The sequence below is a fragment of the Capsicum annuum genome, chromosome 8 (genome assembly GCF_002878395.1).
Source record: "Capsicum annuum cultivar UCD-10X-F1 chromosome 8, UCD10Xv1.1, whole genome shotgun sequence".
Taxonomy (NCBI): domain Eukaryota; kingdom Viridiplantae; phylum Streptophyta; class Magnoliopsida; order Solanales; family Solanaceae; genus Capsicum; species Capsicum annuum.
Window position 1 is genome coordinate 146,315,563 of NC_061118.1, and position 59,743 is coordinate 146,375,305.

Sequence of the window (59,743 nt, forward strand, 5' to 3'; positions counted from 1 at the left end):
GAGCTTTTGATTCAATAAAATCAAATACTTATCTCTCCGAATAAATTATTTTTTGAGGATAAATTATAATTAAATCAAGATTTAAATCATTATAAACTTATTTCAAGGTAAGCCTTGATTACGATCCGATACTTTGTAAAACCAATATTTAAGTATCAAAATTGTATAATTTCGTATAATTGAATACGACAATATACAATCGCTACTTAAAAATGACAAAATTACGTACAGGAAGTATTTTGAAAATTCTTTATTCGGATAAGATAAATATTTTAATTTTATTTGAAAATCGAAGAAACTCCACATTAAACTTAGGTATGGAGGACAAAAATTAAGTGTCAACAGACTTATTACATTAAAAGATCATGTAATTAAGCAAACATAAAATAATTGCATGTTTTTGCCCTTTAAAAGGAAGAGCTGGTGCATAATGTTTTATCTTATAATAAATAATAATCGAACTTACGCCTAATGAAAGACAAAAATTTAATCCTTTTTTAAAAAAAAATATATCAAACAATCTTTCTACTTCATTTGAGACAAGGGTATGGATTGTAGTGGTATGGACTGCATACACTTTATCCTTCTCAGATTCCACTTCGTAGAAATACACTTAGTATGTTGTTGTTAAGCCTTAGTGAAAGGCAGACTTGTAAGATATTATGATACAAAAATATAAATTGGAAAAAATTACTTATGAGGCAAAAATAAAAGCTTAAATAACATAAATATACACCTTAACTTACAATATTAACACAAATTTCTATCATTATAAAGTGATTACAAAAATCTCAATTTTTTAATGTATCTCAAAATATATTGAGTATATTGTTGTTGTTATGCCTAGTGAAAGGCAAGACTTGTAAGATATTCAACAACAACAATAATATACTCGGTATATTTCCACACAGTGTGGTCTAGGGAGGGTAGAGTATACGTAGTCCATACCATTGCCTCAGATGAAGTAGAGAGGTTGTTTTGTATAGAACCCCAGCTCAGGACAGATAACAAATATAACAAAAAACATAAAAGTACACAACTAACAAGGGGTGACACATCGCTACATAACAAAAAAACAAGACACCAACAAAGTAATATTATAAACTTGCTATACGAAATCATACCACAACACCATGAACAAGAGTCTATACGACACTACATGCACTATAATACAAACAACGTACTCTTTCCTGCTATTACGAATGTACTCCTACCTACTAACCTTTTACCCTAATTCGTGTCCTCCATACCTTTCTATCAAGGGTCATGTCTTCCGTAAGTTGTAACCGCCCCATGTCCTGCCTAATCACCTCCCTCTAATATTTCTTTGGCCTACCTCTACCCCGCCTACAACTATCCATAATCAGTCCAATATTTCTTCGGCCTACCTCTACCCCGCCTACAACTATCCATAATCAATCTCTCATACCTCCGAACTGGAGCATCCGCGTCGCTTCTTTCATTTCTAACCTTATCTCTCCTGGTAAGTTCACACATCCACCGCAACATCCTCATCTTCGCCACTTTTAATTTTTGGATGTGGAAATTATTAACTAGCCAGCATTTCGCTCCATACAATATAACCGGACGGACTACCACTCTGTAGAACTTACCTTTAAGCTTTGGGGGCATCTTCTTACCACTATCGAGGTGAGCCGTCATTTAACCATGTTGCATCAATATGGTGCGAGACATCCTCGTCAATCTCACCATTCCCTGAATCATAAACCTAAGATACTTGAAACTTTCCTTCTTCTGAATGTCCTGAGAATCCAACTCCACAACTACATCATCCTCATGCGGCAAATCACTAAACTTCCATTTCAAGTACTTCGTCTGGGTCCTACGTAACCTAAAGCCCTTTGATTCAAGAGTTTGTCTCCAAACCTCCAACTTATCATTAACTCCACCCCCGAGTCTCGTCAATTAGTACAATATCATCAGCAAATAATATTCACCAAGACATCTCCCCTTGCGTATGTCGCGCCAAAATATTTATCACCAAGACAAATAAAAATGGGCTAAGAGCCGATCCCTGGTGTAAACCTGTCAAAATAGGAAAGTCCTCTGAATCTCCTCATATAGTCCTCACACGAGTCTTCGTGCCATCGTAACTATCCTAAATCGACCTAGTGTATACCACGAGAACCCCTCTAACCTTCAAGCACTTCCATAAAATCTCCCTAGAAACTTTGTCATACGCCTTCTTAAGATCAATGAACACCATTTACAAGCCCTTCTTCCTCTCCCTATACTGCTCCACTAATCTCCTCACGAGGTGAATCGCCTCAGTAGTCGAGCGACCTAGCATGAAATCGAACTAATTCTCAAAAATGGTCACGATCCTCCTCAGCCTCAACTCTACCACCCTCTCCCAAACCTTCATGGTATGACTCAATAATTTAATATCCCTGTAATTGTTGCAACTTTGAATGTCTCCTTTGTTCTTATATAATGGAATCATCGTACTCCATCTCCAAGCTTCGAACATCTTTACCGCCCTAAAAATGATGTTAAACAACCTCAGCATCCACACCAAATCTGACCCGCCCTTGCGTTTTCAAAAATCCACCGAAAATCTCGTCTGACCCGGTCGCCCGACCTCTACGCATCCGTTGAATCGCGCCCTTGACCTCCTCCACCTTGATACGCCTACAATAACCATAATCACGACACTTATCTGTGTTCTCCAAGTCCCCCAATACAAGGCCTTTGTCCTTGTCGTCGTTCAGAAGTCTATGAAAATAGGTCTACCACCTCCTCGTAATTAGGGCATCTTCCACCAACATTTTACCATCATCTCCCATGATACACTTCACTTGGTCAAGTTCATGGGCCCTCTGCTCTAGCCTTAGCAAGCCTATACAACTTCTTATCCTCGTCTTTTTCCTCTAAAGCTGCATACAAACTCGACTTATAAGATATTGTAATACAAAAAATGTATTATGTATTTTTGTTAATTGTATCAGAAACTAATTATATATTTTAATAGATTCAAAATTAAGATTTTCACTAATTAACTAAAACGTCAAATTATTTTATAATTAAACTCCAAACTATTGAGATTTATGTTGTTTTCCCAAAATAAAAACGGGCAAAAATGCAAATGAGCTGAGCAAGCCATTCGCAAACCGAGCCCAGCCCATTAGCATCTCATCCCCAACTGTCAAGCAAACAGTTTCCAGGGTATATATGTAAATTCGAAACCAAAAACCTTCGCCGGCGGACGGGGCAGAGACCCTCTGCCGCAATATCCCCCTCTTTCTCTCTCCATAGCTCACATTTCTTCATCGGAAAACCATGAATTGAATTCAAGAAATCTTCAATTCTTGTTCTTGTTAAACCCATCATGAATTATTATTAGCTCACAAAGAAACACAATCTTAGCTGGCCATGGAAGAGGGAACTCAAATTCTCGAGATCAATTTGATCTCTGCTCAATCCCTCAAAACCCCTGTCACTAACTTGCGCCGTATGCAGACTTACGCTCTTCTCTGGATTGATCCATCCACCAAGCTCCGTTCCAAGATCGATAATGTCGGTGGTGAAAACCCTACCTGGAACGACAAATTCCTCTTCCGCGTTTCCCCAGAGTTTATTTCCGGTGAAACTTCCGGCGTGTCAGTTGAAATCTACGGCGTCGGTTACATCAAGGATTTTCTCATCGGTACTGTTCGTTTACTGATTAGTAATTTTCTTAACGGAACTAGTAGTACTGCGACTCCGGCTTTCACAGCGGTACAAATAAGACGACCTTCTGGAAGATTCCATGGAGTTTTGAACATTGCTGCTTCGTTTAGTGCTGATTCTTCGTTGTTGAATGGGTTATCTGCTGTCTGTTTCCGTGATTTGATGCAAGAGAAAGAGAATGGTGGTCGATGGCGGCGACGCCGTCTTAGCCGTATAGGCTCGAAACGGAGTGAGGTATCATCAAGCGGCGAGTATTGCGATTTCTCCGACGGCACTGATTCGACGACTTCGTCTTCGTCGTCGTCAGCGGCGATGTCAACGGCGTTGAAAGATTGGAACTGTGTACGAAAAGTTGCAGCGATGGCGGGAAAGAAAGATGTGAAATCTGACGCTGGAGGTTTGTTGTGTGGGTTGATGATGCAGAAGAAGATTCAACTGCGTTCGTTGGATCAGAATTCGGGATTCTGGGAAGAATCATTTGAGAAGGAAAAATAATGAACGGTCATGATTTCCTATTACGCAAATCAACGGTGATGATCAACTGCATTAGTAAAACTTTTTGCTATAACATCATAAGCAAATTTAACAACACATTGACCACTAATCACTATAGTCCAGTTCATTTTCAAAAGATTTCCAAAACAAAATTCCATCCTTTGGATCTCCTTAATTGCAGATTTCACCCATTCATTTGTGTTTTTTCCATCGAAATTTTGTGGTTACTTTGGATTAGCAGTTAAAAACAGTTTGTGGTGTAATATAGATTTGTAGCTTTCTTTGTTCTTGATTCTGCCTCGAATCAAACTGCTATTTTCTGTTCCCTTAGTATATGGACTCAGAAGCTCAAAATGTAATTGATCATATAGTATAATGCAGTTGAGTATCATATCTTTTGGGTTGGAGAGAAAATTATTGATGTATAATGAGTATTGATGGTCCTTAGCTAAGAGGTTTCTTTAATCCGTCTTGAAAAAGAATGTCACGGTACGATAATTAGAAAAAATCATTTTTTTTTTTTTTTATCCGGTTCGTAATCATACAAACATTGAAGACTTATTTTGGATTACAAATTTTTTTGTTTTATTTTAAATACGTGTCAAGTTAAAAGGTGGGTTAGATAAAATGTGAGTATTAAGAAGGCCTTGGAATAGGATTTTCTTTCAACCTCAGCCTCAAAACAGCAACCCCTTTTACCGAGATTTACTACGTGTCTATGAGAGATTGGTTTGGTTGGGGGAATAGAACTTGTATTTTTACCTTACTATGGTGTTACGAGAAGGCGAATTACCCACAACATATGCGCATCCATTGTTCTTTTCGTCATCTAAAAAATAGTATACTGCTTATTCGCACCAAATACCATAATAAACTAGTATAATTTATTAATAATTAAATTCTAATAAAGTAAAAAAGTTACGAGTTAATTAATCATAATAAAATACTAAAATTTATATGAGAAAAAATTGGTGGAAAGCATTTCTCTTTTTAATAAATTTTACAAGACATGAATCAGTATTAAATCGAGATCCGACTAACAAAGCTAAAAATTTTATTTAAAAGCTTCAAAATATAAAAAAAATATAAAAAGAAGCTAAAAGAACTCCACCCTATTATATTATATATATATAAAAGTTATTTTAATTTTATGAATATAATATATTTTTTTCAATAAAAAAGGCTCAAATGAAACCTCCTTGTAGCTCTCAACTCTAATATAAATATCATTGTTGGAGGAGATATCGATTGTTGGGCGAGAAACTAACAAATAAGATTTCAAATATTAGTCAAAATTCATTTAATTGACATCCGTAGAATATGAAAATTATATTTTTCTTCGTAAAAAACAAGTGCTTCATTGCGAAGAAACCCATAAAATACACAAGAAAACAAAACATTTTTTTGGGGGGGATGGGAGGGATATAAAACAAGTGCTTCATTATGAAGAAACCCACCTTAGACTATACAAGTAGTTAGAAATGAAACAAGAGGGAGAAAGATAACAAAAGACACTATAGTACAAAAGTTAGAAGGGGGTTAATCATACTAGTGTTTTTTTCTTTTATATCTTTGTTTTGAAGTGGGGATAAAAATTATCAAAACAATAATTAATATATATAATATAGGAGTAATAATTTTTTTAAAAAAGTGAATGAATCTTGGTGAGACCCCCCAAATCACAACCACCATAAGGGAAATATGTATTTAGCCTTTGGGATATCTTGGTCTCTGGTCTAGTCTGGCATCCAAACATTCTCTTCCATAATATCGTTTAATTTATATTTTTTCCGTTTCAATTTATATGATAATATTTAATTTTAACATAATTCTTTTTAAAATAACAATATTTACATGATAGTCAATTAAATTCTTAAGGTTAAAAAAATAAAATATTAACATATGATATTTTTTTAGGATGTATTTAAAAAAATGTATCATATAAATTGAAACGGGAGATTACTATGCCTCCATTGTTTTCTCTTCTTTGTTCTGTTTCCCACATGTTTTGATTGTCTTTACTTAAATACTTTTACTTTTTCCTTAATGTCAATTCTCAACTCATCACTACGTAGACTATAAGCATTTTAAGTTTTATTCAAATCAACAACCTAACTTTCTTGATTTCTTTCTTCCATATCCCCCACTCCCATGTGATGCACCTGCCTATTTATAGATCATACCTAGATACTTTGCACTTCTAAAGATAAAACCATCATGAAAGTTTTATGATCAGGTGATCTTTTCTGATATGTCTTTTAATTCATCTGTTCATAAACATAAATATTTCTGAGTTGAAAACAGTTATCACAATTGTACATCATTATAAACACCGTGAGAGGTGATGTAGATACGTGATGATAACTATCTTTATATGTAATTAGATGTTTCGAGAGTTTTCTGCTCCTCATTTTTTCATAATTATGGTGTTTTTATTATCCCATGAGTGAAAATATATTTGATCTAGTCTTCAATCACAATATAATTGTAAAAACTAAAGATTATAAAAAAAACGAAAAAATCGAAAGAACCGACTAAAACTCAAATCGAAAAAATTAATTTTATGTTAGTTTGATTTGGTTTATAGTTTTAATAAATCGACATGATTGGTTTGATTTTATTTTTTTTTAATAAAAGCTAAACCAACCCGACTTATATACACCCTTACTTATAAATAATGTATTCACGTGAATTCAATAATTATGTTTGAACTTATAAGTAATGTATTCATGTGAATTCAGTAAATTACGTTTAGACCACAAGGAATTCACTACATGTTTTTAAATATTTGATTATGAGCATAGCTACAATTTTATTCTGACTTGAAGTTGCTATAGAAATCTAAAAAAAAAATTATTGGATCGTAGATTCATTTCTGTCTAAAAATAAAATCATCTTTGATAAGGTGCATTTCACCTTTCATATATGAATTCAAGGCATGAATTAGATTAGTCAGAACTCAAACACGAACACTAAAACACCTATGGATTAATGGTCTATCAAACTTATAACATGGTCTCTACTGTTACCTAGAGGGTAAGCTAAGTACAAGACTACAAGAACTTAAGATAATTAACGTTTGGCATATGTATAAAGTATACATTATGCATGGAATAAAATTGCTGAAATTGACAAGACATTGCAGCCCTCATCAATTGATTGCTCCCCCAAATATGATTGCAACATTCGACTAATACACTATAAAGTCGAATGGCTGACATTTACTATAGTGGTTAAAAGGTCTACCAGGTTAATAATATTATAATTGTTTGTTGTACATCTGTAATCATACAATTAATACTCATCTTTACAAGTGTCTTTTAAGCACCCAATTTCTTGCATGTCTTGGTCAGGAGTTTTTAAAGCACTTAAGTCATTTGTGCTTAGCGTAAGAAGACAAAATTAAGAATAGTTTTTGAATGTTAATTTGATTATAAACTATTGAAAGTGAAACATGAGTCATTTGTGACACAAAAAAAAGTGTTGGCTGGAAAGAGGTGTTAGTCATGTTACAAATTTATTGATTATTATAATATGGTTTTGTACAGTAGCGGAACCAAGTTTTTCATTGAAAGGATTCAGAAGTAACTATACGAACTAGTCGAAGGGAGTTCAATATCTACTATATATACATAAAAATATTTTTAACTATGTAAAAATAGTATAATTTTCGAACGAATGGGGTTCGGATGATCCTGAATTGTATGTGGCTCCACCAGTGGCGTGCCCACTACTCACTTCTGCTACTTTCAGCTCTCTTAGCTACTTTCTATTTTTTTGTTTCTTTGGGGGTCGTTTGGTAGGAGGTAATTAAGTGGATTATCTCGGTTTAGAATTTGATGTTAAATTTATCTTACATTTAATTTAGGTATATATTAGTTAAAATCAGAGTTATATATAATCCGATCTTATGTAGAAAGTGGGATATGTGGATATCTTGAGTTTTAGTTTCAGAATTATAATCTCAGGATATCTCCATTTCATTCCAAACAATCCTTTAGTTATTTAATTAAAAAGAATGATTTTTTTTTACTTTCTTTATATATTGTTACTTAAATGTCATGCTAATTAGGTTAAAGTTCATTTGAGATCAATGTCATTTGTATGGACCCAATGGACAGTGTTTATGCATTTTTTAATAACTTCTTCCCTTAAAAAAAAATAGTGGCATCTATTTACTAGTTTTTTAAAATGGTTTCTGATGTTTATACTAGAATTCAATTAATTCTAATTTATGTTGGATTGAATTCATTCAGAATAACATCTGATTTTTTTCATATCTAAAGCTCGAAATTGAAACATCTAATAAAGAAGTAGCAGACCTAGCAATTGTACCACATTCTTTGAGTAATTGAAAAATATGCTATTTTCAATTTATGTATTCTAATATCAATAATTTCGCGTTCGATTCTGTTTTAATTGGACCTTCTCGTATTTCTTTTACAACGAAAAAACAAACTATTTCCGCTACCCTCCAAGAAAAAGAAATAGAATTAATTAATTAATTAACTAATATAAATTTTGTACCCTGTCTCTGATCATATTTTTTTGTTTCAATCGAGATCAACATTGGACCACATATTGTGCAAGTTCAATGTTCTATTCCTTTCTTTTGTTTTAGGAAAAATGATCAAATTTACTCCTTTACTTTAAAAAAATTAATTAAGTATATCTTTTGTTATATTTTGGAGTTAAATTTATCCTTATTTTTATATTTTAAAGTTAAATTTATCTTTTTATTTTAAAAAATTAGCCAAATATGCCCTTCATCGGGTCAAATTTACCCCTCTACTTTAAAAAATTACTCAAATATACCTTTCTTCCTACTTTGAGTCCAAATTTACCCTTGATTTCATATTTTGGAGTCAAATTTACCCTTGTTGTTAAGAAACTTTTCATATGTACCCTTTTTTAATAGAAAAAGATCAAATCAATGTTAAATACCTCATTTTAAAAAAATAAAATACACCTTAATTTAACCCGTCTGATCTGACTCAAGCCACAAAAAAGACACAAATAAATATACCCTCTTTAATTTTGTTGACCAATTTTTCAATGTGATTAAGCCACCAGATATTTATCAGGCATAACTCATGAAAAATTGATTCGCATCCGTGCAAACATAAAGAAATATATTTCTCTCACAGTTCGTGGATTTACATCAGTGCAAAACTCATGAAAAATGACACTTGACGATCTAATGCAATAGATTAGGCACATTGAATATTTCTCAGGATGATTGAGTTAAGAGGTATCCCTATGTGTCAATCGGACATCTCTTCATTCATATATCTTTATATGCAATTTAGATCTATATAATTTTTTCATCATGTTATTCGCTCAGAAAATTTATTCATTGGTTCTAAAATTTTGATGCACATAATTGCATACCAAATTTTGAAATTCGAACATAATTGAACACTAAGTTTGTAATAGACGTTTTCTCAAGTTTTATGCTTCTCCGCTATCCCACTCCATTTTACGTTTTTTTTTTTTCATTTGTAAACATCAGTCAGTGTTGCACATTGAAAGAGAAGTATTTCTGTTCGTTGGAAAAATTCAACCAACAGAACTGAGGGAGATATATATTTATTTGTATATTTTTTATGGATCAGATCGAGCGAATTAGATAAGGATGTGATTTATTTTTAAAAATTAGATAATTTAAGATTGATTTGGGCTTTTCTGTTAAAGAAAGGTTATAAGTAAAAAGTTTTTTATCCATAAGGGTAAATATGAACTCAAAGTATGAAGTCAAGTGTAAATTTGACCTCAAAGTATGACGAAGGGTATATTTAGTCAATTTTTCAAAGTAGAGGGATAAATTTGGCCCCAAAATATGACGACGGGGGCAGATTTAACCACAAAGAATGACGAAGGAATATTTAGCTAATTTTTCAAAGTAAAGGGACAAATTTGACCCTTTTCCCTTTGTTTTATCCCATGGAGTTTTCCTAACGTACTTTAATATTAGAATACATTTAAAAAATATTAAGTAATTAACTAATGATAAGAGTATTTAAAAATCTTCTTTATGTATTTTTCGTTGATTAAGTAGCAAAAAGTAGCAGTATTTATTATGCATATAAACTTAATTGTGGATGTTCATTTACTAATCCTAAAGCTTACGAGTAATGTTGCTACTAGTGGGCAGCTTGATAGTTTTGCAAACAAATTCAAAAAGCAGCTTACAAGTAGTTTTGTAAATAGATTTCTGCAAGCAGTTACAGATATCTTTGAAGCAGATTTCTATAAGCAACTTACAAGTAACTTTGCAAGCAAGTTCTATTGCAAGTACTTTGCAAACAAGTTCTATTGCAAGTACTTTGCAAACAAGTTTCTGCAAGCAACTACTGATATCTTGCAAGCAAACTTCTATAAGCAGCTTACAAGTAGCTTTGCAAACAGGTTTCTGCAAGCAGCTACAGATATCCTTGCAAGCAGATTTCTATAAGCAGCTTTGCAAACAAGTTCTATTGCAAGCAACTTACAATTAGCTTTGTAAACAGGTTTCTGCGAGTAGCTACAAATATCTTTGCAAGCAGATTTCTACAAGCAACTTACAAGTAGTTGTGTGAATAGGTTTCTGCGAGCAACTACAGATATCTTTGCAAGCACACTTCTATAAGCAACTTACAAGTAACTTTGCAAGCAAGTTCTATTGCAAGCAGCTTACAAGTAGCTTTGCAAACAGGTTTCTGCGAGCACCTCCAAATATTTTTGCAAGCAGATTTCTATAAGCAACTTACAAATAGATTTGCAAACAGGTTTCTGCAAGCAACTAAAGATATCTTTGCAAGCAGATTTGTATAAGCAACTTACAAGTAACTTTGCTGCAAGCAGCTTACAGTTAGCTTTGCAAGGAAACTCCAAATAAATAGATTACAAGTGGCTTAGCAAGGAAACTCCAAATAAACAGATTACAAGTGGCTTGGCAAACAAGTTCCTACGAACATCTTACAGATAGTGTTGAAAGTGAATCCTTATACAAATAGCATTGCAGCAAGTTCCTACAAGCCGTTTACAAGTAGCTTTGCAAGCTACTTATATTCTTCTACAGATAAAACTATTCAATTCATTTGCATACCAATTTGAAATCGAATAATATATCAGCCACGCACTCTTTCTACTCATCTGTCATATTTACTTTATAATAATTTTTATTTCATAACATTACCAAAATCCAGAACGAAAGGAGAAGTGACACTACGTGTACATTAGGTAGCCTGAAATTAATTATTACTGTTAAATTTAATCATGTCATATTAGTATATTTTTAATATTTCATTAATTTGAGAGATGAAAATGTCATCTTTTTACACGACCTTTCAAAGAAGGGCCCACGAGCTTTCACTATCACATATAGTTTTAATTAATGTTAATCGTTGGTATTATTATGCCTGCAGATCTCACAAGCCAGTAAACAGAAAAAGGCAACAGAAAGGAGATTATTGTTATTAGCAGTAGCTGTTCTCATGTTGTAACATGTCTTCATCAGTGACTTTAAATATTAGTAAATTTTTTAATAAATAGTAATAAGTGTTTGTCTTGAAAGAATTGTTGAAAATTAAATTGCTTATGTTACTGCTAACTAGAGTAATAAATAGTTTAGTTGTACATAGCAAGAGTCTCTATTTTGTTTAAATACAGTTAGATATTTTAGATTTTTTAATTTTATCCTGCATCTACAGATTTTCTATTCTAAAATTAGCTATTTAAAGCTCTCCATAATAAAATTAAAATTAGAAAAAAATCAATTATTTTTCCAACTGTTTTTACTGCACGTTTTTTTTTAAAATCAACAACAATTTAAAAAGACATAACGATGGATGCCATGCACCATGCCTCCCCTCCCTAACCCAACCAAAATAATGGGGCCAATATAGGTCTTCTTAATTTATATTTTGAAAGCTCAATCTCAACAATAGAAGGAAAAAAAAAATATATGAATAGCTCAAGCTCTCTACTTGTTTTTTTGTTTTCCACTTATTATCTGATATTTACGTATATTAAAGTCCGATTTATTTAGATTTGTACATTGTGGGGCTTATTTTATCGGGCGATGCTTCAACATAATTTTTTTCTTATCGAGCCTAGACATCCCACCAGCATGTTAATTGGCAGCTCTCTGGTTGTAATGTACGTCCCTATTTGGTTGCAAACAAATGTGGTCCTAAATAAGTGCATTATATTGACGTTAAAATAAGCTTTAAATTTCTGTTGTAACTTTAGTGAGCATGTTGGAGATGTAAGTAATAATTAAGAAAATATGTGGTACCTCTTAACTCTATAGTTTGTTTCTTTTTTTCCTTCTTCAGATTTGTCTGTACTTCAGCACCAATAAATTGTTGGGGCTCAACAAGTACATAACATCATAATTCACAATCTATTACTCCAATTTCTACTACAGTACTTATTAACTTTCTTTTTCTTTTTTCTTTATTGTCTAGTTACTTCCATATCTAAGCAATCCTAGCAGCTACTAGTGATGGACAATTGGACATTCATTGTGGAGCAAATTCCAAGAAAATCCACTTGGGGTGCTTATGCTTTGTGAATCATTGCATACAAGGTCAGCTTTTGTGTTTTATCATAGAAATATCAATTACTAGTACATTATATGGTGGGATGAAATACTTTTAGAGATAGTATTTTTGATACGTCTAAAGCTGAAATATCACTAAAAACAAAGAAAAAAGAAATGTGTTTTTTTCAGGGCTTTTAGTAAAACACTTCTATTTGAAAGTTCTAACTAGTCCAAATTTTACTATATTTACCTGTTAAAGAAGTGGATGAGAGATTCAAAGATGTATGTGCCTAGTTTTTAAGGTTATATTACACATATGGCAATGTAAATAAAGAAAGAAAAAACCTCCATCCATTTAACAATATCTGTCCACTATATTAAAAATACATGTCCAATAATATTTGTTCAATTTGAAAAATCAATTGTTAATTTATCCTTTTCTACTCATTTTATCTTTGCTATTAAAGACTATTCGTCACTCAATGTATTTTCTAAGACACTAATTTTTTTAGAGATAATACATCAAAACCTCCTTGAACTTGTCCCGACAACTTAGTTTAGCACTTAAACTTTACGAATAATTATTTACCCCCTTTAACATCTTTAAAGTGAATTAATTCCAACCCTAATGATGCCGTGACAATTTTTTTTTAAAAAAAAGGAAAAAAAATATGAATTTTTATTTTTTTATTTTTAAAACGCCTACTAATATATATATATATATAAAATTTCTCTCCTTCTTCTTCTACCCCCATCCCACCCCATCCTAATCTCCTCCCAAACTCGCCAGCCACCACCACCTGCGCTCCCCTCCAAAATCTAACCCCAATTGCTTCTCCAATTACCAAATCATATCCCTACCTCCAATTTCTCCTCCTTCACCCCCAATAAAAAAAGAAATGAAATTGAATTTGAAAATTAAAAAATTGACATGATTTGAATGTTTGGTTGTTGATTTTTGAGAATTTGGTGTTCATTTGATCGAATTTACCAGGTGGTTGAGTTTTTTATCACTATTTTATGGTATTTTTTATGGTGGTAATGGAGTTTTCCGGCAAAAATAAAAATATATATATAATATTTATATATATTTTACTTATATTTATAAAAAATATTTTAAAAATACTTTATTTACGTGGCTCCGACGTGGCGCTGACGTGTCAGCGAGTGTGATGCATTCTCCCTCATGAGAGTGGTATTATATATTAAGGGGTGAAATTAATTCACTCCAAAGATGTTAAGGGGTAAATAAATGGAAGGTTAGTTTAAGTGATAAAGTAAGTTGGGAAGACAAGTTCGGAGAGGGGTTGATGCATTATCTCAATTTTTTATTATATTCAAATGGTGGTATGGTAAAATAACTCATATTATTTATTGTTTCTTAATCAATATGATAAGTCAATAGTAGACTACTATTATTGAACGAACAAATTTAAATGTATTGAAAATGCTATTGGGCCGAGTTCACCCATAAGGAGATCGAGTTAATTAGTCTTTTAGCCCATTAGATTGTCGTCCTTCTTAACCCTAACTCTTATGAATTAATACGTCACACTTTATGAGAATTTTCGATGATCTGTGGCACGAGATGTGGTTGCTGCGCATTTGTTTCCGACTATGAAGAAATCCGTAAGTTTCCTAAATTAGTATTTACGATTCAAATGCTACAACATGAATTTTTATGGTTTTATAATTTGAATGTAGCAAAGGGTGACAACGTTACCGATATGAGTTGTGGTGGAACGATCATGAGTTGTGGTGGAACGATCAGGACCTCTTCATTCTTAATCAAGGTCCCAAGTTCGAGTTGCTAGAAGTCACATTCAGAAATGAGCCGTAAAATGTGCAAATCTAAATTTAATCAAATTTCTATACAGATATCGAATGAATGAGAAGTAAAAGTTGACTAAATCGGCAATTTCTCGTAAGTACATAATACAACCGGCAGACGTTGTTTACTAAACTTTTCTATATAATTGAATACAACCACACAAAAAGCAAATTAAATAACTAAAAGAAAGAGAAAAACGTAACCTAAAACAAGTGAGAATTTGAAGATGTGACAAAAGAATAAAGGGACATTAATTAGGTAAAGTAAAGCTATTGGTGGAAACTGGAAATCCCTATGACAAACCCAAAAAATAAAATAAAACGAAACCCACAATTTCTACAAAAGCAAATAAGAGAAGCAACGAAGATTGCTTTATTAGTGGGACATAGATACACTATCCTTATATGTGTTGGCAAAGTATATTCCATAAATATGTTGAAAATAAAAATAAATTGAAGAAAAGAAGCTAATGAATAAGCTGCTATTAATGTAAATAAACAGGAAATATTCATAACGGAGGTGTATATCGTATAATGACAAAACGTCTTCTCTATGAAAACCAAATTTTCATTTATTGATTGGTGGGTGAAACACATTTAAAGGGTTAATAATATTATAGCATTGGGTAGTCGTGATAAAACTTTTAAATACCCAATAATAATATTTACTAGTGAATTTGGTATCTTTTTCGTTTAACCTTTGCCCTTAAAGATTATATTTATAACACAGAGAAACAAGGGAAGAAAGTAAAAGAATGAGGAGAAGAAGGATAGGAAATGACATAAAAATCGTCAAAGGTTACAAGTGTAAGTGGCAAGGTATTAGGGATCGTTTGATATGAGGTATAAAGAATAAATAGTCTCAGAATAATATGAAAGATTATTTTATCTTATATTTGACGAGAGGTATTAATTTGTATTGAAATTATTTTGTCCCATCATTTACTCTCTAATGATTGGATAGGATAAGAAATAACTCTTTCCAACCAAACAATCCCTTATTTTTATCTAATGGCCTCGAATCAATATCTTAAATAGAAATTGTCTTTGATTTAATGTGCTTTTACTTTACCTCTATAGTCAATTGATTAATTTGAATTAATCTTAACGGATATCAAATATTGGGTGGAGTTTTAAAAAACAAAAAAATGACCACAAAAGTTTGATGTGATGAGTAAGACAGCATTATAACTATTTAGAGAGTTTTCTGGATTGTGGCCAAAACCCCAATGTTTTTTCTTCCCCCATTAAAACCCCCATTTCAATTCCTTAAAAAACACCACTCCCCTCTTCCCCCACCCCACCCCACCCACCCCACCCCCTCTGTGTTCCTTCCCTCTATGCCCTATTAAAATACCGCCCTTCTGCGTCACACTCCAGTGCCTCTTTAAGTATTTTTTGGGTTAGCTAACAAAACATAAAAGAGGAAGAGAGAGACATCAAGAAAATCCCCTTTCTTTTGTTTCTCTCTTGCTCTATCTATGTCAAGTTTAGATGTGTTTTGTGCTGTAAAAATCCAATCTTTACCATTTTCTTTTATGTTTTGAGCAATAATCTTGAATACCCATTTTTTCCTTCTGGGCTGTTGGGTGTTTTTGTTTAGTGTTCATTGCTGTTTTCCTCACTGTTTTACTGGTAAATCTTGGGGATTTTCAGCAATCTGGCTTGACTCATTGGTTTGGGAGCTGGTGAAGGAAGGTCTTTTAGCAAAGGTATAGTCTTTGATTTCATTCATTTCAAGAAAAATTGGTTTCTTGAAAAATGGAGTTTTGGGGGTATTGAGATCTATCTATTTGACAACTATTTCCTTCTTGTATTTGCTTAGGTTTATGATTTATTATGTTCTATGGATTGTTCTGTACTGTTTGCGTAGTTTGTCCTTTGGGACAATATGTTCTTGTTTTTTTAATGTATATATGTGTGCTAACTAAACTGTTTAAGGACTTGAGGTTTCATTTGAAATCTATGAAAGTGGTGGTGCTTTCTGGATTAGCTAAATCCATTTATTGTATATTTTGGGGGATACTGTATGTTCTTTTCACATTTTTGTGTCTCTCTTCATTAAATGCTTTTTAACTTTTAGTGGTGAAATATTGGAGGTGGGATTTTCCCTTTTTTGCTTGTAGGTACTAGGACAAGGTGGCTGATCTGTTTATATATTTGTTTCCTTGCATTTAAATCCCATCCTATCCTATGTATATGAGGCATAAAACACTTACCTTTGTGAGTTTAATCCAAGTGTCCTCAATTTTGCAATGAAGAGTTGAACTAAAAAGAAAGATCTTTTGGTTGTATCTGTAAACTTGTTCTGTAGTTATCTTTCTCTAATATTGGTTTTCTTTTACTTCCTTTTGAAAGAAACACTGATACTCCTTGTCATTGCATCATTCTGTTGGTTTTTCTTTTTCTCTTGTGAATTTGGCAAGTCTCTTTTTTTTTTTCACTTTTGTTGGATATAAGTAACTTGGTTGCTTGGGATCGAGGTTTCTTATGTTAAGTGAACATGGTTGAACTACAACATCACTATTGACCTTTTAAAGAGATGCATGCATAGAATTTATTCATGCCTGCTCAATCTGCTTTAAATTATTGAGCAATAGTGTTTTGCAATGTACAATCTGGCCTAGGTCTTGTGATACATTTCTTGTTTATCTTCCTCACAAATATATTAGTTTCATGCTTTAGGTTTTGATATCAGATGATGGTCTTCCTCACTCAATTTTTCATTTTTATTTTGCTTCTAGTTTTTTATCCCTTTCCGTCATCATGGAAGGGGAAACTTCTTGGGTCAGTCATTCCTCAGATTATGTCGCACCAGACATGGTGGAGTTTGATTTATTTTCGGAGCTTAACGATGAAGACAATAGAGAAGCTTCCTCAGTTCCTATGGATTTGATACTGCCTGATGATTTATTGGAACGGATATTGGCCTATCTTCCCATTGCTAGCATTTTTAGGGCAAGTTGTGTGAGTAAAAGATGGAATGAGATAGTGAAGTCAACGAGGTTCTCATGGAACTTCTCTCAGGTGCTGTCTCAAAAACCGTGGTACTTTATGTTCACAAGCTCAGAGGAGCCGGTTGGTTACGCCTATGATCCTTCTCTTCGAAAATGGTATGGTATTGAACTCCCTTGCATTCAGACATCCAATTGGTTCATCGCTTCTTCATGTGGATTAGTTTGTGTCATGGACAATGACAGTAGAAGCGAGCTATATGTTTGTAATCCAATAACCAAATGCTGCAAGAACCTGCTGGAGCCTCCTGGTGTCAAGTTTTCTGATTACAGTGCATTGGCCATCTGTGTAAACAAGAAAACTTCTTGTTACAGTGTCGCCATTGTTAAATCTAAGCAAGTACCAGGTAACTTCGTTCAGTGGGATCTCTCAATCCACATATACGATTCTGGAACAATGATGTGGTTTACCCCTTTGACTGAGGTTCTAACAGGCTGGAGAGGTGGGGATGAAAGCGTCATCTGTGATGGTGTTTTGTACTTCTTAATTTACGCGACTGGAGGTGGTGATCCAGGCAATCGTCATGGTCTGATCACTTACAACCTCTCAAGCAGATCATCAAATGGTTCTTTAATTAGGACTTTCATTCCTGTGCCGTGTTCTCTAACGTGTGGTCGATTAATGAACCTCAAGGAGAAGTTAGTAATGGTGGGAGGGATTGGGAAACCAGATCGGCCTGACATAATTAAGGGGATTGGCGTATGGGTACTTAGTGGGGAGGAATGGCAAGAAATTTCCCGAATGCCGCATAAGTATTTTCAAGGTTTTGGGGAATTTGATGATGTTTTTGCCAGCAGTGGTACAGATGATCTCATATACATTCAGAGTTATGGAGCTCCTACCCTTCTAGTTTTTGATGTGAACCAGAAACAGTGGAGGTGGTCTCAGAAATGTCCTGTGACAAAAAGGTTTCCCCTTCAGCTCTTTACTGGTTTCTGCTTTGAGCCAAGGCTTGAGGTGTCCCCCTGAGACGCGTTGCTGCATTTCAATTGATGTGGATTGGTGCACCTTAGAATCCAATCTTCATTTCCTTTCATGTCTTTTGATTTTGTACTCCTTTTGTTGTTCTTTTCTTCCCTATCTCCTCTCAGTGCAAAGATTTATGTGTTCTTGAAAGGTTTATACATGTACCAGCCGATGAGGCTGCTAATTTATGAAATGAGAATATTATTAATTTTTTGGGTAGTCTGAGACACTCATTTCAGCTTCCAAAGGGTTATTATTACTATGTTTATGTTGCTTGGATATTTCAAAATCGTTGCCGCACTCATGTTGGATCCTCATGTGCTACTTTTGAAAGATCCGACACTCTTGTTTGACATTTTGCCGCCCTCATGGTGGATCCTCATGTGCTACTTTTGAAAGATCCGACACTCTTGTTTGACATTTTTAAAGAGTTGGAGCGTCGTTATTACAGTTCTTCATCTCTAGTTTGTGTGTTTGCATAAGCTAGAGTTGTCTTATTGGGTAGTGTGTTTCCTTTGGAGGATTGCTATTCTCTTTCCTTAGACAGGGACAAGTTGGCTTTGCAGATCACAAAGTCAAAACTGGAAGATGGGCTATCCTAACTTGTGACCTCATATACTCTGGCTGCTCTTTATCAAATATTTTTAGACCAAAATTTGCCCCAAGCCTCAATTGGGCAGCACATGATTGGCTTGTTAATGGACCTTTTTGATCTTTAGACTTGGGACCACAGCTAGTTACCAAATTGAGTTTGATGAACCATGAGAGTTGGCAGCATGCCTTCCTCCACATGGTAAGGGAATAAGTGAGCTGTTGTCAAAAACCATTGGTGATTCAAAACTTCACTTGTCCAAACTAAAGTTTCTTAATGGCTAATGGCATATTCAGTCTATTTTGATAAGTCATTTTCATGCCCATGCCTTGAGTGTTATTTTAGTTTTTGTACATCCCTTTGTTTCTTGTTTCTGTACCAAGAATGAAAAGCAAGATTGTGAAAGCCCTTTTCACAAGACACTGTTGGTTGCCATAGCGCTGATGGCAAGTGACCTAATTGCTTGGAAATTGAAAATTTACAGGTTGGAAGGCAGCAGATATATAGTAATCAATCTTGTCCTAACACAAGTGTAATAGTAAAAAATAATCTTTGTATAACATCTACCATTTGTAGACTAACATTTAGGGGTCGTTTGGTTAAAAATAAGTTATCCCGGAATTATTAATTTCGGAATTAGCGATCTCGGGATTAGTTATTCCACTTTCAAGGAGGAGCGATAAGAAAAACACTACAATCTCATGGTAACTAATCTCGGGATGAGTTATCCCATGCATTCTATCCCAATCAAATATGAGATAAACTCTTCTTCTAAATTAATTTCGGGATTAGTTATCCTTATGACTCCTGCTAAACGATCCCTCACTAGTTTATGTAACACTTTTTTTCATTTAGAGTTTTTCAAAATTTGTCACCAGCAATATTTTTCTATAGAACATTTTCAATCAGCATTTTAATTTTGTTCTTTTCAGTTTCAGCACTTTTGTCCAACACAAAACTGCTTATTTTTAAAATAAGTTTAGCACTTTTAAAAACACTTTTAAAGAAATTTTTAAAAACAATTTTTTTTCAGCTTATCCAAACGGGCATGCTACTAGTTACTACTAGTTAATACATACTCCCTCCGTCCCAAATTATCCGTCCCAAATTGAAATGACACATTGGTTAAGAAAAATAATTAATAACATGACTAGTTTACCATAGTGTTTCTATTAAATAATATTTACATTTTAATTTAAAAAAAAAGTAATTAATGCAAAGGGTAAAACATAATTTTTTTTTTTTTTAATGAAAAAGGACAAGTAAAATGAAAAATCAAATTAAGAAATTTGAGATAGAGTGAGTATATTTTTGTAACCTTATGGTAAAACAAAATGGAAATTCTTATTTATTTTGTCTTGTTCACACCAAACAATTACACAAATTCCTAGGAGATATGTCCTATTGTCCGCTGAAGTTTGGAATACAGCGAACTGCAAAATATATAATCTGCTATAAAATACATAAACAATTTATTTATTTCATGTTTGAAAATTTACCCCTATACCAAGGAGATGAAGCTGGCATTTCAGATCTAAAGTGCATGTCAGACGCCTTCTTTTTAAGAAAAAAAAAAAAAATCTTTTATTATTGCCTCTACTTTTATCAATGGCATCCATTCTAATCTATGTGAATGTTGAAGGAACAATAGCTTATTATGATGAAAGTCCATCTAGGCCATGGAAAAAATTATCTTGTTTCCGTTGGTAGGAATAATTCAAATTATTTTTTCTTAAAAAAATTAAGAGGATCAATAATCTTTTTACTATCTTCTAGTTAGTGGTGAATCTACCCTTTGCCGAGGAGTTCATTCGAACCTCCTTCGGCAATATATATATATATGGTTAAAATCATATTTTATGTATATATAATACATGTTGAACCCGTTCAGTTATTCGTATGATCACTTATAAATTCCTTAGTGAATATTCTAGTTCCGCCACTGCTTCTAGTATCACTCGAACTCGACAGGTGATCAACCAATTAACCTCACTTGCCAATTTAATTTACAGCGTAGGTAATTGTTTCCTATTCAATTTACTTATAATTGTTTTAGATTTACAAATAATTATAATCGTACAATCTCTCATGGGGATTGACAACAAATTAAGATTATCTAGATAATCAGGGTTTATTTTTCTATTTTTTTATTTTAAATTTGTGTTTCACATAATTGGTGCAAATTATTATAATTCTTGTTTATATTTAAATAAATAATTATTAGATTAATCCTTTTTTAATAAATGGACTTCATAATTCAAAAGTTATTCATTTACATAAATACACAATTTATGTTTCTAATATTATAAAAAATTCCAACTCCCTAAACATATTACAAAAATCTCAGTATATACACAGAATGCTATGTATATATCGACTATACTATGTATATTAATAGAGAGAGAGTAAAGTAATTAAAAAAGTAATAATGAGTGTAATTACTTTCAAAAGGATTGCTATTTATGTTATTTATACTTTCATAAAACATAAACTAGTCTCACACAATTTAGGCACAAAATAAAACATCAATAAACTATATAACATAGACCTCTTTCTTTTTTCCAAATTTTTTATAACGAAACTATATATTTACATGTAGATAAAATTTACTCGTTGTGCTTTAATTTTATTCCTTTGCATAAAACTATTCTCATATTATATTGGGTCCTTTGTCTAGTTCTCCCATCTTTCATTCAGTTTAGTCTAATAATCCTCGAATCTTAAAAGATAAAATAAAATAAAAAATGACAAATAATATTTGAAAAGATGGCGAAGTAAAAAAAAAAAAAAGGAAATTAAAAAGAGAAAGTAAAGAGTTATTCTAAAAAATAGACCTAAATTAGAGTGACTTTCAAATTTTAACCCCAAATAAAATAACTTTGTTAAAATAGCCTTTACTTGTTAAGTCATATTTTTGGACGAAAATATCCTCCTCCAAAATATTCGTTGTTCAATTTCTTTCTTCGTCTTTTTATTTCAAATTCCAGAATCAACCCATGCGATGGCTCTCTAAAGCCCGAGGCTAAGTTGCCCAAATCGTTAAATATCTTTCTTCCTCTCTTTCTTTCAAATTACAGAATCGACCTTCAAACATTCGCAGAATTGACTTTTGCGTAAGGGTTCTTCACGTATGAAATTCGTCATCAAAAGTCATTGTGGTAATTTTAACTTATTGATACATTGTGGTAATTTTAGCTCGTTATATAATTAACATATTGATTTGATTTTTGGGGAGGTGAACGTAAGCTGAACTTGAGATATGCTGCTGTTGTACTAACATATTTACCATTGAGGAATTCCGTCGAACATGTTGTGGGGAGTTTGTTATTGCGGTTATAATTGTGTTTGAGTAGTTGGGGGGGGGGGGGGTCTTGGAGGAACAGACCATTAATATGGGAGTTGACGTTGATCGCAATATATTTTGGGAAGGCCAAACGTATAAGGTCAAGGTGGTACAAGAAATTAGTTTCAAGTATTTCAAACTAGTGGTATAATTAGAAGATGATGAGGCATTGTGTCGAACAGGTTGTGGGGACTTTGTTATTGTGATTATAATTGTGTTTGAGTAGTTGCGAGCGTTTGGTCTTGGAGGGAAAGACTGTGTTTTTCATCTCGGATGAATTCAGCCTATGTTTTAGAGATTAAAGAAGCATTAACTTGTTAATTCTAAGATAGGGCACCTTAGCTATTAGCTTGTATAACATGGAGAAATAGGCAATGGATTTAAACTCTCTAATGGTAGTAGGATTTGGCACTAGAAGAGAACTACAACCACCAAAATATCTAAATAATATATGCATTTATGAAAGACGGGTGGAGCCAGGGTCGTATATCACTAGGACCTTCGTGAAAGAATTACGCTATATATATAAGGGGAAAAGTATATTTTTATGTATATATAGTAGATACTGAATCCCTTGATTTCTTTCGTGTGTTCACCTATTTATATTCGAAACTCTCTTAGTGAAAGTCTCGACTTCTCCACTGATGATAGACCACATTCAAGTGCTGCGTAAGTGAAAATGACAATACTTTTAGCTTTGAAAACTGATTGTGATGGAACTTACCTTAAAACCTAAGATTGTAGAGTTTATATCAGTTCATAAAGTTAATATTATATACTCTAGATAATGACTATAGATGAGCAGTTTCTAAGGTTACAATCATTAAAAATGACAAATCAAATAGCTAACCTTTTAAACCTCTAAAGTTCAATGTGTTCAATTTTCTTGTTCAAGATGTGGTGTGAATGGTGTAGACATCAATAATTATTTTTCTAGTTTCCAACATGTGTATCTTGTGAGGGCCCTCTAGTTAGTACAGATGAGTTTTGCAATTAACTGTTAGATTACTCCATACCACATTTTAAAGACACCAAAAAATGTCTGGCACTTTACTAGATTGAATCCAAAAACAACACACACAGAGAGTATTGTTAACTTTGTTTCAACATTTTTATCCATTTAAGATTGTGTTTTTATGCTATTTTTGATCCTAAATTACGGTCATATGTACAAGCGGAAAATCAGGCTAACTTATGCTCTCCGAAGAATTAAGGTTTCATCGTTTGAATTTAGATAGCTTTGAGACTCCATACATCCAACATTGTATTCTTGAGATGTAAGTTGCGCGTGCATGAAATCTTAGGCTAAAAAAATTTAAAATAAATGTAAGTTTCCAACTTTTGATCATTGACTATATCTTCTATTGCAGGTCAATATCTGATGTTTCGAGTGATCTTACTATAGAAATCGGATCAGCTAGTTTTGGTCTTCACAAGGTAAAAAATGAAGTGTGCAATATTTCTTCCTCTCGTGTATCTACCGCTTTTCATCATCATTGCAATGCTCAAGTCTATGAAAAAAACAGAAGTTGTGCAAAGAAATGGCTAGTCTAAAGTACCTTGAAAAAGATTGATGTTTTAGCCATTATAAGTAGGCTAACGATATCAATACAGTTGTGTTGAGGAGAAAAGAAAAGTCAATAGGCAGATGCAAAAACAGAACTACAGAACTTAAGTTATGTGTTTTGTGTTAAAATTTACAAAAACAAAAAAAAGAATACCTTGGATACATTTCTAATGTGATTGCTAATTTGTCATTATTTGCAGTTCCCTCTAGTTTTGCGAAGTGGAAGAACTAGAAAGCTGCTGCTAGAGGCGAAGGATATAAAGGTTTCAAGAATCAATCTTACTAGTCTTCCTGGTAGATCTGATGCATTTGAACTTACTGCAAAGTTCTGCTATGGAGTGAACGTTGAGCTTACCATATCAAATGTGGCATTACTCAGATGTGCAACCAGGTTCATGGAAATGACAGAAGATATCTCCGAGAAAAATCTGAAAATTCATACTGAGGTATTCCTTAAGGATGCGGTATTTCCAAACATATCCAACTCGATATCTGTTCTTCGTCGCTGTGAAACATTACTACCGGTATCTGAAGAAGTCAATCTTGTTAGCCAGTTTATAAACGCAATTGCAAACAATGCCTGTAAAGAGAAACTAACATCTGATTTGTCAAAGCTAGAGTATAATTTTCCATCCAAACCTGTTCAGTGCGTTGATTCTGAGACACCATCAGACTGGTGGAGAAAATCACTCGGGATGCTAAATCTGAATTTCTTTCAGAGAGTTCTGTTGGCAGTAAAAATAAAAGGTCCTAAACAAGTCATTATCAGCAAAATTTTGATAAATTATGCCCAAAATTCTCTTCACGGCTTGTTCATCAAGGACCCTCAGTTGGTTAAAGAAAGTTTATTGGATTTGGATTTGCAGAAAAGACAAAGGATCATCGTCGAAATAATAGCTGGCTAACTACCAACACAATCCATAAAAAGCACAGTGCCAATGACTTTTCTTTTAAGTTTGTTAAAATCTGCAATAACAGCATCAACATCGACTTCCTGCAGGTGTGATCTAGAGAGACGCATTGGTCTGCAGCCAGATCAGACAATTCTTGAAGATATTCTCATACCTACAAATCCACATGAAAACAATCACAACGCTCTCTATGACATAGATTCTATCTTAAGGATCTTTTTCTTTTTCTTGAAATTGAAAACTTTTGCTCAAGAGGCAAAAGTTTATTCTTTAATTGCACTGATTAGATTATTAACATATATGAAACTCTAGCCTCATGGGCAAAACTTAGTTTAGAAAATTATTGAAATTGAAAACTTTTGCCTAAGAGGCAACAGTTTATTCTTTAATTGCACTGATTAGATTATTAACATATATGCAACTATTGCCTCATGGGCAAGACTTAGTTTAAAAAATTGTTGAAATTGAAAACTTTTGCCCAGGAGGCAAAAGTTTATTTTTTAATTGCACTGATTAGATATTAACATATATGTAATTCTTACCTCATGGGCAACACGTAGTTAAGAAAATTATTAAAATTAAAATTTTTGTCCAAGAGGCAAAAGTTTATTCATTAATTGCACTGATTAGATTATTAGCATATATGCAACTCTTGCATCATGGGCAAGACTTCATTTAAAAAATTGTTAAAATTGAAATTTTTTGCCCAAAAGGCAACAATTTATTCATTAATTGCACTGATTAGATTATTCACATATATGCAACTCTTGCCTCATGGGCAAGAGTTAGTTTAGAAAATTATTGAAATTGAAAACTTTTACCCAAGAGGCAAAAATTTATTCTTTAATTGCACTGATTAGATTATTAACATGTATGTAACTCAAGCCTCATGGGCAAAACTTATTTTAGAAAATTATTGAAATTGAAAATTTTTGCCCAAGAGGCAACAATTTATTCTTTAATTGCATTGATTAGATTATTAACATATATGCAACTATTGCCTCATGGGCAAACCTTAGTTTAGAAAATTATTGAAATTGAAACCTTTAGCCCAAGAGGCAAAAAGTTTATTCTTTAATTGCACTGATTAAATTACTAACATATATGCAACTTTTCCCTCATGGGCAAGACTTTAGAAAATTGTTGAAATTAAAAACTTTTGCCCAAGAGGCAACAATTTATTATTTAATTGCACTGATTAGATTATTATCATATATGCAACTCTTGCCTCATGGGCAAGATTTAGTTTAGAAAATTGTTGAATTGAAAACCTTTGCCCAAGAGGCAAAAGTTTATTCTTTAATTGCATTGATTAGATTATTAACATATATGCAACTCTTGCCTCATGGGTAAGACTTAGTTTAGAAAATTATTGTACAAATGCTATAGTGTTTAAATTGAAAACTTTTGCCCAAGAGGCAAAAGTTTATTCTTTAATTGCACTGATCAGATTATTAACATATATACAACTCTTACCTCATCTGCAAGACTTAGTTTAGAAAATTATTGTACTGTGATTATAAACATCAAATACAAATTGTTACTAATATTCTTTTGCTCAACACAGGTTTTAATATGCATTTTTTGCTTATGGCGCTTCAATCATTGAGTTACATGTTTGGCCCAAATAGTATTGGACAAGCTAAAATAGGGACCTAGTTAATAAATACGTTGGTCCAATATGCGAATTTGTTACCTCTCTCTCACTAGTATTATTGACATTGACACTCCTTATTCTCAAGATCAACTAATAAAGTTATTGTTTTAGAGGATATATATATGTGTGTGTGTGTGTGTGTGTGTGTGTGTGTCTCCAAGCTTCTAATCACTTAAGCTTTGTACTGTTAAGAAGAAATTTTAACTTTCTAACGTTTGTATTCAAGAAAAAGTATGGAAAGAAAGATATTTCACAAAACACTAGCAATGTCAAACAATGTACATGAAAATAAATAACTAAACGCATGGTTCTCTCAGTAGCAAAAGAACTCAAAAACACCCTTCCCCCTTCCCAGAGCCTGGGACAACATATGTTGCACACACATCAACAATTTCATTCAACACAACTACTGGTAAAGTATGTCATTCCCCCTCATATGTTCTTCTTATTCTAGAACCAGGCTTCTAACAGAAAAAAAAAATTGGTTTACATCTTGCAGCATTGCTATATTTAGACATGTGGTATTTTCGGTGCACGCCAGTAAGCTTCCCAACTGCTGCCTTCTGATGGAAAGAAATCATCAATTTCGAGCATTTCCTGTCGTAGAAAATAAGGCACACAATTACACATCTTTATCTATTCGATAAAGAGATGTACATTTACAAGTATCTTTAAAAACAAAATATACTTACAAAATCTGATTCTTGCCGTAGCTGCTATGCTTCTCGCAGGTTGCGTTCACTTCCTGAACACACCGAGAGTGCACTGAGCAGTAAAGACAGCTGCAGTAGCAAATATTGATGGTTGAAATCTAAGGAATTCGTATTCAACCAGACATAGCTCGATCAAGAAGAAAGACACGAGCTCCCCCTGATTTAAACAATGACAAAAAGTTGTATGAGTAGTGATTCATATTATTGTGTTACTTTTTCATATAACAAAGACATTTAACCGACCTTCTTATCAGACTAAGAGGCTTTAAGGAACCGTCATATAAACACATAAGTTGTAGGTACTGTCATGTTGAGATGTAAGGCATTAACCATCAACTTTTCTTGTGGATAAGAAAACGATTGAAATCATTTAGCAAGGAAGGACGAAATGGAGATACAAGTCCTGATAATGTAAGATTTTGGTCTTTAAACTAACCATTTCAAGCACTTCTTTTCTGGCATAAACCTTTTCAGAAATCAAAATTAGATCCTCCACTACAGGTACAAAAACCTCTTCATACTTGCAGGCAAGAAGCAAAGCTGTTATTCCAACAAGTTGAAGTTTTTTCCTAATCACTGACTGAACTGTAAGAAATCTATCGATGAGATTCATAGTCAAATACAAGGTTTTCTCCATCAGTTCAAACTTGTAGTAAACCTATAAATTGGATTTGACGTTAAATGACACCTAAAATTATCACATTCTTCTTCATAACAATCAGAAATAACATACAACAACAAACAATAAATACCCCAATCAGTCAGTCAATGAGGATGTCTCTTATCCTCTCATTGATATCAAATTATTGTTCCATATAGTTTGAAGGGACATAGCCAGAGATCTGCAATTGAAAATGACATTAAAAGAAAGGGGTAAAAAATAAACCTCCATTTCTTTCCAGATTTCCAATTAAAATTGAAACAGTAATCATCCTTGATAGAATAGCATCACAACAGAAACAGCCCAAGTATACCCTCCGTGTGTCTATATATTCGATGTTCTGCACCTATTATTTTACTGACTAAAAATTGCAGTCCATATTAAAATTAGACTAGCTTTTGTGAGTAATTTGACAATCTATTAAGCTTAATGAGATCCTATCCAAGAGAATTAGATTATCAGTTGAAAAATATGGGACTTCTGCTAACTTTACGCGCCATAATCCTAATGAGCATGTACAATAACAATAACAACCAGTGTATTCCCACACAGTGGGGTAATGAGCATGTACAAGTTGTAAGCAAAAAAAAACTTCTAACAAACAAATAGGGAGAGTGGAGATAACATCTCAACCTTAGCCTTCTTGTAGTAAGCATAGATGTCATCAATGTATTCCACTACAGTGAGTTTGTTCTTTTTATCAGAACTATCTATGTCCACAACTAGCCAATCATCTGCATCTTCCATCTCAATTTTCTCATCCTGAATAAAAGATTTAACACATCAATGGTAATCCATAGGAATTATATTTATAACCAAGATATATAGATTATATAAGCTTACCATCCTATCAATTTCCTCCATCATTGCTTCAGTATGTTGTACAAATATTGACATGCCAGAATAACCAGTAGCCTTGTAATTTTCAGCATCGATAATAATGCAGTCTTCTGTTTCATTTCTAATTGGTGCCACTGAAATTGGTGGTTTTGTTATCTGTGGATATATAATGTTAACAACAACTCAGTTATAAAATAAATCAGGAGGGGATAGACACTGTAACTCAACTGCTGGTTTCTGTTGTTTGATCGCGATTTGTGCAGTAACTTCTTGAAATGTCAGCAACCCCATATACAAATTAAAAATTACTCTATCTTCAACTCTAACTTTATAAATTCTACGGCCAAGCGCCTACTTAGTATTATGCAACCAAGAAATGAGCCAAACCTTGTGATCGGACAATGAATCAGAACAGGAGGGATCTTGTTAACAACATTGGCTTTGTTTCTACAGTGAAATAAAAATAAAGTTAAAACAGGTAGACAAATCAAGATTAAACTATAAATCGAATGACCCTCTTTCTCCCCTCTAACTATACACCTGGCTCTACTAGTGAATAAAAAAGTTACAACTTTACACCAAAGTTACAAAGATAGCAGGTAGATATTAGCCAATCCAAATATAGATTAGGATAGCAAGTGATAATACCGTGTCATTCAAAGGTCGACCACAAGTTGCAAGTGAATAAAATCACTCCTTCGAAACCACAACAAAAGAGCCAAATACTAAACATTCGGGCAACATATCTTTTCCTTTAACGTATATATTTTTGACACTTAAAATACATGAAAAATGAATACAATTAGAATATATGCGTTACCATAAGTACAAAAAATGACAAAATGAAAAGCTTAAAGATAGTAAACCTACCATTTCGACGTATTCAATCCACACTCGATGAACGCCCAAAGATTAGTGTCCAAGCTCGACAGATTATCAAATGCTTCAATGTCACAGATGAAAGGATGCTTCTGATAAAAAATGGATTGCAAAGCATCCGAATCAAAAACTGCCATATATGGTACCGACGTTATTCTTCTTCCCCGCCGTACTGTTCTCTGAATCAGCTGCTGGATCGTCCTCCGGATCACCAGCCGGAGATGAAATCGGTGGAGCAGGAGGAGACATAATTGGAGTAGGGGAGCTAGCATCCGCAGTAGGTGCAGATGCATCAAGTGTGGGTGCTGGAGATTTCTCTGGAGATGGTCCTGGTGCTCGAGAAGGAACTTTTCTAAATAATTAAATACGGAGGAGTATACTGTCGATGGTAAAAATGCAGAACGGAGTAGAGTCGATGACAGTTGAAGCTACAATGCCAACCTGAATATGAAAATAAATAAAACATGAAAATAAAGTTAAAGGAAAAAATAAAAACTGAAAATAATAAAAAACAGAATAATAAATTTAAAGAAAAAAATAAAAAAGTGAAAAAAATTAAAATAATAAAAGTAAAGGAAAAATAAAAAAATAAAAAATAAAATTTGAGAGCTAAATGAGTATGGAAAGTTTAAAAATATATATTTGAGGTGTAGAGGGGAAAAATGGTACTTTTAGTACATTAAAAAGTAAGGAAGACTATTCTTCAAAAACATTCTTATTTGGGGTCAAGTATCTAAAACCACCCATATTTGGAAAATCTTACTTTGTCACTTGTGTTTTCTTCACCATTGTTTTGTGGGGCTTAGACTTGATAATATCTGCTCTCCATATGAGCCCAATATTTTGGGCCTTTGTGGACACAATGAGCTATTAATTTTTTCAGGGCAAACAACATAAATTTCGACAGTTTTGAGTCTAATTACAGAAAATTCTGGCCTTTTGCATAATTACTAAAGATTTAATTTTGGGTCTGTTAATATACATAATTAACTCACGATACATCCAACGAAGATACATTTTTTTATTTGTAGAGATACGTAATTAGCTCCGGATACATTTTTTTTTCAATTTTGGGTCTATCGAGATACATAATACATCCAACGAAGATACATTTTTTCCTTTGTAAAGATACATAATTATCTCCCGAGACATTTTTTCTGATTTTGGGGCTGTCGAAATACATAATTAGCTCTAGATACATCCAACAAAGATATATAATTAATTGGAATTTTTGTAATTATAAGAGTGGAGATTTATGTAAATATAATAAGATAAAGTGTATGTTTATGTTATTTTTCCATTCCAAGAAAGGGAATATTGCAAAAGTTTATTGGTGAAAATTAACAAACAACAACCGGAAATAACCGAACCTGAAATAAAATTGATTATTTGAAACCTTAAACAAAACAAATAATATTGGTGGTGCTGTATTATATATTTGTCTTATTTATATATTCTTTTACTTCTGATTCATTCCATTTAAAGGCAACTAAAAATCTCTTTCACTTCCAAATAAGAATGGTTCTTTTTCCCTGTCATAATCTTTGCCTCATTCTGCCGCGGTATATATTCTTTTATCAATATATTTATATTTCTTCACAAAATATTTTTTCGATCGATTTACAGTTTCTGAGACAAGCGTATTCTCTTATGTTTCTTTCTCTCATCACTCGGTGTTTGATCAACATTAGATGTGATAATTAGAAAGTGGTATCCGTTAAGTATAATTTATTTAATTTCGCAACAATCGTCCTTATAAACTTTATTGCAAAATTAAATAATGCCCTCTCCCATTGCAGCATCACTAAATATGGAAAGAGAAACAATAATAATACTACGTAAAATGCCAATTATCCTTTAGGCAATTTCCTGTATTTTGTTGGGACACAAAGGCTCATGACTTGTCTTACATTAACATGGGCCCCAGAGTTAGTTGGACTAGCAATAAATGAGCCCATTAAGGGCCCACTAAAAGCAAATGTGCTTAGCATTTAGCTGTTACATGGAAGTTGAGAATGTTATACTTTAGTTGGACCACATGTTACTTTGTGGTCCATCAACTTTGTCTATCTTTATTTCCCCCCCAACATTCTTCTTTCATCATTTTTTGTATTACATGATTTCTAGTACCCTTTTTCTCATAGTTACTAAAAGAAGGATATACAATAGTAGGATTAGTTAATAGGGAAAGAGAAAACTTGAGTGGGTAACAATGATGTTAGAATATATATAATTATTCTATCTAAAAGTTTAAGTTATCGGTTTTTAATATTTCCCTCATGTGCATATATGTTCATTAGCCAAATAGCAAGAATTTATACGCGAAAATTGTTTCAGGACTTCTGCCTACTTGAAATCATATCGATGTACATTTCTTCTTTTTTTTTTTTTTTTTTTATAGAAAATGCTCTATTCCACCTTGAACTATATGCGAAAAGGTTGAGACACATCCGAACTTTAGGAGGGTCCTATCACCCCGTGGACTAATTAAAATAATATTTTTAACAACTTTAGTACCTACATGGCACAATACACTGAAGGGTCCACGTAGGCACATGTGTGTGCCACGTAGGCACTAAGGTTGTCAAAAATACGATTTGAATTAGTTCAGGAGATAATAGGACTCTCCTAAAGTTCGAGTATGTCTCAGCCTTTTCGCGTATAGTTCAAGATGGAAATAGAATATTTTCTTTTTTAAAAAAAAAAAAAAATCATATTAAAGAGTTGCACTTGTCCCTTATAAGTTGTGTAAGGGCCCTCAAAGGGTTTTAAAGAGGGATATTAAAAATAAATAAATTAACACATTGATCCAATTCCCCTATTCTTGCTCCAACACTTGTGGTTGCAATACGTGATGGGGACTTGCTAGCTAGAAGTATCAAAGTGTCTTATCCTATCAATAAATATTTGTGGTCTTTATCTTCTTCCTTTAAGAAATCCATAATCCAGCCTTTATGCCTTGGAGTTACATAAGTTAAATGGTTTACAATTCATGGTGTAATTTTTTACCTAATGTATAGTTTACCTAGTGGTAATTCAGTGAAGATTATGAATTGTATCTCTTAGTTTACCCAATATTGTTTTGTTAAGATGGTAATGAAGACCAAAAAGTACCTTAACACTTTAAACAAAGTAAAGATGAATTCAGATTCTTGCAATCTTAGGATCCTTTTGCGCATGATTTTAGCCTAATGATTCCTTTTTCCTGCCTACTAAACGCTATAAAGGAAGAGAGGAGAGGTTAATAAAAATAATAGTACTATATATTTATTATATTAATATAGTCAAATCTCTTTGTAACAATATTCTTTGTTGAATATAATTGATTGATCAGTCAATTGCTGCTAGAGAAATTAATATAACATGAAAAAATAATTTCAAAAAGAAAATTGATATACCTGAATATGTATAAAGTATCTCGATATTTTAAGTTTATACCTGAATTATTTCATGTGCGAGTTTTTATGTGAAATATCTGTCGGATTCGAAATCGAGAGGGCGTCATGCGAAAGCTAATTTAGTTGCAAACTATATAGACGATAATTCAGACGACAAAGAAAACATACCAAAAACATATTATTGATGTTATTTGATCAAACAACCTACATATTAAAAATTAATATTGAAAAAAACATCAAGCCTATTGGGAGAAAGAAAAATCTCCCACCTAAACAGACTCTTTAAACGACTATATTGTGAATGCTATTATGTCAAGACAAATCCTAACAATATCATCAATTATTTATCAAAATAACCTTCAATTATCAATTATTCATTTTCTCCCTAAATAATGATAAAATTTTAGATAAAAAAAGAAAATAAGTGACATTTGAAATATCTTTATGATAATCGATGATAGTTGAGATAAAAAAAACTTTATGAAGCAAAGGGATTGGACAGTATAAATGTGGTATGTGTATATTTTGTTCAGTTAACCGAATGGGGGCAAGAATGATGATTTCACAAGAGAGCTAGAGACACATACATAGCCTAAGGACCACATCCAACCCTTCTAGTCCTTAAATTTGGACTCTTTCTACCAAAACTTTTGGCTTTTCTTTATAATTGCCAGTTTGCTTGAATCCTCATTGGATGGGAAATTCTTGACAAACTTGCTTAGCAGAGTAGCTGCATGTGTGTCTCTCTGATTTTTGGTCCTTGATGAGTGTAACTTGTACGTGTCACACTCACCAATAATCCCCATGATTAAAAGCCTAAGCTAAACATTACCCCATTTAATATTTTCCCATATGCTAGTTCTAGTAGTTGGTATACACAGAGAACATAGGAAGAGTCAACAACATTAAAGTTGACGAAAAGGAGAATTGAGAAAAGAACGCAATTGGTGACAGGTACGATGATGTCATCGATAAACTTATTGTCACATAATTAAGAAGTCATAAGCTTACGTGTGTATAATAAACCTTTATGATTCAATACTTACGCATGTATAACAAGAACTTTAATGCATAGCAATTGCTGACAGATACGGAGAGAGATAAGACCAGTGACATGATAAGACCAGTGACATAAAGCAGACAAAAGATTTTTAATAGGGGCATATGTGAAGAAAGAAGAAAACAGATAAATGGGTGGATTAATAGGAGGAGGAGCTCACAAGAACTACAGGAATAAAACTTTGTTGGCGTGTGTGAGAGAGGCAGAGAGACAAAGGGGGTGGTGGTAAAGAGAAAAAGTAATAGTAAGTCTAAAGTAAAAGAGATATGGGGAGGTGGACAACATCAAACAGTTTGAATTTTTTTGTAGAAAAAGAAGACTTTTGAGTAAGACAACCACCAAGAATTTGAATTTATTTTTGGGTATGTACAAGAGTGAGAAAAAGATGGAGAGAGAGGAAAAGAAAAAGCAGAAAGAGGAAGAAGAATTGTTGGTAGTAAAGTTGAAACAAGGTGTTTTGGTGGGGAAAAGAGGGGGTACTTGTACAACACCTTCACCTACATGGAAAATTGGTTTGGCACAAACTGATGGTTCTCTGCTTCAAGATTTGCCCTTTGCTTCCAATTCTGCTTCACTCTCTGTCAGAAAACTTGGTGCCAATCTTTGGGAATTTCAACCCCAAGTGAAAAAAGTTGTCAAGATGAGCAAGATTGGCCCTCTACCTCAAAATCACAAAGACAAATCTAAGCTTCCCACCCAACCAACTGACCCACCACATAGCCCACCACAGCAGGTCAAGTACAAAAAACTTATTTTTTTACTACAAACTGCATATTGTATTGTTATAAAATGCTTTTTGCTTAAGCATTTTTTGGTTCCTCAAGTTGATATCATTCAATTAGGTTAGAAAGACAAACAGAACATAAGTATATATTAGTATCTGTTTAATATACTAATTGTTTCTTGCCACTGCCACATAAAATTGCTTTACAGATTTCTGTTTTGCTAAGCCAATTGTGTAGGTTCTTGTGTTAATCTTGCGAATGATTAGTTCCTGATGAAACTTTCTACAGAGTTCCTAGTTAAAAGGATGTCTATTTGGTTAACTTCTGCTAAACTATGAAGTGCCTTAAAAAAATTCTAACTTGCATCCGAAAGGCAATAACCTGATTAGTTGTGCTTCTTTGTCATTGTTGCAGCCAACAAGCACCAGTAGCTTAGGGAGGGACATTGCTGCATCACTTAGACAACATCATCATCATTTAATTGCGAAGAATGGAGGCGCTCAATCACTTGAATCACCTGCAAGTTATTGTAGCTCAATGGAGGTAACTTTCCTTTTTAAGTACCGTTTAAGCAAATTGAAGTATTATGCATTCAGTAGCACATGATTGTATCTATATGACTAGGGAATTATGAAATATTTAACATTTGATTTTAGACATGGGACGTGGCTAGATATGAGTATTCATTCAGAAATATCTGCTGGGATCAACTGATTTCAGAAATTTTTTGTGGTGAATACACTCGGGATACTGTATGTAACTTCTGAAATTCCGATATTGTTCTCTAAATGTCCCTTGATTGAGTGTATTATGATCCTACGTTTACTACATGAGAAGTAGCATGTCCTGAAATGAGAAGGTTACTGCCTGCACGCATCAACTTGTTTAACCACATTCAAGTCCGTCTTGCACGTGCTATATTTGATTACTTCAGAAAATTTCATGACAACCAATTTCGGTGGTGTACTAATGTCTAAATTCTTTCTGTTCCCTGACATACAGATGGCTCCTTATAAACCTGTTGAGACTCCCACCAGCTCAAAGGACATTAAAGGTAAAAGTGGAAAGTCAAGTTACAGCCTGAAAACATCGGCAGAGTTACTTAAGATACTTAATAGGATATGGAGCCTTGAAGAACAACAAGCATCTAACATGTCGTTGGTGAAAGCATTGAGAAAAGAAGTTGATCACTCCCAAAGACGTGTTAAGGAACTACAAGAAGAAAAGAAAAGAGACAAAGAAGAAATAAATGAATTGATGATGCTAATTGATGAGTACAGAATTGGAAGAAAGAACAAGAAACATAGCAGAGCTGAAGAGGCAGTCAAGATATTGACGGATGAGCTGCGAGATGAAAGAAAGTTGAGGAAACACTCGGAGAATCTTCACCGTAAGCTTGCTCGAGAGCTAGCTGAAGTGAAATCTTCTTTCTCTAATGCTTTAAAAGAACTTGAAAGAGAACGGGAGGCACGGATTATGCTAGAAGAATTATGTGATGAGTTTGCCTACGGAATTAAGGAGTACGAAGAAGTAGCTCGATTCTTGAAAAGCAAAGTAAGCAAGGATCAAATATTAACTGAAGAGAAGGATGGATTGATCATCCATATTTCTGAAGCCTGGTTAGATGAAAGAATGCAAATGAAGCAAGCCCAAAGACGTCATGATCCTGCTGAAAAGAAAACAATTGTAGACAAGTTGAGGTCCGAGATACAAACCTTCCTTAAAGCTAGACAATCTAGTGATTGCGGGAATAATGTCTTAAACCTGAAAGGAGCAAAGGAGAGTAGATTACGCCGGCATTCTTTGGAATCCTTTCACTTGAACAATCCTGCAAGTGCACCCAGAATAGATAAGGAAGACGAAGATTCATTTGACAATGCTTCTGAATCAAATAGAGGTCTAAGTGGAAAGCATGATGGTATCAGCTGCATCAAGAAAGATGACGAATTTACTCCAGACATTCATGTCGAAAAAATAGCTCAATCAAATCCACCACAGACGGAGATTGAAACTAAAATTTCAAAGGACCCTGAAGTGAGTAGCTCAAGAATTCAACCTGAAGAGAAAATTTTCGAGGCAATGGTGGTTAAGGAGACTCCCGTTGAAGGTAATGATTCATGCGTGCTTAAGAAACCTGTCACAAAACAGAGAAAATTCCAGAAGAGAAAGAATAACTTAACGAAAGCTGGAAATTCCTTGCTGAATAAGTTGCTTAAAGATCAGTCGTTGCCTTCAGAAGCCATGACACCTCCAAATGACGATAAGCACATGGAACAGTCTTTTGATCCAACGACATTTACTGGTCCTGCCAGTCCAGTGCAGAAGTGGACATCAAAAGTAACACCCCCGGATAGTGAGGTGATTGAATCTTCTTCAAAATTACCACCAGGCGTAAAAGAGAATACACTGAAGGCAAAGCTGCTAGAAGCCAGGATTGAAAGCCAACAGTTGCAGCCAAGACCAATGAAAGGTCTATCTGAGGTTCCTTGAACTGTAAAATGGTCTATATGAATCTTTTAGGTGGAGAATATTAAAATGTGTTAATACTTTGTGAGTTGCTAATGCTGCTTTTGTGACTCAAAAATTTTGGTACATGAGATACGAGAAGTATCTTCTTCTTTTTTTGTAGTCAAGACTTTCTATCTGTAAATGAGAGATGTGTACTGGTTATTGACATAGTTTCTCATTCACCTGGAAATTGTTGTAAAGTATGTTGAAGTATCTTTTGCCTTCAGATTAATTTTTCATGAGCGCGAACTCGCTCTATTTTTTATTTTTTTTTTAGCTCTCTTTACCAGCCCTCTAAAAGAGCAATTCCAATTAAACACTAATCAGAATTTTTTGTCATACCAAACTTTGGTAACTTGCATTTGGTGCTATTGAACCGTTCAATGGAAAAACATTTTCATACATTTCTAGTTTTATTATTTTTCTGGTAGTCCAAATCTAGAATTAAAGGAGGTAGTTCAGCTTAATTGACCGTTGGCGTTGACTCCTTTCCTGTATTTTATTGGAAATGTTCTTCTCCTTTTTATTAATCCTGCACATTTTAAATAATTTATTCATAAGTCTTAGCTAATAAAATAGTGGGACTCCTTTTAGAATTTATTTTGGTTGTTGAATATCATTGTCTCATTTGGATCAGTGGCATTTATTTAACTAAAAATTACACAAATACCCTAAATATATTACAAAAATTCCAACATATACACAGAATATTATGTATATGTATATTAATAGGGAGAGAGAGTAAAGTAATTAAAAAAGTGAGAGAGAATGTAATTACTTCCAAAAGAATTGGTATTTATGTTATTTATACTATTTAACTAATCCCACAAAATGGCACTTAAAAAGGTCTTCTTCTTTTTTCTGCGTTCAAATCGTGTTGGTATTGAGCATTATTTGTTTTCAATTAAAAGTAATCCCATTGTTTAAACGAATTAACAATTCAATTGCCAAATAGAGATGTTTCACATTATCAACTCAAATTATTTTCTGTTTTTTCTTTCTTTAGGAAAGCCAAACTGATTAAACACGTTTTATATTGAAAAAGGGAAACTTACAAACGACGAGATAGCTGTCACAATTTAAAAACGAGTAGATATTTTCCTGCATTATCTCTTCTTAAGCTGTCATATCTCTCTCCATATATATATATAAAAGCAAAACAAAATCAAGACAATATGTCACGTGTCAAGCTATTAAAATGACCATGTGACAGTTTTTAAGACAAAGTTTTAAAATATTGTAATAAAAATTTTAAATTAAAATATTAATTATTTTAATTTGAAATACATTATCCTTTTCTTTTTAAATAAATCATTATCTTAAAATAGAAATCCTAATTGAAGAGTTTCATTAGACTTTTACTATTTAAAACTTATAATCTCTTCTAAAATATAAATAATATAAAATGTATTTAAATATAATTTATTTACATACTAATAAATGATAAAAGTTTTATTAAAATAACTATAATAATAATAATAGTTAGTAATAGTAGTACTACGTAGGATATGCAATAGAAGTAATAATATAGTTAGTATAAGAAGTAGCGTAGGATATAATAATAATAATAATAATAATAATAATAATAAAGAAGAAGAAGAAGAAGAATTATTATATAAAACCCGAAACAAATTAATTTAAATTTTAAAATAAAAAATGGTAAAAGAGAACAAAAAGGGTAAAACATATGGAAAGGTTAAAATAAGTTGATACTAATATTTAGAATCAATATCATTAATTTAAGAAAATATAAAATCTAATTTATAACTATTTTTCTCAAATCTACCTAAACAAGTTTAAAATATATAAAATCAGCTTAAACAAATTTGCATGATTTTAGGAATTGGGAATAAATAAATATTAAAAAATAAAAAATAATTAATTTTACGTTTTTTATCAAGATCTTTAATGTTCGCATTGTAAATGAATCAAAATCCAGTTTAATTGCCTATTTTTGTGAAACTATATTTCCACAAAATAAGCTTTGGAGATAATTGCATATCTAATTTCAACTAATTTAACAATAAAACAAGAAAGATTTTAATTAATTAAAAATAAATTTTAATTAAACACTTGGTTGAAGAGTTCTAAATGAACTCTTACTACTTGATAAATTTATTCATTAGGTTGTATAATATATTTAGATATTATATGAAATACAAAAAAAAATAATAACAACCATAATAATAATAATAACAATAATAATAATAATAATAATATAATTATAATAATAATAATAATAATAATAATAATAATAATAAGATATTTATAGTAATTTGCATGACCCTGCGTTACTTCCATAAACTTACAACCACACATGCAGGATTGTAAAAACTATTCAATTATAAGGGATTGGTTTTACATTTTTCATCATTAATAAATTAATTCAAAAATAAAATAGTATCCAAATTTAAAAAAATAATTAGATCTCCAACAAAATTAAGAATTATATATTAATTTTAGTGATAAGGTTCAAAAGTATAAGACACATTATTTGAATTAATTTTTTTAAAAATTTCTTTACTGTTGATTTATTATTAATAAATTAAATAATACCAATATATAGTATTATGAACCAATTTTGACAATTGAGTTCTCACATCTAAAAGCTATCATATTTCTTCAAATTAGTTGAAAATATAAGAAGTAATTAGCTTTATCAGAAAATGTCTCCTCTTTTTTAGAAAATTTTTCCTAATAAAATGCAAAAGCGGATACAACTTCTCATACAATTTTTATCTTTTAAAAAATTTAAATTATATTTTATTTTTTATATAAATATCCAAATAAATTGCCTGTAGTTCAATTTATTTGTTTTCTTCAATACCCATATTTTCATCTTTGTTCATCTTTATAATTCAAATATATCTTATTGATTAGTTTAATAAAATCAAATATGTGTCTTTCTAATTATTATCACGTTGTTTATTTTGATTGCAGATGAATGAGACGGCTTAACCCGAGGTACGCTGCACAGTTTTGAGACCTCCTTTTCTTCATGATCATGACACACAACTTATTGCATAGAATAGGTGGAATTTTTTATTTATTAATTTGATTTGAGACTTATTTGTGTGCATCTATTTATTCTAAAAGATACATACAGAGCAAGATTTTGTGATTTTCCTACGGTGAATGACATTCAGTATAAAAGAAATAAATATACATCTTGTGAATGCATGAAAGATGTACAGAAGCCTATATGATTTTCGGAGGTATGGAAGACTAATTGCGGTTAAACAATTCTATATTAGTTTTTTTTTCAATTTATTTGATTTAATTTAATTTGAATATTAGTTATTATTTTTATTGTTCTGAATTTTGACTTGATTCATTTTATAAGGAGAATAATTATAGACCTCTGTTCACATATTTTGTATTTGTTATATTAGCATGTAAAAAGTTATACCCGCATGGTGCTTTGATTGTAACCTCTTCTCTTTTTTTCCTTTAGCTTTTTGGAATGGCAAGTCGATAAAGAAGGTATTGAATGAATTAGTCTTTAAAGATACTAAAAAATGTATTAATTGAATTTTACTTTATATTTTTTTTAAGAGGAACTATGAATATCACCAATATATATATATATATGAATATCATTATCCGTATTTGCAATTAATATAAAAATTCTAATATAATTTGTACTAACACCTTTTTTTATTTTAATATATTTATTTTAAGTAGAAAGATGCCTTTCTAGAGTATTACTACATCATATTTACATATATATTCTCTTTTAGGAGGATTATAAAATAAATTTGTAAATATTTAGATATTTTAAGTAATTTTTCTTAATTTTACTTTACATCATTTTTGCATGTATTAAGTGTTTTTTATCCTATGCTAACAAGTGACATTTCTATATTCCTTGAGTAGTTACTTATCATAAAGAAAGAAAATAAGGCATTTAAAAGACTAAATAAAATATTTTTTAAAATTTATGTTAATAAGTCATAACAATTAATGTGAAGTTACAACCTAAAAAGGAAAAAAATTAATGCTGAAGCTTAGAATATAACATAATAAACACGACGGAATTAGGTCAACAATTAAATCTCTTTTCAGAGAATAAATTAATAATTTTAATTTAAAATTTAAAATTTAAAATTCACATTTAGGAATTTTTCATGCATTATGAAATTCTTTTAAATTATTAGGTCAAGTTAATATTTTAAAAAAAATTTAAATAAAAATATGAAATAGAATAGGAGTAAATCAGATTTCGATAGAGATAGAATCATGGAAGTGTTTAATTTGAATTTTAAAAGAATTTCTAACAAATTAGATCATATTGGTATCCATTTATCGTGTTATATTAAAGAAAAAATCATTTGTTCTAATTTCTATATTTGAAACAAAGGATAAGATACTTGGGGGTTTGGGCCATAGGTGACAAAAGAGTTTTAAAATGAGGTGTAGGTGACACAAGTCTTAATTATTAGGTGGAGGTGACAATTACTTTATTATGGATTAAGAAAGTTGGGGAAGTTTGAAATAACTCACAAGTTTTTAAATTTACACTTTGATCCAAATGTTAGCCTATATAACGAAAAACGGAGGGAAAAAAGACACATTTCTCTCTCTTCTCACCTTTTGTTGATTTCTCTCTCTTAGCGATTTTTGTTGTTCATTGTTGCTGTTGCTTCATTCATCATCTTCTGCTTCATTATCATCATCTTCTACTTTATTATCATCTTCATCTTGTTCTTGTTGACCATTTGTTGTTGTTGTTGTTGTTACCGCTACTGTTGCTATTTGACCAATTTCTTAAGTCAAATTTTGTTTCTAACATCACTTTCCACTCTGGCATTACTTCATAGGAGACGTTGGTAAGTCAAATTATAATTTTTAGTTAAATTTGTCATCTGGTTAACTGTTATTGTGTTGTTGTTTTCCAACAATGGATAGAACCCAATCATGAATCCAACATAAAATCCATCTGTTTAAACAGATAAATCATATATTGCGACAAATGAGACATCTGTTTCAAAGAAAGACTGATATGTTGGATTCATGTTTAAACAGATGGCTCATCTGTTGCAACATTTGACATATATATTGCAACAGATTAGTTACCTGTTGCAACAGAACCTGAACACGATTCCAACATAGGTTACAATAGATTAATAACCTGTTGCATCAGGTAAGTCATTTGTCGCAACAGGTTAATTATTTGTTGCAACTGTCACTCATCTGTGGGAATCAGCTTCAAAGGTAATTTAGTTATAACATCAATTCCAACAGGCGATTCATCTGTTGCAACATATATTCAGACCCGTAACATGAATCCCAATAGTTAAGAATCTGTTGCGACTCATCACTTACCTGTTGCAATAGATAACACATCTATTGGGATTCATTCACGGCACTATGAAATCACTATCAACTTTTTTTAACAAATGACTTTATTTAGGTACCACTAATGGAGGGATTAATAACACTAGGGGTGGATTGTCATGGTCATTAGGTCGAGAAGAGCAATCGGTATGTATGACGTTGGAAGGAGGGTGAAATACTAGAGGCGATAGCTATGACAGTCCAAAGTGATGTTTTGTATGATGATTTTGTGAACTTAATCATCAGCTTTTGTGGACTGAATTGTCAACCGGAAGAATTTGCCATCAGCTACATGCACAACTCCTTTGAAAATTAGAGGGCACTACCTTTCAAGATAACCGATCAGGTTTGGTTGCGTTCTTATCTAAGTGATCCAACCAGGCCGTTGTTAAGGGTGTACATGGTTGAAAAGACGAGAGAGAATGAGAGCCAGAATGTTGAAGAAGAAAAAGAAAAAAAAGACTTCTTTGATGATAGGTTGGATGATCTAGACATGAATATTCCAGATGATGATCAAACACCTACGCCCGTTGATGCGACCAATATAGTGTGCAGTTCTTCTCAATCGACATAATCTGGAAATCTTCAAGATGACGGGACTGGCTTTTTTATTGGAATGTCATTCAAGGACAAGAATGAACTATCTAACACTTTGTTTATTTCTTACGTGAAAAAAGATTTCAGAATAAAGAAGGTGATTAATTCGAGCAGTGTCTTTTGCTTCAAATGTGCTAATTCAAACTGCAAGTGGTGGTTGAGAGCGGTAAAGTATGCAAGTTCTGACAGATTCGTCATTCATAAACATGAAAAGCATCACACATATGGTTCGGAGCACATCTCGAGCCAAAATCCTCACGCCACGGCAAAGGTCCTCGGTGAATATTTCAGGAGTAGTTTTCCCGATAGCAAAGTCCCTTTAACAAGGCTTATGGCCAATCAACTCCTTATGGATTTGAGTGTCCTGGTCAGTTATTGGAAGGTATATACGGCTATAGGGATTGCCAAGGACCTAGTTCGGGGGACACTCGAGCATGGGTATGAAGTCTTGGATGCTTACCGTTACATGATTGAGTCCACAAATCCCGGAAGTAAGACAGCATTGCATCTGGATGAAAATGGAAGGTTCAAGTACTTTTTTGTATCCTATGGTGCTTGGATTCAAGGTTTTCGACATTTGAGAAAAGGCATAGCCATCGACGGTACCTTCTTGAGGAGCAAGTATAATGGAGTTCTGCTAGTGGCGGTGGTGTAGGATGCGGAGAATCACATCTTTCCTGTCGCTTTTTGTGTAGCGGACAAGAAATGTGATGCCTCTTATCGAAGATACCGAAGAGTTGTGTTTTGTATCGGATAGGCATCCAAGTATTCCAAAGATGGGTTCACTTTTCTTCACTTCAGCTTACTTTTGTTGTTGCATCAGGCATCTTGGAGAGAACATTCGAAACAACTATCACAACGAAAGGGTCGTCACCCTTTTTATAGAGCAGCTAAAACATATAGTAGAGAGGAGTTTTTAGACCATTTCAAATAAATAGCGGATGTGAATCCCAAGGTAGCATAATTTCTTGCACGTGTCAGTTTCGAGAGATGGAGCCGGACATTCTATCCAGCAAATAGGTACATTCTTATGAATTTAATGTCTTGTTTGATTTACAAGTTTAGTTTGATGTCGTACTAAGTGATTCTTTTCTATAGGTACAATATTATGACATCAAACATAGCTGAATCGGTGAATTGATTGTTTGGCGATGAAAGAGAATTTCCCATCAAGGCTATGTTTGAAAAAATAAGCGAGAAATATAGCGATTTTTTTAACAAAAGACATGTGCAGTTCAAGTGCCTAGAAAAAAGAACTCGATTTGTTCTCAAAATTGAAAAGAAAATATCAACGAACATCAGTTTGGGGAATAGGTTATTCTCTCATAAAATAGCAGATTACAAATTCTGTATCACTAGTCATGGTGATGCTGCCACGGTCGATCTTCAAACAAGATCTTGTACGGGTAGAGTTTTTGACTTGGACAAAATACCTTGTCCACATGCTATGGCAGCCCTTTGAGCTCAATACGACCATAAATATGGACCTGAAGTTTACGAGCACTCCTCTCAATATTATTTGGTGGAAAAATATGAAATGACATATAGTGGGCATATTACTCCGATGCCTCCCGAAGAATCTTGGATTGTTCCAGTAGAGCTTATGGGGAGATTAATACCTTTTCCATATATTGACCCGAGTACTATCAAATCGGGAAGAAAGCCATATAAAAGGAGGCGTGGAGTTGGAGAATCATTTTCATCAAGAAGAAACAAGTGCTCCATATGTAAGTGCGCTGCCCACAAAAGAACTACACGCCCGAATCATAATCCACCATGATCGTTGTAATTGCAGAAACTTGTGTTGTTGTTTGTTTTTTTGTTTGTTGTGGACTTTTATATATTTAACTCATTATTGTGAACCTAATGTTATCATTTATTATATATAAAATGTCTTTTTTTTAAATAATTTGTGCATCAATAAAATGAGGCAAAACGTGAACTTAAATAATACAGCAGACCACAATTATTCTCAACAGTTGCACAAATAATTGGAATGCTTTCCTCCAACAGATGAAAATCTGTCAAAATAGATGGATTATCTGTTGAAACCCAACAAATGACCAATCGGTTCCAACTATTGAAAGAACTCAAAAGAAAAAATTGCTAGTGCTACTGGATTCAACATTGCCTCCAACCGTCGACATGTTAACATGCATTAGATTAGAAGAAAACAGAATGACAATTTAATAAGAATTAAAACGCCAAAGTCTGACTAAAAGTAAATTTTTCATTAAATGAAAAATAAAATACATTAAGTATAGATCCAATATAGAAAAATTAAAATACATACGCTAAAATAAAAAACACATTCTAATTATTATTATTATCATCATCATTAATGATAGCCGACTAATCAACTCGCAGCAGCAGGGCTCTCATCAACCTCTGTATCTCTCTGAACATTGTCGCTCTCACAGCGACCAACTCGCTCTGCAGGTCATTAACCAGCCTTTGAAGTTCCCGCACTGTGTCGCGTAGAATAGCAATGTCCAGAAAAGGATCAGTCATATCTAGAACACGCATGAATTGACAAATGGAAAGAAAAATATTCACAATGTAATACAACGTATACGACCAACTGGTAAATTTACGTCAGAAAAAAACTTACCTTAACGAGAAAGAAATCTGCTCTTTGAAGAGAAGTGGTTGAAGATGTCACACGAAAGAAAAAAATGCAAGAAATAAATAGAGTTGAATGAAGATTGAGAGACTTATAATATAATATGGACATGTCAGCCCAAAAGGCAGGACTGTTCAGCTCTATTGTATTAATTACATTCAAATTGGTGGCATTTTATTTTCTGTGAAAAGTCGCGACTTTTTCTTTTACACTAATTACTTCTTACCTTTTCATAGCGGTTTGAAACTCGATAAAAGCCGTTATTATTGAGCTGTTGCAACAGATCGTCCAGCATTTTTAACAGACTTAGCATCTGTTGCAATAGATGAACGGATTGAATGTGCAACAGACGACTGTCAAAACAGATTTACCATCTGTTGCAATAGATGGTTCGTATATGCAACAAATAAGACATCTGATGCAACTTATGTATTATCTGTTGCAACATATGGACAGTATGTATAAGTTGGAGGAGATGTTTTGATATTTTCTAATAGCTGATTCATTAGTTTCAGTTTCAATAGATGGAGTATTCAATTCATTAGTCCTTCCGTTACGTATTAGTTGGGCCCTATGGGCTTGGCACACCAATTAATAAAAATATAAATTAGGTGATTGTTTTACCAAATTGGTCTTATTAATTATGATTAGAAAGTATAAATATGAATAATATACTTTATGTATTCATTTAATAATAGGGGTAATCTTGAAAGAATATAATAAAATTCTCTTGATTTTATAAATAGGAAAACTAAATTGAAACAAACATATTTAGAAAAAAGTAATCACATACGTGAAGATTAATTAAAAAAAAAAGTCAGGTCTATCGCAACAGATTTACCATCTGTTGCAACATATAGATTATCTGTTGCGACAGATGGACCATATGTTTGGAGGAGATGTTTTGATTTCTTCCAACAGCTAATTCGTCAGTTGCAACAGATGGAGATTTTGATTCATCAGCTATTTTGAATGTGTTAAGATAAAAAATCATGACTCTTCACACCTCTATTTTAATAGTCATCATATTCGTGTAGATGAATAAACAACACTGATATGTCCTGATGGGGTAGAAAGAATAAGATGCGTACAATAGATCCCATTTTCATGCATGCGAGTTATGTATATTATTGATCAGGCTACCGTGAAGATACATAAAGTGCAATGATTTTGTGAATGCAGTTTTTTACCGATGATTAGACACTGATCCTTCAAACAAGATCCTGAATTGTATAGTTCAGTTTGATAGGTGCGAACTGATAAGGTCGAAGGGTTCCAAGACGGTGGTGTCAATACCCCGTTATAATTTAATGACACGATTCATGCACATGTTTTTGTGTCAAGTTTGGGGAAGGGTTTAAATTTATGGCGGCAGTGTAAATATCCAATAGTGATTGGACCGATTTTAATGGCACAATGGACTTCTTGAAAGGGCTCCGAAGCCTCGCAATGCAGCAAACAACGATAGAACTAATAGAAATTCCCCTGGTCCATATTTATATGGATGGATTGGTGGAGGAGACTATTATACAGTAGAAGGTGTTTGAGAGAAAACCTGTGCGAGAAGAGGGAGGTTGAGAAGGCCATATATCATCTTAGTACTTGTTTAAGAGGATACACAGGGTCAATTCCTCTTCACCATTCTTCTTTTTCTTCAACGACTGATGGATTTTTATTTTTGGATACACTTTCACATTCGCATCTCATCCAGTTTTTTTATTTTTTATGTCAATTTCATAAGCTAATTTCACTATACTTTTCTTCCGACCCTGTGTATCCTCTTAAACAAGTACTAAGATGATATATGGCCTTCTCAACCTCCTTTTTCCTGCACAGGTTTTCTCCCAAACACCTTATGTTGTATAATAGTCTCCTCCAACAACCCATCCATATAAATTTGGACCAGGAAAATTTCTATTAGATCCATCGTTGTTTGTTGCAGTGCGAGGCTTTGAAGGCCCTTCAACAAGTCCATTGCACCATTAAAATCGGTCCAATCACTATTGGATATTTACACTACCGCCAAAAACTTGAACCTTTCCCCAAACTTGACACAAAAACATGAGTATAAACCGTCATTAAATTGTAACGGAATATCGACACCACCGTCTTGGTCCCTCAGCCTTACCAGTTCAAACCTAACAATCTTAATTGTAAAATTTCATATCTTGTTTGAAGAATTAATGCCTAATAGGTAAAGAACAAATATTCATAAAATCATTGTACTGGATGTATGTTTTCATGATAGGTTGATCAGTAATACATACCTCCCACATATGAAGTGGTTTTATCTACAAGCAGCTTATTCCTCCGAACCCATCTTTACTCTAGCCTTTAATGCTGGCCGGGCAAAAGTGGATCCAATTTTACTTCCTTTTGTCTGCAAACAAGAGAAATACATTTTATGTCAAACAAGAGAAGAATAAAAAGAACATTACAAAAGGGTAACACAAAATTGAGTGAATCAACAGATGACCAATATGATGCAACAAATTACCCATCTGTTCAACCGATGAGGCATCGCTTGCAAAGGATGGATGACATGTTGCAACAGATGGGCCATCTGTTGGAATAAATCAAACCAACCTTGCTACTGGTTTGATTTCTTCAAAAAGTTGCTCCGTCTGTTCCAATAGCTGATTCATCAGTTGCAACAGTTTCCTCAACTGTTGCAACACCACTACCAACAGCATCAATAACAAAGAAACAAATAAAACAACACCATATGTTCCAACACCATCCACAACACAAACATCACATGTTCCAGCACAACCCCCCCCCCCCAACAACAGCACCACCAAAGTACCAAACAAAAGACATAAAAAAAAACTATACTGATAACAAGGATTTTTAAGTTCTCCCAATAGATGACTTTTTTTGCATATTTTAATAAAAACAACGGTTCGTTCATTCAAGACTTAAAAGTCACCTTTCCTTTAATTTTCTCAATAAATAGCAAACTGGTAATGGGTAAATCATTGATAGCAACAGATATAAATAACTAATTTAAATGACATACAAAGAAGAAGCCGAGATGAAAAGAGCAACTTTGAACCATACCTGGAATGTCAAAAAAGCAAATAGATCAGAACATCCAGTTCAGTTGAGAAAAGATATTGATTGGTTGAGATTCCAAAGGATCCTCATTCGAAAAAAAAGAGAAAAGAGAGGAAAAAAAGAAACAACAAAGATAATTGAGAATAAAGAATAAAGAAGAGTTATGAATTGAGTCTAGTCTAGACTACTTTATGGCTGAAGGGAGAGAATTCTAGATATGAGGGGTTTTAAATATTCATTAATAACTTTTGAGGGGCACGAGGAGACGGTGACATTGAAAAGACCAGATAAAACTACTCTCTCAGGAGATTTTTGAGTTATCAAAGTTGTACCGAGTAATATTTTTTACCGCCTTAGTATTTTAACTATTTTATCTTAGACAGGAAATAGCTGAATTGCTTTATAAAAAAAGGATAAAAAAAATATTTAAGTACAACAGATGACTTAATCTGTTTGATAGTTCACAACAGATTCGTGATCTGTCACAACAAATGACGTAATCTGTTTGATAATTTAAAACAGATGTGTAATATGTTGTAACATATTACCTAATCTGTTTGATTTGACCCAACAGAAAAGACATATGTTGCAACATGTTGAAATTTGTTTATATATAATTTCAATTGAGTTCATATGTTAGACTAAAACCTTAATTGAATGTGAGTTCTTATAGGGTCAAATACAACTTTAATTGAGTCTTTTGGCAATTTCATGATGAGACGGTACTGCGTTCCTCCGACTAGAGTCATCGATCGGTCACTCTGAGCTGAGCCGATTCTTACTACCTCATATGTTAGACTAATACCTTAATTGATTAATCTAGGACTAGGGTACTAATACCTTGATTGAATAATCTGGGACTAGGGGTAAGTTCTCATAAGATCAACTACAACTTCAATTGAGTCTTTTGGTAATTGCATGATGAGATGGTACTGCGTTCCTCCCTACTAGAGTCGTCGATCAATAACTCTGAATCAAACCAATTGTTACTACGTTATATGTTAGACTAATACCTTAATTGATTAATATAGGACTAGGGTACTAATACCCTAATTGAATATAGGGTCAACTACAACTTTAATTGAGTCTTTTATCAATTCCATGATGAGACAGTACTGCGTACCTCCCGACCAGAGTCGGCGATCGATCACTCTGAGCTGAACCGATTCTTACTACCTCATATGTTAGACTAATACCTTAATTGTTTGATCTAGGACTAGGGGTGAGTTCTCATAATGTCAACTACAATAGATGACAACGCCTATTTAATAATTTACAACAGATGAATAATCTATTGCAATATATGACTCAATCCATTTGATAATTTACAATAGATGACTTAATATGTTTGATAGTTTACAACAGATTCGTGATCTATCGCAATAAATAGCTTAATCTGTATGATAGTTTACAACAGATGTGTAATATGTTACAACAGATTATATAATCTGTTTGATCCAACAGAAAAGACATCTGTTTGCAACAGGTTGAACATTTGTTTATATATAATTCAATTGAGTTCATATGTTAGACTAATACCTTAATTGAATGTGAGTTCTCATAGGGTCAACTACAACTTCAATTAAGTCTTTTGTCAATTGCATGATGAAACGGTACTGCGTTTCTCCCGACCAGAGTCGGCGATCGATCTCTCTGAACTGAATCGATTCTTACCACCACATATGTTAGACTAATACCTTAATTGATTAATTTAGGACTAGGGTACTAATACCTTGATTGAATAATCTGGGACTAGGGGTGAGTTCTCATAGGGTAAACTATCGATTAATCTAGGACTAGGGGTGCGTTTTCATAGGGTCAGCCACAATAGATGACAATGCCTATTTGATAATTTACAACATATAGGTAATATGTTGCGATATATGACAATCCATTTGATAATTTCCAACAGATGGATAATCTGTCGCAATAGATGACTTAATCTGTTTGATAATTTACATCAGATTCGTAATCTGTTGTTACCTAATCTGATTGATAATTTACAACAGATGAGAAATCTGACGCAACATGTTGAACATTTGTGTTTTACAATTTTAATTGAGTTCATATGTTAGACTCCTAAATTGATTAATCTAGGACCAGGGGTGAATTTTCATAGGGTCACCTCCTAGAGTACTCGGTCAACTACAACTTCAATTATTTTTATATGATTTTAAAAATTATGCATATATTTTATGATTTTAAAAATAATTAAGACCATTTCGGACAAAATTAACATTTTTAAAACTACTTGTTATTCTTTTCCAAAATACAAATCAACCCATACAAAATGTTTTATCATTTCAAATCTCGAGGTCTGGCTCTTTCTCTCTCATTCTCACTCAACAATACAGTACAGACAATAACTACTCAACAAATTTGCTCAACCTTCCACAACAGATTGTTTTTCTTCTTATTTTCATCCACATAGGTGTTATTTTCGACATCATTCTTGCATGTATCAGTCGTTTTCTTTGTCTTCGTAGACAATAGAGTTCGAGAAGAGCTCTATATTTATTTTTTTCTAAGAAATAAGGGATTTTAAGTTAATAATAAAAAATAAAACTTTTAGTTGTATTATCTTCGAGAATGAGTTTACAATTTTGAGTTTTAATGGTAAAATCATAGGAAGAACTAGAGAAATCCCAAATTTCCATCGAAGTGTTCCATTGACTGTCGTGGTATAGTTGGATGGTGGTGGTGGTGGTGGTGGTGTTTGTGGTCATCGTGGTGGCATTGGTTGGTGGTGGTGTCAGTATTCGTGGTGTTTGTTTGTTTGTTGGCATTGGTTGGTGGTGTTTGTGATGGTAGCTGTTGGTGTGTCGGTATTCGTGGTGTTTGTAATGTATGTTTTAAAATCTATGCATACATCAACTGTAATATAATTTTTTTCTTTGTTTGTAGGTAAAACATGTCTCCCAAAAGAAAAGAAAGTGAAAGTGGATCAACGTCTGACCACTAAAAAAGAAAGCCTACAGTACAGAGGAATTCGGAGGAGCTTCCTGAACAATCTCAGTCAGGAAAAAGTGAAGCTGAGGAAAGATGTGAAAATAATGTTGAGGGAGGTGGACAAGGGTCCGTAGATGGTAATAAAGAAAATGAAAGTGAGAAAGATGAGGAATTGGAGAGTCAGAAAGAGAAAAAAGATGATCATCAACATGATAATAATGGATCACCGACGGGCGTTAGTTAATATCGACATCCCAGCATGATCCTGTCAAAACTTTTAGTATTGACAGGTTTGAAGTTGCAATGCCGATAAATGACCTAGAAGGAAAATAACTAACTGGTCAAATTGTACTTAAATGTCAGATGGGGAAAATTTTTGAACATTTTATGAAAATTATGAAGAACGAAAACATAGGCGGACTTTTTAAGAAGAACTGCTTTGGACGCTTTCTTGAGCTGCCTGAGGACCCCTCTTCCCGTATCTGTTTCTCTATGACGATGGTATATAGTCTTCTCAAGTGCAGGATCAAGTACACGGGGGATGATAAAGATCCGAAGGAGGGGGCAAGAAGAAGATCGATGAAAGCTGGATCAACTATTGTGGCATGCCTGTTTGTTTTGGCTTGCAAGAGTTTGTCATAGTGGCGGGCCTGATATGTCATCGTCCAGAAGGACCACCACCCCGCAAAAGATCCAAGGCAAGAAAATGCAAAGAAAAAATAGATGGGTTGTTTGACATTGCTCGACGTGGCTATAAAGCATCGAATTTATTGACAGATCTCGAGGATAAAACCATACCAGAGCAGTACAGGGAGCAATTGTGCTTAGTTTGATTTGCCCATTCGGTTATATTGGTAAGAGACGTCAACAAAGTCATAGAAGATGATTTGTTGGCGCGTGCTGAGGATTTTGATAAATTCAACAATTATCCCTAGGGATATGACATCTTCTACTTGACTCTCCAATATTTACTGACAGAGCTATCCTCAGGGACGACCACATTATACGACTTTCCTTGGGCTTTCATGGTAAAATTAATCACTAATTTTACTCATCCATTAATTTATATTGAATATAGTTATTATGATTTTTTTTTGCTTGCTTCCTGTTTACACTTTTTAGGTTTGGGCATTTGAAGCCATTCCTTCCCTCCAAAAGCAGTTAATGGATTACCCAGATGAGGTTTCTCATCCAAGGATGTTTAGGTGGTTGGCTGCAAAGAGCAACACCAATATTAAGGAGGCTGATCTCTTCAAACCTCCGGATGATGCAGTACGTCTTCTTCAAGTAAAATAATTTTACTCAAAGATAAGAAAGCTATTGAACAAATGTTATATCTGGTGCATAAGATGTTATATCTGATGCACCAGATGGGACATCTGTTGCGATGTGGTATATCTTGCATCAGATTACCCATCTGTGGCTTTGGTTCTCTGAACTCGACTCCTAAAAGATTAACCATCTACTGTAAATTATGCAACAGATGTTTAATCTGATAACATATCGTTCATCTGTTGAGACGTACAAATCATCTGTTGCATAACAGATTACCCGTCTTGTTCAGCTGTTGCAACAGATGATTGATATTTTGCATCAGATTATCCATGTGTTGCTCTATTTCTCTGAACCAGACTCAAACGAATTTTAACCATATACTGCAAACTATACAACAGATGGTTCTTTTTTTTTAAATATAGCCCAACTGTGAAAATTATTATATTATATGATTTAAATGCATCTGTCTTTTTTTTCTTTTTTATAGGTTGTGCATCCATGGATCGTGCCTACTGAGGAGGAGTCGGTGATGACTTCTTATATTACTCTAGGTCATGTTGATACTATTGCAGACCCAATGGTGGAGTTAATAAAGAAGGAATTGGCTGGAGCAACAGCCATAAGAAGAGCAGTTAGGCAAGGTCAGCCTAATGTTGAGGCTCTTCATGACCAACCTTTTACTAAGGCAGATCCGGGTACTTCTTCTAGTGGAGTTGTTGGTGTTGGTGGCAGTCATACTGATGCTGTTACCACTCGTGATAATGAGCATGTTGATGCTCAAGAAAGAATAAATATGTTTGAAGACACCCCTTTTCACCCTTACACAGGTCCCCCTCACCTCTATTCACCCTCGTGTTCTCGTTGCGAATGTGATGAGTACAAGGACAGACAGGATAAACTCTTTGAAAAAGTAGAGGCTATCTCTAAAGCTATCGAGAAATTCAAATGCAAGAGGTGTTTCATATTATCCAAGAAGGTAAGGGAGCCACACACTCCTACAACGTTGGTTAGAAGAAAGAAAAGAGAAATTAGAGACGTATTCTCCGCTCGAAAATCAAAAGAAATTGTAATTCATCCCTCTCCAAAAGCTATTGAAGTTTTGGGGCTAGTCAAGAAGGTGGAAATATACGCAAAACTTGGCGCCGAAGAGAAGAGGGATCTGCGACAGGCCAAGAATGCCAAGCCAGGCGCACCAGATTACCCAGGCCTCCCTTTTCCCCCCAAGACTTCCAAACTATGACTGATATGCGTCTGCCATTCGAGGACAAGGAAAGTTTACTTTTCCTAACCTAGCCCTTCTAATCTACCCCATGAAGAAGAAGCTACGCAACAGATTTCACATCTATTACAACAGTTGGGTATACTAGTGCAACTGGTTGTGGTTCTATTGTAACTTATTATCCATCTGTTGCATAAGTTGCATTGGATTATTGATTCAGAGAACCCTATGCAACAGATGGACCATCTGTTGCATCTTTACAATTACTAACCTATTTAAAAATTGACTTCTTATCTCACAACATGTTGACATAATTCTCTGCTCATGAGAAAAAGGCAATTAACGTACCGAGAAACTTATAACGCTGCCAATAGGATAATGGACCTCGACTTCTGCAAGAAGCTTAAGGATCGGTACGACAACTCAATGGAGAGGCATCAGCCCTTGGCATGGGACTTAATTTTCAAGTTCCTACGTTGGTCTTGGATGACGAAGAAACGTTAAGATATATTAGAGGGGACAGGCCAAATCCACACGGCAAGAGCTGGACTGAGGCAAAAAGGATTCTTTCAGTTATTAGCGTGAATGACATGCATTATCGGGCTATTAAGATACTACTCGAGGAGGGAAAGATCAATGTTTATGACATCAACGTACCTCTCGTCGACGATTTTAATCTTTTTCTCCTCGTGGAGCCACTGATGGTGCTGTTGCCTATCTTGTTGAGGGAGAGTAAACTGATGAATCATTTGCCAAAGGAAGTGTTGATGAAGAAATCATGAGATTTTGAAGGTCGAAACAGGGGAATGATCCTTCCAAAAGATGATGCCGCTAAAGCGAGCAGCTCGCACGCTCTTGCATACATCGAATATTTGCTGACCAACGTAGAAATAGTCGAGCTAACGACTTTTATGTGCGACAACGCTGTGGCAAATCTGCAAGAGGTCTGGGCTTATGGGGTACTAACTGGACGCTTGAAGCCTGTCTATATAGAAGAGCCTGGTAAAGAAAAATTTTTAATTTCAAGTCACCCTTCACTTTATTACATGTACATATAGTGGCAATAATTTTTTTCTGATGAAAGTTGAGTTTTTTATAATGCAATAGATTAGATTGTCAATCTGTTGTAAAATATCTTTAATCCGTTCTGGCAGATAGTTTATCTGTTGCAATAGATTGGTCATCTGTTGCATTACGCCGATGTTATTTCTATGAATAATCTAATAATCTAAGTCTAATCTGTTACAACAGTGGGAAGACCTGTTTGATAATTTTCATAGATGATCTAAATTTTACAACATATGCCTAAATCTTTTTCATATTTTCCAATAGTTACGCTTAAATATCTATGTGCTCGTCGACAACAAATCAGTAGCAAATACACACATCACCATGAAAATTTCAGCAATTAAGCTTCAATATCCATGTGTCCAACAACACCAAACTAGTAGCAATAACGGCAACAATGTAGTATCTTCTTGCTCGATTTTATTTCTCTTCATAAGACCTGTTTGATAATCTCCACAGATGACCTAAATTTTATAACATATGCCTAAATCTTTTAGATATTTTCCAACAGTTACGCTTGAATATCCATGTGCTCGTCGACAATAAACCAGTAGCAAATACACACACCACCATGATAATTTCAGCAATTAAGTTTCAATATCCATGTGCCTAACAACACCAAACCAGTAGCAATAACGACAACAATGTAGTATCTTCTTGCTCGATTTTATTTCTCTTCATAAGTCTTGATTTTGTTCAACAAACCCCAGATTACATGATTTGCTTGTGAAGGGTGTCGTTCTTCATACCAATCAAAGTAATCGCATCCACCCAATTTCTATAAAAAAAAGAGAACACAATTACAAAGAAATTACAAGTCAATAATTAATCAATTAATTAAATAAAAAAATATTACCTTTGAAATCTTACAAGTAAAAAACCTACGACCCGAATTTTGTTGAGTCCAAGAAGTCTTTAACAGAGCTTTATGACCGCACTTACAATATAAAAAACCTTTATGACAAAAAATAGTGGAAGATGCGTTCGACATTGTCAAGGTTAGTTGGAAAAAATGAAAGTAATAATTTGAAGAATTTGGATAGATAAAAGAAGATGACGATGAAGAAGGAGATTTGGGAATTTAGAGCTAAATTTTAGGAGGAAGATGAATATATAAGACAAGGGGGGGTATGACCGTTGGGGGCCAAGTGACGGCAAGTCAGTAAAATGTGATAGGACTGACACTAATACATTTAATGCCTATTTTATTTTGCGTGTTTAAAATGAACATGTCTACTTGATGCCTATTTTATTTTAGGTGTTTGAACTGAACACCGTCGATGGGTTGTGCCTTTTTTATTTCAATTCACTTTAACCTTTTTACACGTAGTGAAATTTTTTTATGTCTAACGAAAGTTCAATGTTTATAATGCAACAGATTCTCCATCTGTTGTAACAGTTATCCTACCTGTTCTGACATATAGTTTATCTGTTGCAATAGGTTGGCCATCTGTTGCATTATCTCGATGTTTTTATCTAAAGTCCATCTGTTGCAACAGTGGGAAGACCTGTTTGATAAATTCCAACAGCTAACCTACCTGTTGCAACATATGTATAAATCTGTTCAATTATTCCAATAGATGTGTCGTCTGTTGCAACAGATAATGTCCATCTGTTGCAACATATGTCCAAATCTATTCTTTTTTCCAATAGATGTGTCATTTGTTGCATTATCTTGATGTTTTTATCTATAGTCCATCTGTGGAAACAGTGGGAAGACCTATTTTATAAATTCTAATAGATCACCTAACTGTTGCAACATATGTCTAAATTTGTTCGAATTTTTCAATAGATGTGTCGTCTGTTGCAACAGATACATTATCTATTGTAATATTTGAATCTAGTATTCCTTTTCAATTAATAAGTTCAAATCTAAGGAATAAATAAAATTCGTAGACAAAATAAAATAAATCGAAGCCTTCATAAATTAGCTAAAACAAGTCAACGAATAAATGAAATGTAAAAAAAAATTATTATGGGTACAGATCTCAACAAATACATCAAAAATAATTTAAGTATACTGCCAAGGATTGCTTTGACAGGCTCAAGCTATAAAGATCTACTCAGTATGGACAAGTTGTTCTTCATCCGGTGCTATGGAATTCGGCTTTGCACGTTGTGGATCTTCATTATCGCTTGCGTATGGTTTCTGCGCTTTCTGTTCTTCGTATTTTCATAAAAAGAGTAGCATATTATCAATGCTGTTCAGCAGTAGCTTCTTCTACATCCACCTGGATAGCCAGAATTGGTCAATGCTAATCATGGAGATATAACAAAACGGAAAAGGATAACTCATCTCTTCTAGCAAATCAAACAGGCCTTCCTCCCATTTTAAATTATCCCAAACATATTGTATTTTTGTTGCAATAATAAATCAACTGTTGGGATAAATTTCTACATGAGGAAGACCTTGTGTGATAATTTCCAACGGATAAACCATCCATTGCAACATATGAATCATCCGTTGTAGCAGATAGGTCGCCTGTTGGTACAAATAAAAGTTGTACGAAGAGTTGTTTGATTTGCTAAAATAGACGAGACATATGTTGACCCAGATAAAGTATCTGGTGCAATAAGTTAGTCAACTGTTGCAACTGATGTATATAGCTATTTGATAATTTTCAGCAGATGTGTCATCTGTTGAAACAGCTATGTGTCTGTTTGTTTTGTCAGTTAGAAGACATAATGTATTCACCTTCTTCAGCTCGTGCTGCTCTCCTTTGGACATTGTACGTTGCTCAGTGCAACACACAGACAAAGAAGTTGCAATTTCACTTTTTTGGATACCTGATAATGCACTGAAAATCACTCTCCTTCTTCTCTTAGCCCTAATCTCTAATGGAGCGGATGGAAATAAAATCCTCTTTGATGGAATGAGACCACTCTTAGATATCAATTCCTTTACAGAAGCAGTTAATGCATTAATAGCAATAATCACTATATCATGTTTTACCCTGCAGTTTTGACATTTATATGCAGAACATTCGCTGAGAGAGGCAAAATCTGTATAACCAGTATGATTATACTCATAATGGTTTGCTTTAAATACAGTAAGAGGAGTATCATTAGCACCAACAGCAGCACCACTACCACCACCAACAGCTCCATCAACAATAATGAGTCCACCCTCCAAAATTATTTTTCTTGGAATGGTTGTTGCTCTAAATAATTCCATTTTTATTCTGTCGATGACCTTAGGGTCCGATAAATTTGCGCAGACCATAAAGTAAGAAAAAATGGCATCTTCAACTCTCGATTGGTCGGAACTAGCGACGGATGCACATTCTAACATAAATCATTACATATATTAGAATGATGATTAGATCATTAAAAAAACATTAATTAAAAGAAAAAATTAGTTATAATTATACTTACTGCATCCTTCGGAAGGTTGAAGAGATCAAGAAATTTTGTATTTTTATGAGTTTTGACCGACAACCATCTCAAGATTCTTAGACAGGATACTCCTTCTTGGTAGTTCATTTGTTGTCTCAAATAAGGAATGACTTCAAACGCCCAAGCCTATAAAATAACGCCAATGGGAAGAAACATTTACCATGAAAGCCCATGGGAAGCCATATAAGTTGACCGTCTTTGGCGCTAACGGAGTCAGCAAATATTTGACAGTCATTTTGAAGCTTTCATACCCTCATGAATAGCTATTAAATGCCTCAAGATCCTCAAAGAGCTTTATTAAACCGTGGCTTATGTTGTTGTTAACGTCTCTCGCCCAAAGAATATTATGTACAAACCAAACCAAGCAAAATGATTGTTTGTGCTTCTTTGAAAGTCTTTTACCTTTCAACGCTTCTATCAATTTTTTATTTTTGAAGCTTGGACCAATAATGGACACCAGGTCATAACAATCACACGACTTGCCTTTGCCTTTTTTGGGTGTGCGGGGTGCTTTTTTGGGTTAGAATAGGTATAACTTGAGAAGGAGGATAACATTTTAGTCCAGTAACTATGACAAACTCCTTCCAACCAAAGCAAACAGGCATGCCACAGTAATTTATCCACACCTCATCCATCTTATCTTTATTTTCATACATAAACCTACGCTTGAGAAGTTTATATACTATTTTCATTTGGAAACGAGCATTGTTGTCCTCCAGTAAATCAAGATATTTTCCAAAGCAGTTGTCCCGGAAATAAGCATCTAATTTTTATTCTCGAAGTATTTTTCTGAAGGCATTGAAAGATTTTTCCATGGCTGACTTAACCACGAAATCACCCGTTAA

General features: G+C 33.5%; 4 protein-coding genes and 1 pseudogene across 4 annotated transcripts; 4 read left to right on the plus strand and 1 right to left on the minus strand.

Moving 5' to 3' along the window:
* The first annotated feature begins 3,118 nt into the window (after nucleotides 1-3,118).
* Nucleotides 3,119-4,576, plus strand: LOC107839248. The gene has a single exon (XM_016682657.2). The coding sequence runs from the start codon at nucleotides 3,394-3,396 to the stop codon at nucleotides 4,183-4,185; it is 792 nt and encodes a 263-aa protein (XP_016538143.2). The 5' UTR covers nucleotides 3,119-3,393; the 3' UTR covers nucleotides 4,186-4,576.
* An 11,171-nt stretch (nucleotides 4,577-15,747) lies between these two features.
* Nucleotides 15,748-18,742, plus strand: LOC107839247 (F-box/kelch-repeat protein At3g61590). The gene is made up of 2 exons (XM_016682656.2): nucleotides 15,748-16,254; nucleotides 17,287-18,742. Exon 2 carries the CDS (start codon nucleotides 17,309-17,311, stop codon nucleotides 18,524-18,526), a length of 1,218 nt encoding a protein of 405 aa, XP_016538142.1. The 5' UTR covers nucleotides 15,748-16,254; nucleotides 17,287-17,308; the 3' UTR covers nucleotides 18,527-18,742.
* A 4,910-nt stretch (nucleotides 18,743-23,652) lies between these two features.
* LOC107879247 (BTB/POZ domain-containing protein At1g03010-like) lies at nucleotides 23,653-24,930 on the plus strand. Its single transcript, XM_016726324.1, has 3 exons — nucleotides 23,653-23,735; nucleotides 23,829-23,895; nucleotides 24,226-24,930. The coding sequence occupies exons 1-3, from the start codon at nucleotides 23,653-23,655 to the stop codon at nucleotides 24,928-24,930; spliced, it is 855 nt and encodes a 284-aa protein (XP_016581810.1).
* Nucleotides 24,931-27,025: 2,095 nt separating this feature from the next.
* On the minus strand, nucleotides 27,026-35,873 carry LOC107879246 (annotated as a pseudogene).
* Nucleotides 33,782-37,605, plus strand: LOC107839246 (uncharacterized protein At5g41620). The gene is made up of 3 exons (XM_016682655.2): nucleotides 33,782-34,877; nucleotides 35,284-35,412; nucleotides 35,872-37,605. The coding sequence occupies exons 1-3, from the start codon at nucleotides 34,509-34,511 to the stop codon at nucleotides 37,357-37,359; spliced, it is 1,986 nt and encodes a 661-aa protein (XP_016538141.1). The 5' UTR covers nucleotides 33,782-34,508; the 3' UTR covers nucleotides 37,360-37,605.
* The last annotated feature ends 22,138 nt before the right edge of the window (nucleotides 37,606-59,743 follow it).

Excerpts from the sequence above, each read along its gene's own strand:
- LOC107839248 (XM_016682657.2), top strand. The coding sequence starts at position 3,394 with ATGGAAGAGGGAACTCAAATTCTCGAGATCAATTTGATCTCTGCTCAA.
- LOC107839247 (XM_016682656.2), top strand. The coding sequence starts at position 17,309 with ATGGAAGGGGAAACTTCTTGGGTCAGTCATTCCTCAGATTATGTCGCA.
- LOC107879247 (XM_016726324.1), top strand. The coding sequence starts at position 23,653 with ATGCTCTCCGAAGAATTAAGGTTTCATCGTTTGAATTTAGATAGCTTT. Across the intron at positions 23,736-23,828 it reads CAACATTGTATTCTTGAGAT|GTCAATATCTGATGTTTCGA; the intron begins GTAAGTTGCGCG and ends CTTCTATTGCAG. Across the intron at positions 23,896-24,225 it reads CTAGTTTTGGTCTTCACAAG|TTCCCTCTAGTTTTGCGAAG; the intron begins GTAAAAAATGAA and ends CATTATTTGCAG.
- LOC107839246 (XM_016682655.2), top strand. The coding sequence starts at position 34,509 with ATGTACAAGAGTGAGAAAAAGATGGAGAGAGAGGAAAAGAAAAAGCAG. Across the intron at positions 34,878-35,283 it reads CACATAGCCCACCACAGCAG|CCAACAAGCACCAGTAGCTT; the intron begins GTCAAGTACAAA and ends TCATTGTTGCAG. Across the intron at positions 35,413-35,871 it reads GTTATTGTAGCTCAATGGAG|ATGGCTCCTTATAAACCTGT; the intron begins GTAACTTTCCTT and ends CCTGACATACAG.